This window comes from Schistocerca piceifrons, chromosome 4 (assembly GCF_021461385.2).
Source record: "Schistocerca piceifrons isolate TAMUIC-IGC-003096 chromosome 4, iqSchPice1.1, whole genome shotgun sequence".
NCBI lineage: Eukaryota > Metazoa > Arthropoda > Insecta > Orthoptera > Acrididae > Schistocerca > Schistocerca piceifrons.
This window is the reverse complement of record NC_060141.1, coordinates 675,485,464-675,557,552: the sequence shown is the minus strand read 5'-3', so window position 1 is coordinate 675,557,552 and position 72,089 is coordinate 675,485,464.

Genomic DNA, 72,089 nt, shown 5'->3' with positions numbered 1-72,089 from the left:
GTTACTAATGATATTATTGGTTCCATAGCTTCTCCTTCCATATCGTCCACTTAATGCGTGAAATTTGTGTTATTAACCTTTCTTCAGTCCAAAGAGTCCCAAAGCGTACTCGTGGAAGTTTCTCCTGTGTTTTGAAGAGATGGGGGCTTGAATTTCCTCCTCAAATTTGGATTTATAGTCATTGTGCGTTACTGCAATATTCAGGTATGAATTTTTGCTTCTGGCTACCGTAGCGTAGATTGATGGTAGGCCAACTCAAGATGTACAGCCATATGCCATTATTATCACTCCGTGACACTTAGTGTGGCCAATTGTTGTCATACTTTTCTCACTCAAAAATCACAGCATAGCATTTTATAAGACAGTCTCCAACCATTGTTCCTGTCACACTTAATGGAGACAATAAAAATCACAGCAAAGACGTATTATTTCCGCCCTGCCATGGGAGAATGGAATAAGTGAAATGCTTTCGGTTATTTTGTACATTTATTTTTCTTCCGTCTTTCGAACTATTTTGGATCTGACAGCAATAAGCTATCGTTGTTAGTCTGAATCTTTCGCATTCTCAATCGATTGTTTGTACCAGTTAACAGCCAATATTTCTGTATTCATTTATTCTAACACGGAGCAAATATGAAGGATCATCCATGTCTGTTTTCCACTGGATCAAACGTTTGGTTCTCTTTTCAGCCTCTTCTGTTTCCTACATTCTTTTGTCATTTGTTGTTGACTCATATTCTCCATTACTTGACGACTGCAAAATTAATAATCTGCTATTATTAACACTAAATTTACATTTTAGGTATGTTGAAACCTCACAGTTATGCAGCTAAGGTGAATTAATTAACAAAATTACTTTAGTCGTTCAACTATGTTATTACTTTGGTTCCCTTTATCTGGACTGCAAACATTTGCATTACTAGTATTATCACCAACATTAACAACATAGTCATCGTCAGAACTGGTAGTCTCAATGCAGTTGGGGGCTGGAAATTGTTCGATAAGATCCTATATTCCGATATTGGGGCAACACGTAGAATAATGAACAAAGACTCTAAAGCTGAGAATGTTTGAAATACGAAAGAAAACACTTATCCTGAGCATACTAGCATACTCCTTAGCTAGGAGATTTCTTTTTGTCTATAACGGTAGGTAAACATAAAATAAAAGTACCCAGATACTACTTTTGCTGATAATGCACTTTTGAATTTGACTTTTATTGTAGGCACGATAAAAGGCAGCACTTCATTTTTCGTATACGATAGTTGAGCCATCTTGACGCCTCGTCTGTTTCATGCTTTACAGAAATAGAGCTCACTGCGAAAGAGTGACAAACTATGCGTAGCTTTATTCTAGGCTTCTAAACTACATCGTTATTCAAGGATAAGATTATTTACAATGAACTGAGCGCATAAAGAAATAGCTTTAGCATTATCAGTCACTTTGTTACATGTGAATTGACGTAAATAAAGACATAATACGCAATTATAATAACACGTTACGAAATCTGTCAGGACATAGAATTAGTGGAGCACTTCCATACTCGCACCACGTTCGGATGACATGGCGTGGAAAGTTAAAGCCCTGACTTTTTCACTTTCGATGTTACACAGTAAGTCAATAACTTGCTAAAATCACAACTGCGCCACATGTTTTATTGGAGCACTACATGCACTATGTGATCATAAGTATCCGGACGTCACCAAAAACAAACATTTTTCATAATAGGTGCATTGTGCTGCCACCTACTGCCAGCTACTCCATATCAGCGACATTACTAGTCATTTGACCCCGTGAAAGAGCACAATTGGGCGCTACGCGGAACTCACGGACTTAGAACGAGGTAAGGTGATTGGGTGTCACTTGCGTCATACATCTGTACCCCAGAGTTCCACACTCCTAAACTTCCTTAGGTCCACTGTTTCCGATGTGATAGTGAAGTGGAAACGTGAAGGGACACGTACAGCACAAAAGTGTACACGCTGACCTCGTCGGTTGACTGACACAGGCCATCGACAGTTGAAGATGGTCGTAATGTGTAATAAGCAGGCATCTATCCAGACCATTATACAGGAATTTCAAACAACATCAGGATCCACTGCAAGTACTATGACAGTTAGGCAGGAGGTGAGAAAACTTGCATTTCATGGCCTAGCGGCTGCTCTTAAGCCACACATCACGCCGGTAAATGCCAAATGACGCCTCACTTGTTGTAAGGAGCGTAAACATTGGACGATTGAACAGTGGAGTGACGAATCACGGTACACAATGTGGCGATTCGATGGCAAGGTGTGGGTATGGCGAATGCCCTGTGAACGTCATCTGCCAACGTGTTTAGTGCCAACACTAAAATTCCGAGGCGGTGGTGTTATGGTGCGGTCATGATTTTCCTGGAGGGATCTTGCACCTCTTGTTGTTTCGCGTGGCACTATCACAGCACAGGCCTACATTGATGTTTTAAGCACCTTCTTGCTTCCCACTGTTGAAGAGCAATTCGGGGACGGTGACTGTGTCTTTCAACGCAATAGAGCACCTGTTCATAATGCACGGCCTGTAGCGGCGTGGTTACAGGACAATAACATCTTTGTAATGGACTGGCATGCACAGAGTCCTGACCTGAATCCTACAAAACACCTCTGGGATGTTTTGGGACGCGGACTTCGTGCCAGGCCTCACCTACAGACAACGATACATCTGCTCAGTGTAGCACTAGGTGAAGAAAAGTTAGAGCACTTGAGTCTAGGCTAAGGGTGGCTAAGGGCAGGCTAAGGGTGGGCCAACACCATATTGAATTCCAGCATTACCGATGGAGGGCACCACGATCTTGTAAGTCATTTTCAGCCAGATGTTCCGATACTTTTGATCACATAGTGTATATAACCTCACTTATACATTGTTAATAGTGCATCACCCATTTGCTCCCATACTATTATGGCAATGGACTCCCGGTTTTGAAATACCAAAGTTGCCGATACATATCCATCAAAATAACCACGTTTGATTATTCTTACTTTTGACATAAGAGGGAAGATCGAGGCAACGACGTGGACAAAGATAAGATTAACTAATTTCTTAGACAGCAGAAGCAACAACAGTGAACACGTAAGCAAACTGTCAATGAAGTTCAGGTACGTACTCAGTCAAGATGTAGAATAGTAAAACTGCAGCAGAGTACGTAATGTTTCGATACTTTCGTTTATTCCATAGACACAGGCTATTATACACTCCTGGAAATGGAAAAAAGAACACATTGACACCGGTGTGTCAGACCCACCATACTTGCTCCGGACACTGCGAGAGGGCTGTACAAGCAATGATCACACGCACGGCACAGCGGACACACCAGGAACCGCGGTGTTGGCCGTCGAATGGCGCTAGCTGCGCAGCATTTGTGCACCGCCGCCGTCAGTGTCAGCCAGTTTGCCGTGGCATACGGAGCTCCATCGCAGTCTTTAACACTGGTAGCATGCCGCGACGGCATGGACGTGAACCGTATGTGCGATTGACGGACTTTGAGCGAGGGCGTATAGTGGGCATGCGGGAGGCCGGGTGGACGTACCGCCGAATTGCTCAACACGTGGGGCGTGAGGTCTCCACAGTACATCGATGTTGTCGCCAGTGGTCGGCGGAAGGTACACGTGCCCGTCGACCTGGGACCGGACCGCAGCGACGCACGGATGCACGCCAAGACCGTAGGATCCTACGCAGTGCCGTAGGGGACCGCACCGCCACTTCCCAGCAAATTAGGGACACTGTTGCTCCTGGGGTATCGGCGAGGACCATTCGCAACCGTCTCCATGAAGCTGGGCTACGGTCCCGCACACCGTTAGGCCGTCTTCCGCTCACGCCCCAACATCGTGCAGCCCGCCTCCAGTGGTGTCGCGACAGGCGTGAATGGAGGGACGAATGGAGACGTGTCGTCTTCAGCGATGAGAGTCGCTTATGCCTTGGTGCCAATGATGGTCGTACGCGTGTTTGGCGCCGTGCAGGTGAGCGCCACAATCAGGACTGCATACGACCGTGGCACACGGGGCCAACACCCGGCATCATGGTGTGGGGAGCGATCTCCTACACTGGCCGTACACCACTGGTGATCGTGGAGGGGAAACTGAATAGTGCACGGTACATCCAAACCGTTATCGAACCCATCGTTCTACCATTCCTAGACCGGCAAGGGAACTTGCTGTTCCAACAGGACAATGCACGTCCGCATGTATCCCGTGCCACCCAACGTGCTCTAGAAGGTGTAAGTCAACTACCCTGGCCAGCAAGATCTCCAGATCTGTCCCCCATTGAGCATGTTTGGGACTGGATGAAGCGTCGTCTCACGCGGTCTGCACGTCCAGCACGAACGCTGGTCCAACTGAGGCGCCAGGTGGAAATGGCATGGCAAGCCGTTCCACAGGACTACATCCAGCATCTCTACGATCGTCTCCATGGGAGAATAGCAGCCTGCATTGCTGCGAAAGGCGGATATACGCTGTACTAGTGCCGACATTGTGCATGCTCTGTTGCCTGTGTCTATGTGCCTGTGGTTCCGTCAGTGTGATCATGTGATGTATCTGACCCCAGGAATGTGTCAATAAAGTTTCCCCTTCCTGGGACAATGAATTCACGGTGTTCTTATTTCAATTTCCAGGAGTGTAGAACAAGAAATTTCAGTGTGTTTGAAGCGTGTTAAGATGTTTTAGCTTCTTACCAAATCGAATCACGACTATCGACCATGTGGTAACCAGGGAATAGTCGCTAGAGAGAACAGTCTCCCTCTGAACATCAGCCCAGAGTATGTGCATACATGTCAGCTGCAAATTTGCAGTGAGTGATACACAGTGTCTTCCCATTTACCAGCTGGTATACGTTCTCCATGAAGGGATATTAGCACAATATATAAGAACACGTTCCTTGTGACTGGAGAAAAGTTCACATAGAATATAAGTGACCTGTAGATAACATCTTAAACTCCATTAGGTTTCTTGTGACTGATTCTGTTTTATGTGGCATTGTTGTGACGTTGGAAAACAGTGGCGAAAAGTAGAAATGTTTTCGTGTTGAAAATTTCTGCAGTGACTAGCAGTGAAGCCACGGTAAATGGATGCAGTGCATTCCTCATACATAATTGATGAGACCGATGCTCTTTGAAGAGATCAATGACCATAATTTATTAAAAACGGTAACAGATGTAGAGTATTTGATATTTAATGTCTGTTACAATAAGATTCACGCCCAGGTAGACAAACCACAACAGGTTTATTAATAATAATAGTAAATTAGAACGTATACATCCCAGTTTCAAAGCAATAATAAGGATTGAAAAAAAAAGAAAAAGATATCTCACAAAATACTTTCTTGAAACACTTCTAATTATTGTCCTGCGGCACGAGCACGAGGAGTTTTGGGGCTCATGCTACCTTTACAGGGGCTGTCCTAGGTTGGTGCGGCGGTTACAAATCTGTCCAAGGTTGGCGTATTTATTATAATTTCAAGTGTTTCAGTATCTTCATTAGCTCATTATCAAATATGTACAGTTACCGGAAATATATCATTACTAAACCTTAACATATTGAATTCGAAGGATGTGATTATCTGTGGATAACGTCAACGTTTATCACAACACCGTTGGTATGTAACTTCCGGGATTAAAAAACTTGGCACTAGATTTGTGCATACTGCACATGTCAGTAACCAACACCTAACAATTTGGCGACAGTCAATATTTATTTCTTTCGCTTTTCACACAATTTTTGTCGATTGATGACGTGTTGGGTCATTTATGACGCTAGCTATCTCCAACGTCTTGACTGCTTTGTTCGAAAGATATATACCACTCGTAAAACACTGTTTTTCTCATACCAAACCCACCAGAAGCATCGTTCAACATTACAAGAGTGGAAGTGTCAAATGTTAAGTGTCAGGTCCCACATTTCACAAGAGAATTTAAAAAAACAATACATCTCTTTTTGCGTGTAATTTATTTATATTCATAAAATTGAGAAAGTATTCTGATTTCCGAATAATATTGCCCCTATAAATGCAAAAAATTATCATACAAATTAGAAAATAAATAGCTTATTAAGAAAGTGCCACGGAAATGGCTGATAGTAAACATTAATAACAATTTTTTCACGTGTCATTAATAATAAGGCATCGCGCTATATGTGTAATAACACGAGTACGGAAATACGTCAGTAAAGTTTTATCTAATATACCTGTACAACCATTTCGTATACCTTTTAATTATTTTTACAAAAAAAAAAAAAAAAAAAAGATAAGTTCAACAAAAACATTTTCAGTATTGAATACTGTTTCTTAACAACTCGATTCTTGGTATCGGATCTTACCTAGTGAATGGCAATTCGTGGTTTGTTAAGATAAATGGTAGCACAAATTACTGGAGATGTCTAAAAATTATAATTGACAAAACTTGAGAGGGGTTTACAAATGACCGTTTCTGGCCTATATTGTGTGACCATATCATTTCCTTCCCTAGTCAGAATCTCAACCTTTTTGGTATAATTTTGAATCGTTCGTTAACCATAACTGCAATGAGAGTACCGGTTTCTATCCTCATAAAAATTAATCATTTAAGCCTTGAATTTAAGAGAGAGATCTTAATCTAACTATACGCTAATTTAACACGGGACAGCATTCGGATGACGGCTGCAAGACCTTTGCATGCAGTTGGTACTTTTCCGATTTGTACTATCGTCTACAGCTATGTGGGTTGGGGAAAATGGTAATTTTAAAGAAACAATGCCAGGTACAACGTTTATTAATATTTTCTTGACCAACTGACATGGAATTTGACAACAAAAGAGTGGTAACTTAATTCATCTAACTATTCAGTACGCATTAGCAACTGTATGAAGAGTAAGTGGGAGAAAGATCAACGTGAGGCGTACTCTATGCAGTGAGGAAACGAATACCACGTGGGAGGTGACGTCAATCATGCAAGCACGAGACACGCCCCATAAGAGGAAACTAAGAGAAACAAAAGCGAATACTGATGCTTTAGCAAAGACAGATACAGAGCATGTGCGAGATAAAAGGATGGAGGAAAGTTAGAGCTCTGCGAAATAAAGCTTCAGCAGTTAAAAACAAGACGAACCATTCCGGCACCACGCATTTCTCAAAGAATAAACCGTAATCTCAAGCAAATAGAAAGAACGAGTCTAAATTGCCTCATAATCTGACTGCTCTCCAAAAGAGGAAAGATGAAATGCTGATGCAGCTGCCAGCTACTCCACAACTCATCACGAAGCACGCTTACAATTATATTTTCTTGCCATTTCACGGTGCAGGCTGGACTAGCTCTGTACGGCAGTAACTTCTGCCTTCTTTCATCCCCCATCTGATTTGTGCAGCTCGCACAGTTTGTCTGATAACTTCAGTATTGAATTTACTCCCAGCTACCCCCAGAAACTAAATTATCCTTCATATAACCTATAACTTCACAACGCAGTCTCCTTGAACTTAACACAACTACAAAAATATATGACTGCACTTTCAGCTCCCCCAAAGCCGTCATAACTGCCGTCCTCGTGCTCCCAGAGCTTTCTGCCTACACTCCAGAGACCTTGCCATGATTTTTCGCAGTTCTCACTGACTAGTCGTCTGCCACGCTTTTCTGTACGACGGTACGGATCAACTCCATGACGACCACGTAGGAAAGCATCATATATGGCACTCTTCTGCAGAGAAGAAGCTACTAGAGGCTTCTGGATGCCCCTCCTGAGGAATCTGACGAGCGAATGAAATGCCTCTACCGAACATGCGGCAGAATATCTGTTTCTCCATCTGCGCAGGCCGCACAGGAGTATGCCTTCGGACCGCTCCTACAGGTCACACACACACACACACACACACACACACACACACACACACAATATATATGTCAGTACTACTCCATAGAATTGAAAACTGGCCAAAACATAGTATGATACCAAGGTAAATAAGACAATAAATCGATATTACAGAATGGAAGAGATACGAAGACAACATACGTCCTACAGAAGTTTACTGTAGGAAACTCCGTGCCGTTTTCTACACGCAAGATGCCTTATCTGTTCACTTCCGCTTCTTTTGGAACCAAACTAATCTTTTTCTTCTACAGAAAGGTTTTATTGATAGACATAGAAGCTTACATGCACTCTGAATACACAAAACCTGCGCACCATCATGATGGGGTAGACCTTGATATATGACAATTTGAGCTCCAGACGGAAGAACTAGTTGGCATAGAGCCTTGAGTCACCTAATAACGCATGATTCTAAAATTTTGTTCTTTGTCTGACACTTGAAACATGTTGGGACATGTAACTGAGTACCAAGAACACCGCAGAACAGAAAACACGATACAAAGGAAAAATGACACATAGAACCTTTCATATTACTAGTCTTCGTTTACAAAATTTTGCTAGATTTTCTTCTATTCTTACAGCAAAACTTGATAAAAATAGTTTGTTCCGTTATTATAGAGAATAAATAATAGCATATACTATCACAGTATATATAATCATTTAGACAGCTGATTCACTACTACGGGAAGACTTCGGTAGTAAACAATGGTAAGTGACATTCAATAAGGAAAAGACTTGCTACCTTAATGTTAACTTTTTTGATACTTTTACCGATTATTTGAAGCATTTAACATCAAGTTTCAGATAAGGCTTTCCTTTGAATTCGGCTTTCGCACCATGGATAGTGGTTGTGTCAGATGATGCCTAATATGGTGCTGCGTAATTTTGATTGATTCTATAACTGGAGTTTTGTTACCAAACACTACATAACTTATGTTAATAAAAACATGTAACTTTTTATGTCATTCACCTTACTTTTTTCTCTCCATGCTGTGTGTGTGTGACATGTAATAATAAACGGAGAGATTTTTGCGTCGACTTTCTATATGGAATGTAGCTGTTTTTGGTACTGTGTTATTCTCTCAAACCATAGATATAAATCTGGTACCTTGTATAAGGGAAGGCGCAATAGTAATCAGCTCCAGGGTTTGTATGTTTCATTTGGATGCTATGTTATTCTTTGAAACAAATTTGTTAATAGTTCTTGTAACATGAAACAGACTGTTTTGTGCGTTACACGTAATCTTATAAAGAAATGAGATTTGGTGCTGCAGCCATATACTCATGGAGATATGCATGAACGCGACACCTGCCAAGGTCTTGTGTTGACCACTAGAAATTATATTTTTCATTTGTTTTGTGTCATTAAAGTGTAACAGTAGAGACACAGATATCTTTTCGATGAGAGTATAGGTTGCTCACAGTTTGACTTTGTTGTACAAAGCTTCGTGCCTTTTGGCACCAAGTTGTATAACCAGCTAAGGTTAATAATGAGGTATGTCTATAATCATATATGAACATGCATACTGTATGTAGATATATGTATAAGACATATAATGTTTAATTATTCGGTGTGTGATTTGAGAATGGGGGAGTCATCCCGAAGCGAGTAACCATTGCAGCAGTAAATTGTATATTAATGCAATTAAGACAGACAAAACAAGTTTTTATCAAATTTTCCTTGATATTGTACAGCTTAGGTCCTAACATCCCTATAAAACGGCGCCTTTCATGACCACCAGAGGGGTACGTTGGCCCACATAATGCCCCCCCCCCCCCCCCCCCAAAACAGCAGGGAACCTCCACCTTGCTGCTCTCGCTAAACAGTGTGTCTAAGGACTTCAGCCTGACCGGATCGTCTCCAAACACTTCTCCGAAGATTGTGCGGTTGAGGGTCTATGCGAAACTCATCGGTGGAAAGAACTTGGTGCCAATCCTGAGCTGTCCATTCGGCATGTTGTTCGGCCCATCTGTGCCGAACTGCACGGTATCGTGGTTGCAAAGATGGACAACACCATGCACGTCCGGAATAAAGTTGCCCGTCATGCAGCCTATTGCGCACAGTTTGAGTCCTAACTCGACGTCCTGTGGTTCTACGAAAAGCATTATTCAACATGCTGGCGTTGCTTTCAGGGTTCCTCCGAGCCATAATTCGTAGGTAGCGGTCATTCACTGCAGTAGTAGCCCTTGGGGGTCCTGAACGAGTCATGTCATCGACAGTTCCTGTCTCTCCATATCTCCTCCACGTCCGTGAAACATCGCTTTGGTTCTCTCAGAGACGCCTGGACATGTTGAGAGTCCTTCCTGGCACAAAGTAACACTGCGGACGCGATCGAGCCCCGGTATTGACCGTCTAGGCAAGGTCGAACTACAGGCAACACGAGCTGTGCAGCTCCTTCCTTGTGGAATGACTGGAACTGATCGGCTGTGGATCCCCTCCGTCTACAGTCACCATGCATGGTTGTCTACATCTTTGGTCGGGTTTAGTGTCATCTCTGAACAGTCAAAGGCACTGTGTCTGAGATGCAATATCCACAGTCAACATTTATGTTCAGGAGTAATTGGGACCGGGCTGGTGCAAAACTATTTTTGATGTGTGTATATAAGACCGGGAAAGAAGGAACACGTACACATGTCAGGATAAACTTACAGAACAACATCTGGGGAGAGCCATTTAAGCTACAGATTGAACATACCAAGACCCCTACAGTATTAACACCGAAGAAAACAAATGGTATTACCACAAGAGGCTTGAGATGCACAGCTTAGGTTCTTCACAACAAACTACTTCCTGACGATGACCACACTCATAACCTGCAGACTGTGTTTCTGAAGAATGGGTATTCGTCCCAGCAAGTGGAGAGAGCGCTGCATCCTGAAACCGAAGGAGAAAAGAACAGGAAGAGTCCTTTAAAACGACTGCCTATTTACCACATGTTTGTAATATCTCAGCGCATATAGGCTGAATAGTAATTAATTATGAAGTGAAAGCAATCTTTCGATCTCCTGCAAAAATTTCGTCACTGTTAGGATCTGCCAAAGACAACCAACAGTACCGCAAGGCAGGTGTTTACAGGATTCCATGCGAATGCGGCAAATCCTATATAGGGCCAACGACGCATAGTGTGGAGGATCGCATTGTAGAACATCAGCGGCATACTCGCCTCCTTCAGCCTGGTAAGTCTGCCATCACCAAACACTGTATGTCCAACGGTCATGTAGTGAATTGCAGTGACACCAAAACTGTGACCCACACGTCTAACTTTTGGAGTTCTGTTATTAATGAATCGGTGGAAACACGACTGTCTGCCAGTGAGGCTCTTATTAATCGAGACGGCGGATTTCAGTTGAATTCGGCATGGAATCGAATCGTTGAAAAACTTCGTGACCTCCGTAGCCGGCGTAGTTCTGTGACGGAACCGCGACAAGACAATCGAATTGATATCGATGCGACGAGTTTTCACCACGGAGGGCGCTCGGCGCAACAGAATAGAACGCTTTCAAGTAGCGCACGCGCAACGTCAAGTGAATCGATGACGCATGTGCCGGTGAGTAGTGGGGCAAGGTTCGGGTCAGGTCACTCTGCATTGTTGCCAAATTTATTCAAGATTGCGGCGATGACGTCATCCAAGTTGGCGGCATGTAGACTTGGCAACAGCGCATGACGTCATCCAAGATGGCGGCTTTTGGCGGGAAAATAGGCCGATTGTGCTACGTCCACTAACCCAAGCGTCCAGAAGAAACAAATGGCGGGAAGTTTTAATTCCAACACGATAATGCATGCAAAAACCGTACTTGTCTTTATTATTACTGATTATCATTTATTAACATTCACTATCATTTATTATTATTTATTATTATTTATATCATGCATGTGTGTATGTAATCCAACTGTGTTAATTCATACCCTTGCCACCAGAGAGCGCCACTGTGACGTCATTAAAGATAGTTGATTTTGGTGGGAAGAAAGCCAATTTTGCTACCTCCACTGAACTACCATTACCGTGATCCTGCACATTCAGTCTTTGCTGAGCTGTCGTTTCCATGTGTTCGATCATAGAGATGGATGTGGGTGATAGAGCAGCCTTCAATAACTACATTTCATGTAGACATTCGATGGAGGACTGTAGCCACAGTTCACTACATGAGGTGTGGAAGTGTATGATAATGGAGGAGTGTCGGAGCAATAAGTACAAGAATTCTGTTCAGCAGATTTTGGCAATTCCAGAGGGATGGAGCCAGAATGCATCCCATAACCATCATATGCACATGTGCATGCGACAACTGCAGGCTTATTTACCATCAAACATTCACTCTTCCAAAACGTAAGAGACATTCAGTTGACACAAATTCGCTTCGGCGTGAACATATTCGTATACAACGTATATACCATTGAAGACCATCCTGCAGAATGTGTTCAATCGATGAGTAATTGGTGTTTGACTGCGATGATTTTAACAGCAGTGTAGTTTGCAAGCATACCGCTGAGGACTGCCCCCACAACCTCCTACATGCTGAATGGAAACGTGCATTAATCCTGGTACATATGAATAAGAACAAGAACAAAGTCCTCTAAATTAATTCCCTCCCACGAAATGCTTTAAAAATGCATTACCCATCTCACGGAAACATCTGCTACTGTTGGAACTGTCTACCTTTTCTAAAGCCCACATATGAGCTCCCAGCCCACAAAAGACGACTGCCTCCGATCCAGCAGAGCGATGAACTGATCTACTTCACGAGTTCTCCGCTAGAGGGCACTTCGATAGGTCACATGTTCACCTCATTCAACCAATAGCACCACAGCATCATGATGACATAGTTTGCTTCTATATAAGGAGCACTCAGCACCTCCTCCATCTCTGTTCCAGTCGGTCAAGATGAAGCGTCACTCACCACCACAGCAGAATAGGAGGAGGAGCAAGCAGCACAAGAAAAGTAAGTCTTGAAATTATTATTATTATTGCTATTATTATTATTTCTCTACCAACATAACATCATTTCTTATGGATATTCGTCTTGGTCCTCCAGCAGCTCCACCCATGATGCCAGCATCAGCAGGTCCCAGCATGTCCTGGTCCACGCACGTGAAGGCCTTGGACGCGTCCACGCAGGATTCTGTAGCTCACCTTCTCAGGACAGCCGCTTCACCTCATCCTTTACTATTCGCCTCAAGCTATGTGTTAACAGTTAGTGGTTCAAAACGTATCCATGTAGGACTTGCAGTTTCACAGTGCGGTATCCTCTCAACTGTGTTAGTGCTGGAAAATGTGCTCAAAAATATTAAAGTGAAGTTTTCTGACTACGAGTGGGATAAACTGTGTCGTTTAAAAACAGACATCAAGAATCATATGACTACAGAATATTATCCATCCCACTCCTACCAGGATATGTGCTGTGGCAGTCTAACTGTGAGTATTCTCTCAGTGTGTGATGAAGCTACTCTAAAAATTAAAAGTGCTGATGGTTATAATATTTTCATGCATCACCCCACTGTTGATAACTTGCTCAATTTAGACATGGCTCTAACTAGTACGATAGAGAGACTAAATAGATGGTGCCCGTATGTCCAGACAGTGTACACTGACATCATTAACTGGCTTCACATATGTAGCATCGACATAGATGATATAGATCGTTGTTTTAGTATGTGTATAACACCAGTGCCCAAGTCTTGTGCTATTCCTCGAATAAGTGTTTAAAATGTCGAACTCAAATTTACTGATGGAATACCGGACCGTTGTAATTCACCCATAACATTACGAGATACACGTGCAGAACTTCAGCCATACAAGAAGCAGTTATTTTCCTAATAGTGTACTTGTGCTGCACCGCTTAAAAAAGAATCTACTGATTTTTTCTCATGCTGATCATATTTCTAAATATTTTAATTAATAAATATATTATTTTATAATATTAAATTTCTCATTGTGTGTTTTTTATTTGTCAAGACAAAATGTCACCCACGTTCATCTATATGACAGCCTTCCCTTTAAATACCACCTTCAGTTCATTCCATTGTGTAGCCGTTGTAGCTCTGTTGGTAAGGTGACTGCGCTATAGTGACTACACACAAACCCATACTTTTATTCCTATAAAATCGTATTCCACACCTTGACCTACCACAGTAGGTATCACGGCGGGCTGGGTGAAACACCCTCGCCTCAAGGGCTTTGTTGTAGGTGACTGGTCCTATGATGAGGACCAAGACCAGAACCAACAAGAATGGACTACTCCTTCCTGACAGCATACGAGCTATAATTGTAGATCCATCCAACTGTGGTAAGACAAATGTCCTCATTGCTCCGTTAACGCACATAGACGCTTCGAGCACCTCTCCGTCTTCTCCAAAACACTCTTTCGGCCCAACTACCAGTTACTGAAGAAAATATTAGATGGAGTAGACGGTGTAACGTACAGTGCCTTCAATGAAAGCGACGACGTGCCCCCACCTGAAGAGGTAAAGCCTAACATTGCCTTCATATTTGACGATGTCGCTGTTAAAAAGCAAGATCAATTCCGTAAATATTTCTGCTTTGGCCGTCTTATGGGTGTTGATGTAATTTATCTGAGTCAAACGTACTCCAGGATCTAAAAACAGCTGGTGAGGGACAATGCAAATCTCATTATAGCATTCAAACAAGACAACCTCAATTTAAAGCACATTTGCCATGCTCACGTGGGGACCGACATGTCATACAATGAATTTGTAAAGATATGTGCTGATTGCTGGAACCACTCACAATACGGCTTTCTCGTTACTGATAAAACCCGTAAACTAAATGACGGTAGTTATAGCCGGAACTTCCAAGACTTTCTCCATATATAAACGTACGAAAATACCTTATTCCATTGGTTAACACTTCACCATGGACAAATTCGCACGCATGGCCGACGCTCAGTCTCAGAGATTAGGTGTGCAAAGACAGAGTGCCCGAATGTACACCTATATCAAATTTAAAAATCTTGAGTCCAGACTAGTTAATGTTGCAAGGAAATTAAAGGACACCCAGAAACTTCTTGCCATTAACCAAAACTGGATAGAGAACAGAATTAGCGCGCTTGAGGGCATGATAGAAGGGGAGGCCGTTGTTATTGAAGAAGGTGGCGTAGGAAGAAAGGAGAAGAAGAAGTACAACAAAGCATACATAAAACCACGTGATATTCAGAGCTCTGATTAGTAACCTTCGAGATGTCGACAAAGCATAAAGTCATTCAGGCGCCCAAAGCAGTTCGAGACAAATTACGTTTGCTGAATTTGGGCAATACAGATCGCGAGCAAACACTAAATGAAACTTTTAAACCTGTAACCGAATCTATCACCAAGATAGCTTTGCATAATAATGACCCAATCGCAGAATTCACCAACCAGTATCCGACCGTTAAAATAGGTAGAACATTTGGTGTCAGCAGGGCGAGACCGTACATGGTGGGCTCTCAAACTATAACTTTATCCGACAGCACAATACGCATCGCGGATACAGAGTTTAAAAGAACACCTGGCTTAATGAACCTAATCTTCCTAAGGCCATAAAGAAACTTAAAATACTCTACCGATGATCGCAAATTCTATCGGGAAGTACTTAACTTGACTGATCTGTACAAAAATCCCGGCGGAACACTGAAAAAGCCTGAAAAATCTAAACACATTACCATTATACAACTTTTACTCAATGAGCAAACTAAAAGTGTTGGTGAGGGTGTAGACTTTCAGCATAAAGGAGTGAGTAATCAAGCCCGCAGTATATATATTATGATGACCCAGATCAACTAATAGACAGACTTCGACTGTTGATGGCTTGTGCTGCTGCGGGCAATACAGCTCATTTGAATGGGGTTGTATCCATAATCTCAGAGCTTCGAGAGAAAGGTATCATCGAATAAGTATGGAGACCGTGGTTCGAGAACTGCACAAGCCAGCACGTAAAACATGTATGGAGATCGTGGTTCGAGAACTGCACAAGCCAGCACGTAAAACATACCTTCGTAGACATGTCATGATTAAAGGGCTGGATGACCTCTGGCAAGTTTATCTGTTAGATATGAATCGATATTCACCTCATAATAATGGATTCAAATACATTTTAATGGTTATTGATACATACTCCAAATTGGCATGGGCATTACCTGTGAAAACGAAAACCGGTAGAGATATTACTGTGGTGTTTTAGCGTCTGCTGCAGACAGGAACGAATCGATGCCCAGCCAATCTTCAAACCGATCACGGTGGGGAGTTTTACAATGACCATATCAAGACTCTGATGGCGCGGTATGGCATACAGCACTACTCCATGTTTAGCCACCTTAAAGCTAGTATCGTCCAGCGGTTGAACAGAACAATCAAAGCTCAAATGTGGATGCAGTTTAATCTTTGCGGTTCGTACAAGTGGGTAGATATCCTCCCACAGATAATTGCAAAGTATAATCGAACCATACATAGTACAATAAAAATGAGACCGATCGATGTTCGCGATAATTCACTCACGGACACAGTATATTTCCGGATTAAAATGCTCGACCCTCGCAAACAGAAGTTCAATATAGGTGACTTAGTACGTATTTCAAAACACAAGACAGCGTTCGAGATATCGTACTTACCAAATTGGTCGGCTGAGATATTCACAGTATCCAAAGTGCACCGAACTAACCCTAGGACACAGATCTTAAAGGACGGCAAGGGCGAAGAAATTGCAGGATGCTTTTACACGGAGGAATTGCAGAAGAGTTCTGAACCAGATGTATTTCTCATAGAGCGCGTGATAAGACTTCTTGGGAATGGAGCACTGGTTAAATGGCTAGGATTTCCATCATCAGAAAGCAGATGGATCGAAGCTGACATGTTAGTATGTAACAGGGAGAGTAGACCTCTATCACTTCAGTAGCGTACCATGCACAATAGGAGGCACATCATAATAAGAGGTGGAGGTGGTGTTCTCGACAAGTTGCCTGTTGAATTGCACATTCCCGGATATAACTTCTGTGGGCCTGGAACAAAGCTTCAGAAGCGTCTGACACGAGGCGATAAAGGTATTAACCTACTAGACGAAGCCTGCCTTGAGCACGACCTCGCATACGCAGCATATAAGGATCTCCCAGCACGCCACGTCGCCGACCGGATATTAGTAGATAAAGCCAAGCAAATAAGGCGAAGAAAAGATCTCGGAATAGGTCAACGCGTTGCTGCATTCGTGGTTGATAAAACCATGCGTGGAAAAATTAAGTTGGGCTTGGGTGTGATGAATTTCAAACGAATTATGAAAGCAGCACGAACAGCTTTGCGAGCAAAGAAGAACAGGAAGAAAAACAACAAACCCAGTTGTTTGAAAAACTGTATTCTCACCTCGATGTCTGCAGCTAAACGTGTGTTGAATGGTGGGAACAAGAAGGAAAACACGACTTCAATTAAACCACCAAGGGTCCTACCACTACCAAAGACTTCGGGCGGAATTATCACGTTCCTCATTCCAGCCCTTGCAGCCCTGTCTGCTGTAGGTTCACTCACAGGCGGTTGCCGCAGCTGTCGCCAAAACGTTCAAAAACGCATAGAATGCACAAGCCCAACTAGAGGAAGCCAGAAGACATAATCGCGCTATGGAGGCAGCAGCTATCGGAAAAGGTCTCTACTTGAAACCATACAGGAAAGGACTAGGTCTCTTCATAAATAAATAAAAAGTCCATTAGTTATCCTACCCAACCGAGCGCTCACGAATAAAGGTCTAGTTAAAATTCTTAAACAAAAACTTCACATTCGTAGATTCCATGGCGTCTTTATGCGGAATATATTACCAAAGACCATGTGGCGGACTAATGAGTGCGGAATTGTAAATTTAGATGTTTCTGGGGGTCCAGGAACCCATTGGGTTGCGTATGTTAAGAAAAGTCCAAATACAGTTCAGTATTTCGATTCATTCGGCGATTTACAGCCGCCTGAATTACAACGCTACTTCACCAGAAAAAGACGCGTCTTCTACAATGTCCGACGATATCAGGACTTTAACACATATCTCTGTGGTCATCTCTGCGCTATGTTCCTCATCACAGCGACGGCGAACCCCCTCTAGAATGCGTCATCGTCAGATCATGTGCGCGATATATAAAAGGGCTGTCATTGAACACATGACCATCATTTGATGTTTAGATGCAATGTCGTACACTCTGACTTTAAAAGAGCGAGGATCAGTATTACGCGCAAATTACTTTCCGCCGATTGATTTAAGTGCAGGGGACTGGAGTATTGCACTGATTGGTCTAGAGACGTATAACAGCATTCCAAGTACTACACAGAGCAATAATAAACTACATCTAGAAATTGACAGCCGGAAGAAGATTCTACAAATACAACCTGGTGCCTACGATATTGATGATTTAAACGAACTCTTAAAACAGTCATAAAAAGGTATTGATCTACGGGCAAACATTAATACCCATAAATCTGAAATACGGACAGAGAGAGTGCTACGATCGACTTTACACAGAGACATTCAATTGGTCCACTGCTAGGTTTTGCGAAGGATCGTGTTTTGGTGAAGGACGGAAGTAAATTTTACGCATCATATCATGCTGTAGATACACTCCCAGTGAGTACAATCCACGTTGACTGTAATATTGCCACAAACTCATACCTGAACGACAAATTGATTCGCTCAATTTACGGATTATTTCCTACAATCGGCACAGGGTGTAAAATAGTTCAAGCCTCCACAAACGCTATATGTCTCCCGGTGACTGTTCAGACACTGGACTACCTTGAACTGCGTATTGTGGACCAGAATAATCAACTTGTTAACTTTAGAGGAGAAGAGATCATTGTACGCCTGCATCTAAGGCGAGATGGGAATAAGGTATAAAGCTAGCACACCAGGCTCACAACCCGTCAGTGCAACGCGGAAGGGCAAGGTGATAACACGCCTTAATTACGAATTCCTCATTTCAGCAGGTTTAAAACCGCAGAATGACGTCGCTCAACGTAACTCAGTCAGTAATTTTAACAAGAACACGTCACCTCACTTGCGGTCTTCGCCGCCCGTGTCACACTTCATTCTCTCCAGGTCGCCGCAGCCCTTCACTACCTTCTCCTCCGACCTGCCCTCTACCGACGACAGTAACACTCCATGCGCTCTTGAAGACCGAGGGATTCCAAATCCGCGGGAATTACGCGAAATTAAACGCGGGCGCACGGCACCGTTAACAGCTCTTGTAATGTAAAACTGATAGGTTTCTATGTAATGTAAATGTTAACAATAAATTACAGTGGTTGTGGCAGCACCACAGCAAACTAATGGGCTGCGAGATGCATATGCGCATACGTATGTTGGCGACACCTTCCAAGGAGTTGTGTCAACCACTAGCAATTATATTTATTGGTGTGCTTGTATCGTTCAGTTGTAATACCAGACACATAGGCTGTCTTATCAGTGCGAATATTGGTTGCTCACAGGATGACTTTCTTATACAAAACTATTTGTGCCTTTCGGCACCATGTTTTATAACTAGCTACATTTAATAACAGGGTATTTCTATAATCACGTTAGTACTTGTAATACGGAAATGCAAACTGTACATGAAGATTTCTGTGTGACTCGTACATTGTAATTTTTATTAGTGTGGTATGAGAATGAACGACACATATCGGGACTAATAACCACTACAGCAGTGAACTGCATATTTATGCAACGGAGATGGTCAAAAAATATTTATTAAAATTTTCCTCAACCTATGAAAATACATGTACGATTTGTAATGAGAAACTTGGGTCATATGCAATACATAATTGACGATGATGTTGGTTTGTGGTGCGCCCAGCATCGTGGTCATCAGTGGCCGTACAAGTTCCAATCTTTCATTTCCCGTCTTGCCACTACCCGAATGATGATGACATGACGATGAAATGATGAGGACAACACCAAGACCCAGTCCCCCGGTGGAGAAAATTCCCGACGTGGCCAGCAATCTATGCATACATACATAGGTCATCCCGTTACTATTACACTATTTACTGTTCGGTACATTAATATCTCACCTCGTTATTATCTTTTCGTGTGTACTCCACGCTTTTGATAGCGACTAAAAATTCACAATTACAATGTATAGCGATTATCTGTAAATCTTGATGAACCTGTATGGAGCTACAACAAATTATTCTATACTTTTTAATCCAGTTTAAAAATTTGATACACAAAGTTCATTTCTAAATCCATAATCATTTTCTGACAAACGCAGAAATATGCTTACTATCCTATCATATGTGATGCACAGGTAACTTCTATGCAAGCATCCCTTTTAAGAGGTTGATAACGTTTCCAAATGCAAAAACGATATGGATAATATGTGAGGAGGCTCAGTTTGCATCTTTTGTGTGTCATTAAGCAAGTATTATTGTATCAGACAGAATTTCATTCTTGTATTCCATGTACCTTTGAGGACACACATTTAGGGCAAGTTTTGCTGACTAAATCATTGAGGTACATCAGGGTCATCTGGAGGAACCAGTTCTATGTCATCTTAAGGCGAAGTTCCTTATTCTTTGCCTGAAGATGATTAGGAACGTCGCTGAATCGACGCCATTCGGGTGATAACCGTATAAGACTTCATTCACATACAGTCCTCGTGAGAAGTGGGATGATGGCAATACAGGTACACTTATGATATCAAACTGATATGGTGATAAATTAAATGATGAATTAATTACCCACACCTCCGGATGACAACATGGGCTTTTCCCAGATGGCATTGGCATGAGGGTCCCGTCTCACTCCCCCTCCTCCATTCCCCCCATCCCCTACCCCTGCCCCTCCCCAACCTGCCCTATTGGTGGGAATTTCGAATTTTGTCGAAATTTGAAAAAGAGTGGTAATTTCATTATCCCAAAGCTCTGGTGACGTCCCGCCCCCCCCCCCCCCCCCCTCCCCTCCCACCACCACCACCCGGAAACTCCAAATGGGGGTACTCTTCCCGGGACTCTAACCCCAGCGCTTCTGGGTGCCAGACCCAGGTATATACTACTGCGTAGGGAAACTATGCAGGAGAGGAAAGTTAGGTTAGTGTACCGGATTTATTTTGTGTGGGAAATTGAAATAAAGTCATCTGCAAAACGTTTTTACATGAAAACTCGAAAATATAGAGGAAACTGGTGGTTCCACTCGTATTTTCTTCCTTGCAAATTCATGTGACGTGGTGCTGCACTCCTATTGAAATATGAGGACTGAACGTATTCAGACCAAGGACGGAGTTATGAGCTCGATAGGTAGCCAACGCCTTCAAAGTGAATGGCGGACAAGTCTTTCGAAATGGGATCCGACAGTTGCTATAATTTCTGCTACCTAGAGTCGGATACTTTTCAGAGGGTAAATGTGTGGTTTAATTCTCTCTCTGATTACAATGCAGTTCAGCTGGTGAAGTGAACGTGCTGTCACCGAAAAACTCAATTACAATCCAAATAGAGACTATTAAGAGAGGAAGGTACTGGTGTTGTCATGGCGTGTAACCAGTAGACGCAGCGAGTAGCAGAGTCGTTTCCCAGTGTTTGTTGGAGACCACCGCGGCGTCCGCTTCGCACCTCCCCCCACCCATCGCGGGCGGCAAATAAACGACTATTTGCTCTGGTCAGCTGTGGAGAAACGCGGGCGGACCTCTCTGCCATGACCTGGCACCAGACGAACAATGTCTTCCTCGAGCGAAGCAGTGGACTCATTATTCGGTGGACTAGCGCGGCTGTCAGCCCCTTGTTTCTTATTTGTCAGTCCCAGCTACACAGGGATGCAGCGACCTCTCTAACAGCAGGAGACTACAAATGAAATGCTTTCTGTCAGCCAACTGTTTTTGTTAGTGGATCGCGATATTTGCTTTGCAGAAGCGACACTCCTCCGGTGGTCTGCAGTTGACGCGAGTGAGGCGGCTGTCTCATTGTCGGCTTAGCAGCGCAGCCGGAAGCTGAATGTTTCGTATTTCCGAGCCCCAACGATACAAGGAGGCAGTGGTTGTGTGTGTGTGTGTGTGTGTGTGTGTGTGTGTGTGTGTGTGTGTGTGAGCGCGCCTTTAAGAATGGATTGCAACCCCGACACATACACACAAACAAACACAGACACACACACACACACACACACACACACACACGCACACGCACGCACGCACGCACACACACACACACACACACACACACACACAAGTCTGCGTTTTGTACGCGACTTATATCCCTCCACTTACATACATATTTTCATCAGTAAAGGAAATTTATCACAGAAATATTACATTGAGATTCCCACATTACATGAAGAAGTAAGCATACATCCCTGTTGAATCATACAATTTCCGCTGTTGGTCAACATTATTCTCACTGCTTCTGAAAATTTCCTGCATTCTGATCGATCGATTTAAATGGTTATGGAGCGCTCGTCAATTACGAATAGCTCTCACGCAAAGTGAGAGGGATTGCAGCAGTCCCAAACCGAAAATTTCGTTCATCATGTTTGAAGCTATGTCGCCCTCTTCTCATTTCGCCGAATTCAACGTCTGCCTCGTGAAAATAAGGATCCATTCTGCAAACCCTGCTTTTAAACCTCCTAGCCGTAATCATTCCATTGAACTGGCGGGGGGAGGGGCGACAGAATATCATCTACTGTACATTCAACGCTCGTAACTGTTTAGTATTACCACTTCAGGTTTAGTGAATAAGGTCTGTTGTGTAGCTACAGGAAATAGGACATAAGTTAACCATTCAAGGCGTATTCTGGCAGACCAGACACATCCACCTGCAGCTAGATGGATAATTATAGGCGGATCGTCAATAGGAATGCATTTGACTAGACCCTACCCCACCAAACGTATATCCAAGGCTCTGTCCCTCGTCAACGACCACCATGGTTCAATCAGTGGACCACACTATCGTTGCGTTGATCATGGCTCCAAGGATTTGGTTTAAGTCTCTCTTTCTCGTTAATTAGTGTCAGTTCTGTGGTTTATTCATCCATATACGTATGTTGTCTGAAAGACTGTGACTATGATCCTTTCATCTTGTTCCAGCACAAATCGATGATGAGGTGAAGCCCGACCATATTTTCATGTGGATAGGTGTAATCGAGGGAAAGGAAGGGGAAATTCAGTGGACGTAAGTAACCTAGTTGCGGCACTTCCAGTCAACGGATATATAATTACAAATAAATAACGTGCAGTGGTGTAACTTTTGCGCCGGCCGCAGTGGCCGTGCGGTTCTAGGCGCTCCAGTCCGGAGCCGCGCTGCTGCTAAGGTCGCAGGTTCGAATCCTGCCTCGGGCATGGATGTGTGTGATGTCCTTAGGTTAGTTAGGTTTAAGTAGTTCTAAGTTCTAGGGGACTGATGACCACAGCAGTTGAGTCCCATAGTGCTCAGAGCCATTTTTTTGTAACTTTTGCCTCGTCGCTATCAGCAGGGAAAATCCTACATCAAGCAGCGGGGGAAGATGATGAGATGGGGTCATGTGTACTCGATGGTCAGCGCAATACAATGTATAATACCATTGAATTTGGTCACGGATGCTTTCCATGTAGTTGAAACTACTTCTAGGCATTTAGAATAATGCTCGTGTTTCAATAAATTTGGCTATATACACATTGCTTTCATTTATCCACAGATGAGAAACTCTGGATGGAGGTGGAAAGTATCCTTGACGACATCGAGAAGATTGAGGCGGAGATGGTACGGTAAATGTGGTGCTCGATCCAGTCGATGTTAGTAAGCAGCGCTTGAGCACATCTCAGTGCATTTTAGATCCCTGTCAACACATACACAGACACACTGATCATAGCCCGCAGTGTTGGTATGAAATTAATGTGTAAAATATTGCCTTTCCTCCACCAACGCGATTGACAACTGATGATGCACTGCATACTTGCTCCTATCGGCATCAGTACACAGCTCTCATCTGAGAAATGATCCCACTCACTATACTCTTGACCACTCCACTAGCGTCTTACCGAATATTGTACGCTAGAGGAATGACCATAGTTTATTACAAGTGCTAGTTCTCGTGTAACCTGGCGCTGATGAATGTACATTAATGCGTTATACGATTTTCACTAACACCTGACGATTCATTAATGTTACAAAAGAGAAAACTCTTTTCTTACCATGCTCTGTCCAATGGCATTATCAGTATGCACAGCACAAAATGTTTTCCAGTTTCCTTCCTCGCTGTCAGCTGTCTATTGATTCGATTTACAGCAGACAGTGGCGAACGGTCTAAAGAAATTTCGAAGATGTAACCGAGTTTCACTTATTGATGGAGACTGTTACCTCCCGTTGTCGAAATTGATTCAACGGACCTGATCTCGACATAAGTTTCCCTTATGATGGCGCAATTTTAATGTCGTTTTATAGCGTGAAGTAACCTCAGGTGCGAAATTACTTGCATTACAACATCTGCAGTGTAAGTTAACGAAGCCTCAGTTATAGCCCTCAAATTAATTGGAATTAATTTCGATGCTCATTTAAATTTGCCTTTTATTAAGACAATCGAATTATTATTATCAACATCCAGGTTATTTATAGCACTTCGTCTACACAATAATTGTGTATCTCATTGTCTTCGTCTATCCAGCGAACCCGTTAGCGTTCTACTTCGTGGTGCAGACAAAAACAAGTATCGTTTCCGCAGGACAAGGGAAGTCGTAGCTATTGAAAGTAGAGAAATTGAAAATTGGGAAGATAGTTAAAATTTTGTGGTGACTGTGACGAACGAACACAGAGTTATTTCTTAGACGAAAGCAAGTGAAAAATGGACTCTAATAAACAGCGAGTTTTCTGCCCAGGATGACTTCATTACTGTGGTTCTTTTTCTACTGCTGACAGCATCACCGACGTATGACTCTTGATATTGTAGCTACCCCGTATACATGAGTCACTGCAAATGAAATATTTGCAATATTGAAACATGAATGTACCTGGTATGTGATTTCACGGATAGAATGTGATTTCATGCACAGTTGGTACTTTCATGTGTTACTTTTACCATAGCACCTCATCGGTGTTGGTACCAATATTAGCAATGTGAGAGACAGAGGCAATTTCGATTTTCACGTATTAATGCTATGAGCGTCGAATAAAACAGTTGCATTAGGACTATGAATGTTCACATTCCTATTACTTTCTCTACTCAATAATTGTGTCACTCACTCTGACTGATTAGCATTCCCCTTCGAGGAATAGTCTAAAACAAACATGGTATCCATATAACCAACGTAAGTTCAAGTAATAGATATTCAAAATTAAGTAATCAAAAGTTGGAAACTTACTTCGAATTTCCTGGTATAGTCTCAAACAAACATGGTTTTCTTCCCATATAATAAGGGAAGTTGGAAGTTGTAACGGGCGAGTTGTGGCACCCTAAAAATATCCTAAGTCTGGCGCTGGCGTGGCTGCACGGGCAAGTCGGGGCTCGTCAGCATCCGCGTGGTGCCGAACAGTTGCCGGAGCACGTGGGGTAGTCCCAGCGCATGGTCCAGGCCGACCGCATGGCTAGGAATTCCATGTTGACACTGTATTGAGGAAGGTGCCTTGTGTCGATGAAGGAGATTTGTATGCCGCGAGTGCCAAAGATGGTGGACTTTATGAAACCATAAAGGTAGACATTTCACAGTTCATGTAGAGATTAATAGTAGCCAGAGGAATCATAATAACTCCTAAAAAACATGTTCAGTACCATTATTTGCACTAATATTTTGACGGTGTATTCGGATTGTCAATATCTTTATTAGTTTATAGTTTAGTATCTGACTGTAAATTATACAAATAAAACCCATCAACGCATTCCCAAAATCTAAACGGTTCATCCGATTTTGCCGCGCGGGATTAGCCCAGCGGTCTCAGGGGCTGCAGTCATGGACTGTGCGGCTGGTCCTGGCGGAGGTTCGAGTCCTCCGTCCGGCATGGGTGTGTGTGTTTGTCCGTAGGATAATTTAGGTTAAGTAGTGTGTAAGCTTAGGGACTGATGATCTTAGCAGTTAAGTCCCATAAGATTTCACACACATCTGAACATTTTTTTCATCCGATTTTGTCGATCGGCATGTCTTTAGAAATTTTTTAGCATAAACCTAAATTGGTATGAAGTACAGGCATATATCTTGAATAGTACGTGAATTATTGGAGGTCAAAGTGGCTGATTACTATTGATCGCGTCAGGCCGTAAGTACTCCACAGCTGCACGAAAAAACGGTAGCAGCATGCTTATAAATATATAGTTATTCGTCTGTGTCTTTGTTCATATCCGATATATACTATTCATGAAGAAATTGGTCAAATATTTACTATGTTTTAGAAAGCACAGGGACATTAGGCTACAGGCGTAATTTGCTTCTATTCCTTTCATACATGTTTATTTAATTTTTTAAGTATTTAATAATGCGTGTTAAAGCGTGTTTATGATCCAGCCGTAGGAATGTTTATTTAATTTCTAGTTATTTTAATGTAAATCCAGTATTTCGTATGTGTTTCAATATGGCTGAGAATGTGCATTGGCATGGAGACATGGCGGGAGCGCTCTAGGCAATCACAGCGCTCGTTACTACGGTAGGCGACTACCGAAGTCAGTAGGGAGACTGCATGGAAGTGGGGAAGGAGCATCGTGTCGCAGAGGACATGAGGGGAATTTCTTGACGGGAAGGCGCGACGGACGGTCGCAGAAAATACTTGGAGAGTGTTGAGCAGTTTGCGCGTGGTCGCGGGAGATACAAATATTTCGCTTTGCCGAGTTGTGCACTTTTGAGATTTCCGTGACTTCTGCAGTGAAGAGGTAGTTTGCGTTTAGAAGTGAATATCTCGAGAGATATGTTGTTGCGCTTAATTAATTACATGAAGTAGGAATCTATTGTTTCCCTGATATTCAACTTATATTTTATTTAATTGCTGGACCATCGACAGCACTAAGTGCTTTGCAGTAATAAACGGCATTCTTAAAGGTATTTCTGCAATCGTGTTAATCATTTAAAGTCGTTAAAAATAGTACCTGCTGGTTTTATTTAATTGCAATTTTCATTCATTGATTTCTATGTTACATTCAAAACTTCCAATTGCAGAGTGATAGGAACCTTCGACCATCGGATTCATATGTATATTCATATTGTATACTGTAGACTCGGCAGTATTTTCTTGTGATGCGGCAAGTACGAACCCCAGCCCCTAGACTACGAAACCAGCCAAAACTTTTAATATTTCTACTTTGAGTCTGAGGGTACGTAGTTGAGGGCCGCCATTATTATTATTATTTTGAAAGCCCGCAAAGTCATAGATATCGAAAATGAGAAAAATCAAAAGTCAGGAACTTACTTCAAAGTTTGTGGCACTTGCAGAAATGTAAGAGAATTGACGACTGCAGTTTACGACGTTACTTACAGGCTTCGTTTGTACGATATTTTGATTTGCTATGCTGACAGCTGTTGCACTGTAACTGGACGGTATGCATGTGTTAGAGGAAATGCTTCGAGTAAACATGAACGTTCCTAGATGGCGATTCCATGAAACGTTGTCAATTTCACAAGCCACTTCTACCATAGCACCTGACTGGCAGGCAACTCAGATGTTGGTAGTACTTAAATTTTGATGTTCACTTACTGGAGTCTTCATGCGTGATAGAGATGGTATTATCAGAGCTATGAATATGAAAGCATCTACTTCCTTTTACGACCCATAAAGGATATATATATATATACACATTTTTTTCCTTTTTAGACGTATATGCAACTTATGTTTCGAGTTCTGCAAGTTTATTGGCCGTGTTGTATAATTAAAATTAAAAATCGGTACTTCAATTTTCGTGTTTATGTATTAATAATATGGTAGCCATCTAAAGCCTTATGAAGCCTTGATTCGATCTGTTAAATGCGCTCGGATAGTTAAATGGATACGATCATTCCTTTTTCCTAACTGAAAAGGAGCTGTATCAGTTCCCTACATAGCTTACTGTCAGCAAATTCTAATCAAATTTTATATCAATGTCGTTGCCATTAATGTCGGCAGCACTTGATTCAAATGGTTCAAATGGCTCTGAGCACTATGGGACTTAGCATCTGAGGGCATCAGTCCCCTAGAACATATAACTACTCAATCTATCTAGCCTAAGGACGTAACACACATCCATGCCCGAGGCAGGATTCGAACCTGCAGCCGTAGCGGTCGCGCGGTTCCAGACTGAAGCGCCTAGAACCGCTCGGCCACATCGGCTAGCCAGAAAACAGGCTTCAACATAAAACTTACAAGTTAACAAACGGCCAGTTATGGCTATTCACAAATTTAAACCAGACCATCGTCAAATGATAAAATATAAAGCAATTTGACAAGGTGGGCAACGTCCGTCCGCGGCCATGTAAAACATTTATCTAACAGAGTGAAACATTTAAACCACATTAATTAAAACAAGAGATAGGGTGTAGTATCTTTTCTATAAAATGAAGAAAATATTACAATTATTGCGGCAGAAGCCCGTAACAAAGTTACATGATTTAATTCCTCATGGAGTGTGGTGATTCAGGAGGCAGCAGTCCCGGCGAAGGCGATGTCGGCCACTGACACACACAGGCAGGAGGTCCACAAGAGAACTATGAGGCCAACAGGCTTGATGTCCTCTGCAAGTATCAAAACTGCCGTTAAGACTGGAACAAACTAAGGGAGCGTCTAAGTTGCGGACCCACAAGCTCGTTTCACAATCTCCCGTACTCAGGTGTTCAGGCAGGCAAGGGTTCCCTTAGCAGGAGGAAACTCCACCAACGTCAACATCTTTCCACACACGAAATCACCAATCATTTATACAGCTTCAAATACTTTTACCCTGTCACATTTATTGCTGAGCATCCGCTTACTAGAAGCACATATCAGACATTGCAACCTCTTGATTTTGCTCAGCATCGGGAGGCAAGATACCAGGACAGGAAGTAAACCCAGCCACCACCATCTCTTTAGCCCGTCTAAAATGCTGACGGACAGCACGGTGATCTCATAATCCAAAGGCCAAAGCTCCTAATGAATCAAACTCTTCAAAACACCAGACTGTCCATACATGAGATAGAACAAACTGAGTCCTGAAATGAGAGGAAAACGACTTAAACGTACAAATGAAATGAATTTTGACACTGAAGGAACACGCAATGCCAAGATCGCTACAATAATGCCCACCCGAAAACAGCGTCGGAGCAAGGCCATTTTAACAGGCCTCGTGCCAAATACTAACGACCAACGTGACCAAACCCAGGACCCAAACAGCGCATCGCTACGAGTGGAACCTAGTCCGATTTCACGCCGCAAACCATATAGCCTTTGCCGGCCGCGGTGGTCTAGCGGTTCAGGCGCTCAGTCCGGAACCGCGCGGCTACTACGGTCGCAGGTTCTAATCCTGCCTCGGGCATGGATGTGTGTTACGTCCTTAGGTTGGTTAGGTTTAAGTAGTTCTAAGTTCTATGGGACTTATGACCACAGATGTTAAGTCCCATAGTGCTCAGAGCCATATAGCCTTTGACAGCAACCGCCAGGCCGCTCGCGGCGGCAGTGTCGCCTACGCTAATGGGAAGGCGCTTTCTGTGACGCGGGGCCGCTAGTTCTCCATGCGTATGGCGGGTGATTTGAAAGAGGCAAACCGCCACGGTTCACTACCAGACGTGGAAACATACGACTTAGCCATAATTATAACTTTGCAAATGACTTAAATACTGACGTAATGGCGTTCAGTACACCCTCCTCAGTCACCAATAAAAGTATCTGACCTTATACATGTCAAACATTATCACTTTGGATTCCCTTAGCAGGGGGGACCTCCACACTCGTCAATAGATTTCCGGACACAGAATCGCCAATAGTTAGACAGTTTTAAATATTTTACTTTTATATAAACTGAAGTGCCGAAGAAATTGGTATAGGCATACGTATTCAAATACAGAGACATTTAAACTTACAGAATACGGAACTGTGGTCGGCAACACCTATTCAAGACAACAAAAGTATGGCGCACCTGTTAGATCGGTTACTGCTGCCACAATGGCAGGCTATCTAAATGTAAGTAAGTTTGAACGTGGTGTTACAGTCGGCGCACGAGCGATGGGACACAGCATCTCCGAGGTAGCGTTGAAGTGGGGTTATTCCCGCACGACCATTTCACGAGTGTACCGTGAATGTCAGAAATGCACTGAAACATCAAATCTCCGACATCGCTGCGGCCGGAAAAATATCCTGCAAGAACGGGACGAACGACGACTGAAGAGAATCGTTCAACGTGAGAGAATTGCTGTAGATTTCAGTGGTGGACCATCAACAACTTTTCAGCCTGCAAACCGTTCAACGAAACATCATCGACATGGGCTTTCGGAGCGGAAGGCTGTCTCGCACCGTTGATAACTGCACCACACTCCTCATCAGATACCATACGACACGGATAAATTTAATTAAAATCGAATACGTCTTCCTGCTCAGTGGTGTGATGCTGTGTTTGTGTAAGAGTTGTACACTGAAAAGAAAGCTTGACGGGGAAAGAACAACGGCTGGCCACGCTGGCTCGTAGGCTGCAGCAGCGGTCCTCAGCGGTACCAGCCACTCTCCAGCCCAGGGCGCGTGGTGTGAGCGGGCTGGCGCCATTTGTCGCGCCCGCATGCGCCACCACAAACTGCGGGGCGGGACCGCCCCTCTGCTCTCGGCGCTGTCAGCTGGCCCTCATAAATCATGGCGGCGTTGCACGGCGTCGGCGCGCCGGAGGGCCGGAGTGGTGTCTGCAGCGTTCTGCACATGCACTCAGTGGACCTCTGAAGTGAGGTGGCGCACTGGCTGGAGAAGTGCACTCGCATTAGGATGCTGCAATCATCGTACACCCAACCCCAGGGCTAGGTGCGCTGTTATTTCACTGAAATCACTCAAGACGTTTGCTGCTGTTGTAACAGTCAACAGTCCGAAAGAAAAGGTTCGGTGTGGCTCTCCATGCTACCAACCTTATGGAAGACTTTTGATATCTGAATAGCTTCTGTAGCCTACAACTGTATCTGCCTTCTTATTGTATTCAGCCGGTCGCTGGTGGCCGAGCGGTTCTAGGCCCTTCAGGCAGGAACCGCACGACAGCTATGGTCGCAGGTTCGAATCCTGCCTCAGGCATGGATGTGTGTGATGTCCTTAGCTTTGTTAGGTTTAAGTAGTTCTAAGTTCTAGGGGACTGATGACCTGAGACGTTAAGTCCCATAGTGCTCAGAGCCATTTGAACCATTTTTTACTGTATTCGTGTCTCGATTCCAGACTCCTAAAACATTAATGGTACCTGAGGCACGGGTTCTGGGTTCGGCTCAGACGAGGTAGGACGGAATGCAGTTTGTGACTTTCTCTCCATGGCCTACTCCGCCACTAAATAAAACTTGCCCTCAACCACATATGTCTACGATTTTAAAAATAATGGCAAAAAAGAGGTGCGAGTATGACCCGCTATCTGACAGTTCTGTGTATGTATACACGACGGTTCCGTATGTATACATGATGTGTACATAGTTCTGCGTAGTCAGCGCATACACATTTTTCCCACTAGAACGTGCCCCACTAAGCACAACAGCGGTGGCGCAGTGCTCATCCCTCCGCACTAGGAGATGGCGCTGCCTTAGAGACGGACCAAATTCTGCTTCCGTGATTCACGTATTAATATGTAACGCAGCCAATGAGATTGCTGATAATGTAGAACCTTTTCTCCTCATGGAACACACTCACGCAGTGATACCTGAACGCGCGAGGTATTATAACGAGTGTACAGACCTCCGATCAGTCAATCTGCATTAGTCTGTACCAGTCTACATTAGTCTGTACCAGTCTCTAGTCAAGTTTCAGTCTGCGCCTAATAAGATTACCATATTCCTGTACATAGCCATGAAGATAAATGAATAGACACTTTGTCAAGTATCAGAGATGTGTGAGAGTAAGATTAACGTACCAAGTCCAAAGGAACTTCTGATTGTCAATCGCAATCAGCATCCAGAATCAAGTTACATAATGTCTATGCTTTTTATTATTTTAATAAATGTGTGTGAAAATTAATCAAGTTCTGTTTAAGGTTGGTCACCGTCAATCTGCTATTCTAAGCCTGCAAGTGCCATTTATATCGTCTGACCTAATGGCAGAAGGTAAACACTCCACGATACGACCACGAGACATATTGCTGACACTCGCCTACTTCGTTAGAGCGCCAAGTCAAATAATCTGATGTTGTGTGCACTGAAGGTGTTACAGTACGCACACCACAATACGTGAAGATAATAACAATAATAACAAAATAATTTGGTGAGGCGTAGTGGCCTTGTGCGAGTCCTGCTACTGAAAGCCACTTCAGCGAATTGCGTGTCCCTAACCTAGGACAGTTACCCAACCGTGGAAAGGAGAGCTTCAATTTAATGCGGAATCCGAACCACGTGTTGTTTCTGGCAACATCTCACATTGTGGAGATGTGAAGGCTAGGTTAAAGCGAAGACTGAAAAATACGTGGTCTGAGTTGCATTCGATACCGCGATTTCTCCATTTCCAAGCACGTGCTTTTCGCCACACCCCTGGGGCACACATATACTCAGGTAAACTGTCTGTTGACTTCTGTCTCGGGTTCTTCAAGCGATATTTGTTAGGATGATTTTTCTGACGATTCGTCAGCACGAGTGGCTTGTATTGTCAAAGTTTCAGCTAGTATAGCTGCTGGTGGACTGGAGCTGAGCTTGCGGCTGCAGACTATATGTACCCGGTGCGCCAATGTCCCAGAGCTTTTCTTAATGTGGCCATTTCCGGTGCAGCTCTCCTCTTCCACTTGAAACGGTCGTTCACTGCAGCACCGGAATCCAGGATGAGTCCCCTTTGAGGTTTTAGTCTTTCTTGCTGAAGCTATTCTCTTGTTTGTATACACTGACAGGCACCCACATGCCTTGCTCATACTGTGGCATCAAGCAGTCAGGCCTGCAAGATGAGTGGTCTGACAAGCGAGTGGATTCATTCTTATCTATCGAATAACATGAACTCTCGTACTCACAATTAAGTCACAAATTATCCTCCTGTATGAATAATAAGCAACGGAAACGTTCATCTGACTATCAGTAATTTACATAACTCTGACCGTTCACTACACACTGGCAGTACCACATTTTCTTTTTTTTTTTATTTAATGGCTTTTATCAACACGTGGCCATCGCACTAAATATGAATGGCACACACATTATAAATTCGGGACATCATGACAACATACAATTCGAAGGAAAAGTCCACCAATCTTTTTCTTTTCACTATCTTATTTATTCCAATAAATTCTATAACCTAAACACACAAATTCTATAACCTACAACAATAACACATGAGAAATTCAGCCCAGTGGGCATGGCTTTACATTGGTGATTCTCTACCTTATGGTCTCGTAATTATATAACGCTACAGTGCACTTTCTGGATAGGATGGTGGATCTTTTGCTACATCTCACACTTCGACTCTCACAATCATCATCACGAAACTTTCCTCCAGACCAAGCGGTACAAAAGGAACACGCATAACCCACTACCTCTGAAACTACCTTGCTACTCTCCCATGCAAACCACACATACTTAAATTACATGACATACACCAATCTACAACATGAAATACAACACAGGGAATAGTCACAACAATATCACTTTCAGCTTTCCCACTTCAATTAATATTTATCCCAGTTTCACACGACACTGCCCCACTTCGTAATTCTACTTCCCTACTATGAACTCTGGAGATATATGCACGTCTTCCTGTGCAATGCAAGCCAAGTGGCGTTGCTGGGTAGACGGCTGACTCACCTAGCTTCTCTCTCAGAGTATTATAGTTTGAATCAAGCGTCACACGGAAACATATCACGCAAAATAATATTAAGAACATATTCATCACACACACGAGTCCTCAACTGATACCATGGACGAGTACTTCTCTTTATCCTTTGTCTCATACACAGATTGAGACTCACACAGTACTCACCACGTGGAAGTACTCGCCTCTAATTTCAAGTCCTGCACACGGTATTTCTTAAATATTTCAACTTATAGTACACACACTAGTAATTCAGCTTAACTTAAGCACACGGAAGTATTTCAACTTATTGCTACACGTGGTTTCATTGTGATCGTTGGTCACTTTCGAAGATTACTACGATCCCATTAATATTACCTGCCTGACATTTAATTCTCCCCACAAAAGTTCCTGAAATAGAGAAATTATTATTTTAAACTACTCTTAAGTATTCCACATGCATACCAGGTCTCCACTCTTTTGTCTTTACAGACCACATCTAAGACAGATCTTAACAACACAAGATCCAGGGGCAGAATGCCGAAACATGACCGTTCTTCAGGTCCTCTCACACCTCTGTCGAAGTGGGGGAGCACCTTGCTACCGTATTGGTCAGCCACATTTCAGGCGCTCAAAGCTCAGGTAAATTTCATCTCTTTGGTCCCACCAAAGGTGGCCAAAGGATCGTCTCAAAGATGATCATATATTCACATTCACTATCTGCGGTTAGCAGACGACCATACATTCATTCATTTCACAGATCTCACCAAACTGGATGTAGGGATTTATTTTGTGGGAGTGCACATGTGATCAATTAAATAAATAAATTGTCGTTCTTTCCCACACTGGTATCCGGCTTCGCTGTATTAATTGAAATTGAGTTATTATTAGAAAAAATATGTTGTTCTGACAAAAATAATGAAGTATGTTGTACCTATTTTCAATGCGGGCGGTACAGTACCCTTTCACCACTACTGGCCATTAAAATTGTTACACCACGAAGATGACGTGCTACAGACGCGAAATTTAACCGACAAGAAGAAGATTCTGTGATATACAAATGATTAGCTTTTCAGAGCATTCTCACAAGATTGGCGCTGGTGGCGACACCTACAACATACCGACATGAGGAAAGTTTCCAACCGATTTCTCATACACAAACAGCAGTTGACCGGCGTTACCTGGTGAAACGTTGTGATGCCTCGTGTAAGGAGGAGAAATGCGTACCATCACGTTTCCGACTTTGATAGAGGTCGGATTGTAGCCTATCGCGATTGCGGTTTATCGTATCGCGACATAGCTGCTCGCGTTGGTCGAGATCCAATGACTGATAGCAGAATATGGAATCGGTGGGTTCAGGAGGGTATTACGGAACATCGTGCTGGATCCCAACGGCCTTGTATCACCAGCAGTCGAGATGACAGGCATCTTATCCGCATGGGTGCAACGGATCGTGCAGCCACGTCTCGACCCTGAGGCAACAGACGGGGACGTTTGCAAGACAACAACCATCTGCACGAACAGTTCGACGACGTTTGCAGCAGCATGGACTATCAGCTCGGAGACTATGGCTGCGGTTATCCTTGACGCTGCATCACAGACAGGAGCGCCTGCGATGGTGTATTCAACGATGAACCTGGGTGCACGAATGGTAAAACGTCAATTTTACTGATAAATCCAGGTTATGTTTACAGCATCGTGATGGTCGCATCCGTGTTTGGCGACATCGCGGTGATACTGGCGTATTACCCGGCGTGATGGTATGGGGTGCCATTGGTTTCACATCTAGGTCACCTCTTGTTCGCATTGATGGCACTTTGAACAGTAGACGTTACATTTCAGATGTGTTACGACCGGTGGCTCTACCCTTCAGTCGATCCCAGCGAAACCCTACATTTCAACAGGATAATGCACGACTGCATGTTGCAGGTCCTGTACGGGCTTTTCTGGATACGGAAAATGTTCGACTGCTGCCCTGGGGAGCACATTCTCCAGATCTCTCACCAAATGAAAACGTCTGGCCAATGGTGGCCGAGGAACTGGCTCGTCACAAAATGCCAGTCACTACCCTTGATGAAGTGTGGTATTGTGTTGAAGCTGTATGGACAACTGTACCTGTACACGCCATCCAAGCTCTGTTCGTCCCGGCGTATCAAGGCCGTTATTACAGCCAGAGGTAGTTGTTCTGGGTACTGATTTCTCAGGATCTATGCACCCAAATCGCGTGAAAATGCAATCACGTGTCAGTTCTAGTATAATATATTTGTCCAATGAATACCCGTTTATCATCTGCATTTCTTCTTGGTGCAGCAATTTTAATTGCCAGTAGCGTATTTCTATAGCTTCCCTGAACAAGCGGATGTGATAGCTCTTCTCTACACCCAGAACTTCTGCGTTGGCGAATTATACTATGTTGTCGGCCTAACACAGCGCGTGCTCTGCCAGTACCGATTCCTCCACTTGCCCACACGTGAAGCTGGTGTTGACTGATCGTCCGGTGATTCCAACATAAACTTTGCCGGTTGTGGTATATTCCCAACATTGCAGTTTGGTCCCTTTTCTCCTTTATCGATCAGAGACACTCTTTAGTCTTCTTTGTTAGTTTATGAATAGTCCTTACGCCGTGTTTCCGCAATATACGACTGATTATCTCCGTCACTTTGGGAACATAGGGCAGAATGGCCGCGCCCGGCATTTCTATATCCGTAGTGTCTCTTCATCGAGTGTTTGAGTCTGTTAGACTTCTTATATAACTGGTGGGTTACCCATTGCTCCGCAGAACGCTTTCCAGGTGTTGCATCTCGCGTCTGAGGTGATGAGGTTCACGTATTCGTCTTGCTCGTGTTACGAGTATATTAATGAAGCCTTTTTTTGTGGTTCCGTTGGTGATTTGACTGTTTGTGCAGGTATCGGTCCATGCGTGTCGGTTTTCGATACACTCTGTCTCCCAGGTTTTCACCATCCCTTGTGACCAGCAAATCTAGAAACTGTATCTGCTTGCCCTTCTCCATATTAAATTTTATGTTGGTTTATGTTGGTTTCCATTCCACGTGAAATAGCTTGTGGTGAGAGATGCAAGAAAGAGCTTGGTGAAGTCTTGCGAGAAAATGGATTCGATGTTCCCCAGAGTGCCACTATGTGGCATTTCGGTCGAAAGAGAAGACACCTTGATCAACCGATTCGTGTTCCCTGCGATCCACTGCATCAGATCTACGCTTAGTAATCGGTACGTCGTCGGATCAAACGCAAGTGCCATTGCAGGTTGGTACCAGTGGAGAAATGGACAGTGCGAGAGCACGCTCTGTGCGAGGGCGACCGCATAATAAAATTCACCGACCCGGTAGTTCCTGCTGTAGGAAGAACTATCATACACTCTTGTCCAGAGACGCTATAGAAATACATAAACTTGAGTATAGCTTCAACAAGAAAGAAGAAAGCCTGATGGTGAACTGATTCTCGATGCCAGTGCTGCAGCGAACGACCGTTGCAGGCAGCAAGAGGAGAACCGGAAATGACCACGGACGTTGGAAATGACCATGGACGTTGGCGCGCCAGGCACACATACATAATCTGAGGCCACGAGCTTGACTCCAGTCCACCACTAGCTAAGGAGGGTGAACCTTTGACGATTCAAGCCACTCGTGCTGAAGAAGCGTCAGAAAAATCATGAAACAACCGTCGACCTATGAACCCGAGACAGTAGCCAACAGGCAGTTTGTCAACAAGTGACCACGAAAGCCTTAACAATTCAGGTGCGGAACTCGAAAAATACGACGAAATTCAAAACGTTGAATATCATAATAGCGAATGGTTTAATGCAAATTAAATACATAAAGTGTTTTAATCTAATGATAATAATTATTATTCTCATTTGTTACATTGCTTTAGCATGACGTTCTAGGAATCGTAACCCGGAGGTACGCTATCTGGAGAAAAGATATGTAGACACCATTGGTGGATATGTAACTGATAAGAACAGTAGTTCTGTGCAACAGGTGGATTGACCACCAGACTGCGTCATTAGAGTTCATGTCTAGTGTAGTTCCAGGGCCTTGTGCTGTAAACAGTGTCAGATGTTGAGTTATCACTATGAAGGACTCGGAGATGACGCGTAATTGCGTCAAGCAGCCTTAGCTGTACATGACAGAGTTCGAAATGTGCGACACTTTTGATGATTAATTAGGCCGAGAGGGCAAATCGCGCAATATCCAGATTTATGGGGCTTTCAGATGTGACAGTCGCCCGATGTTAGACGGCATGGGAATGTGGCTCCCAGCATATTCGTCGGGAAGGGTCTGGCCCACCACGCCTGTCCACCGCAAGCGAGAATCACTGCACTGTGCACCAAACGCATCACAACCCCTTAACATTTTCGCCTGCCATCCTTGAACAAACAACACACCGTGCCATCCAACATTGGTGATCCCAGGCTAGCAGGAGCCATTCTACGGAATTACCGTCCCATGAGTAGCCTATCCTCAAAAACCAAAGTACAAACAGCGACGTTTGGGGTGGTGCCGCAACGAGATGGCATGCAGTGTAGATGAATGGCGTCTCACTGTGTTCAGCGATGAGTCACGGTTCTGCACGGTCGCGGGTGACCATCGCCGACGAATCTGACGGCGACCTGTGTAGAGGTTCCATTCCTGCAAAGTTGGAGAGGGACAACGATGTTACCTTCTGCATCAGGAGTCATAGGGTATGACTTTATTTTTGGTGGTGACTGTGGGAATTCTGATGGCACAATGGTATGTTACAAACGTACTGTACGTTCATGTGTCACCCATATGTGGAGAGATAACGTTTAAAATCCCCATCCTGCCATCCACACTTAGGTACAAATCTGTTTACATATCATATGTAAACGGATATCCTATTGTATGCCGTATTTGTTTCATGTAACAATCATCTGTGAGGAATATATACAGGGTGTCCCAGCTATCTTGTCCACCCAAAATATCTCTGGAACAATAACAGCTATTGGAAAACGACTTTCACCGGTATCAATGTAGGGCTGGGGTCCATGAATGTACATATTTGGAAACATTCTAAAACGAAAGCATGTGTGTTTTTTAACACAAACATACGTTTTTTTTTAATGGACCTCCTGCATTTTTTCTTCAGCAATCCATAGCATGACAAGGCACATACACAATGGCGTTGATTGCATCGCAATATTCCCATTACATCCCGAGATATTAAGACGCGAAGTTGACGCTTGAAACACCCGACAACCGCTGCTAGCGCACGTCCTGAGGCTCAGGCGTGAACCCCATGCTGCCCGTAATCGCGATGTGATTGACATGCGTAATCACACTTCCATACTTATCAAGAGATCCGAAACGAATACTACGGTCTGCTGCCATCCGGGATTAACGTCGTACATTCCAGCAGGTATTTATCCCATTGGCTAGGGGTGATGCGGTTCTGTAACATATCTGTGCACCGCAACGTTAGTCACAAAGTTAACTTCGCATATCGTTAATCCGTTACTAAAAAGGTAATGCCGTTCAACGTTAAAACTTTACTGTAGATCTAGCGCAAGTGACAGTTAATCATTCACTCATAATAGTAAAATTCATGTTGATGGTTTTAGTGAAACGAGCAAGTGGACTAAAAGTTGTACCGTTGTTTAGGTAAAAATGTTTTGATTTGGAAGTGCAGGTAGGACATAGAAGATGAATGTAAACATGTTTAACCAATTAGTTTTATTATCATATAATTATCAATGTTATGTTTATCTATTGCGTTAAATGACACATTGTTGCAAACAAATGTTTATTAACATCACTGGGTAAAATGGCCCTTTGTAGAAACTTCCACTGTGATACCAGCACTACATACTAAACATAGCGTTCACATCTCATGCTCAAAGTGATGCCCATTGGCTTGCATACATAGGGTCACTCTGCGGATGAAGGATGCCCTACTTCGTGCTACTGTTTCCTCTATGATGGCTGTACAAGCATCAATAATGCGTTGCTTCAAATCCTCTGGTGTTGTTGGTTCTTGTTGGTAAACAGCATTCTTCACTGCTCCCCAAAGAAAATAATCCAGCGGTGTAAGGTCCGGAGATCGGGCAGGCCAACTAACTGGGCCACCTCGTCCAATCCACCTACCAGGGAACTTACGGTTCAGAAGTCGTCGTGCTCGTAACGCGTTATGTGCAGTGCATCCGTCATGCTGATACCACATGACCATTCTCCGGTTCAGAGGTACGGTGTCCAAGAGAACAGGAAGATTGTGTCGTATAAATCTGGAGTATTGTCTGCCATGTTGAATGCCATTTATAAAGAAAGATCCGATAATGGTATCTCCAATAATCCCACACCAAACATTAACTTTCCACGGACGTTGATGCTCTACCTCACGGAGCCATTTCGGATTGTCTGTGGACCAATAATGCATGTTCCTCATATTGACAATTCCTTTGTTGGAGAATGATGCCTCGTTGGCAAAGAGAACATCTGCCAAAAAAATTGGATTAGGCAGAAGTTTTTGCTAAGCCCACCGACAAAATGTTACCCTATTGCGGAAGTCATTTCCATGAATATCCTGGTGTAAATGAACATGGTAAGGATGAAATTTATGACGTTTAAGAATACGCTGTGCACCTGATTTCGACACACCAACTTCACGTTCAATTTGACGTGTGCTGATTTGAGGATTCACAGCTATGGTAGCGAGCACAGCAACTTCAGCACGTTCATCTGTGCGTGTTCTAGGACGTCTTGGATTTAAGCTTCCCGTTTCACGTAGACGAGATGTGAGACGACCAAACATCCGGCGCGAAGGCGATGGCTTGTTAGGGAAGCTTTTCTGTACAGTCGTTCTGCCTGAACAGCATTTCATCCACCTACAACAGGGTACAGTACAGGTATGTAGAGTGGGGTAGAAACAGACATATTAACTTAATAATCATAATGTTCGCTAACAGTACTATCAAGAAACAAGCAATCTCATAACGTATTTCCCGTCAACGTACATTCTCCATGGATCAGCAGCATTTCTACCATATCTTCATGTGTGTACATTATACTGTACAGTATAAGTTCCACAATACAACGTTTATTCACAATGTGTACTACCTCCGTGCCGTCACTAGATTACTCTGATGCACGACTACACTGGCAAGCGGTGTACTGCACGCCAAAGCAACAACAAATGGGATGCTCGGAGGGTGGTGGAGTACAGGAGTTTGCATGGGTCGCAAATCATAAACAAGGCGAAGTGGTAACTGTGGCAGTAGTGGGAACTACGTTGGACACTTGACTAGGTAGAGCCAGGTCCTGCGCGACAGGCACAATGGGTCATATAACGCATTAGATAAACCTAATTTTGGGTTTGCAGGATAAATAAGACAACCTGACGGGTGTACACCGATCGGTACTGGTTCATATTGTGTACGTAGATACGTAAACCGTGCAAGAGGGAAGCCATTATGTTCTTATGAGAGTTGATGGCAGCAGACCGTATTATTCGTTTCGGCCCTCTTGATAAGTATGGAGGTGTGATTACACATGTCAATCACATCGCGATTACGGGCAGCATGGGGTTCATGCCTGAGCCTCAGGACGTGCGCTAGCAGCGGTTGTCGGGTGTTTCTAGCGTCAACTTCGCGTCTCAATATCTTGGGATGTGATGGGAATATTGCGATGCCATCAACGCCATTGTGTATGTGCTTTGTCATGCTATGGATTGCTGAAGAAAAAAATATAGGAGGTCCATTTAAAAAATCATAAGTTTGTGTTAAAAAACACATACGCTTTCGTTTTAGAGTGTTTCCAAATATGTACATTCATGGGCCCCAGCCCTACATTGATAGCTGTTATTGTTCCAGAGAAATTTTGGGTGGACACGATAGCTGGGACACCCTGTTTATATATATATGACATGGCCTTTTGGACAAGGTACTGTGTGTTTTTAAATATTTTATCGATGACAACCTTTTATAATGTGCTGAATATCTCCAGCTGACATCCTGTGTATGAGGTCCATCCTAAAATGATCATATTATACTAAAAAAAGTTTGAGGCTTAAAGATGACAGCTAACACTGTTGAAACCTGTTGCCTTGAATAAAAATTATTTTGTGTGATCTTTGCTTTTAAATGGTCTTAATTCTTATTGAGACGTACACTTTAAGTTCAGTTTCAAAAGCATGCCAAACTGCCGTTGACAGCAACCTCACGAACGTAGTAAACTCAAGAAGCCGCAAGATGGCTTTGATATCAAAGACCGTAAACGACATATCGACAATACGGTTACAGTTTGTGAAATATGATTGTAAAATTCCTTTTAAATGTTAATCAATTTTTGCAACAAGCATGACGTATGTCAATAATAAAAATTTATTATAGCATACAGACCCCATAGGGATTAAGCAACGACATAGACGTTTACACTATGTGAAATGTAACAGTACATAACTATTCTATATTACACTGTAAGCTGGAGATCGTAGTACTCAAATGAAAGATGCCGTCAGGGTCTCAGCATTCGTATGTCGGATACAGTTTGACGATCCTGGGTTCCTGAGCTGTGAGATGCATGACTACTCAGGTGCAACAGTAGTTAGCGGGTAGCCTCTGGGGAACCTTCTGTCCCTCTGTTGTACAAGGATTTCTCGGATTTCTCAGGGAATTAGGTCTCTGTCTGGGCGGACTGTTCTTTTCTCTAACTGTTCGTCGGATCAGCATGGCATCCCGACGATTTGGGTGGTCCGATGGGTAGTACTAACACCCATTCTTCAAAGTGTGCACAGGAGGATATCGCTCTTGCCCAATCTTTATGCAAATGTCATGCGTTGTATCGTAACAGGGCGCACAAACAGGGCGCACAAACAGGGCGCTCCAAGCCTATGCTATGGTGAGAAGTATCGCCCTTTTATATCCATAAAGGCCTTGATGTTTGTCTGGAAGCCTCAGATCTGTTAAATAGTTGGGTAATGTCACATTGCTGGTCGAAACAGCGACATCACGGCAAGTTAACCATTTCAAGTCCAAATACTTGGGTGAGTATCGTATTGCAGTTGAACAGCACTGTATCCTTAAGTACAGTCAATGGATGGTCAAATGGCAGTGACATCATGCATACGTACACTTCAGAGCTCAAACAGGAGCGGTCTGACGAAGAGGCCACTGAGGTGAGACGTTTAATGTGTTATATGAATGGAAAACTGGAAAAATAGGACTTATTTACATTGGCGTTTGATTCGCAGGCTTTGCTAGTTTATATTAAAGCTGAATTTGTGAAACATAGTCATACCATATCTCACCAGTGAGGCGTTTCAAGTGCCAGAAAGTCGCATACGCCACTTTCAGGTGTAATGGATGAGCTATGTGTGGTAAGTGTGGTGTGGTCACTCACCCTCACGGAACTACGTCTACCTCTCCCGATCTTTGCGTCAATTACTCCTCATGCAGCTTGGAGCAGAGAGACTCAAGGAAACAAAGAAAACCCAGGAGTTATAGATGACTAAGCGCTTATCCTAAGCTCAGGCGAAAATTATGTACAGATCCCTTCAACCTCCAAACTTGTCCATTTCCTTGGGTGCAGTATTACCCAAGAAAACTGCGACTGTAAGTGCTTCCACCCAGACGTCACCTACGGACCTTGATACGACAAAATGCTCCTCCAAATGCACCTGTGGCAGTGGCAGTTTAGATTGTTGCTGTCTCCACGCAAACGCCTACGGTGACCACTGATTCCTCTCCCACTGTTGATGCTACTTTGATACACAAGGTGTTGCACACAGGGTTGACACAGCCTACCTCGGTGTCGTCGACTCTCAAGACTAACAAGTAAACAATTCAGTATGAGGTCGCCAGTTCAGTATTTAGTAAGGGTCACTTGAAAGTGCTGTACTAACAATCGTGACAGAAATAATATTAACTACTAATGACAAACGATATGCATCAGGAGGGCGACAGAATATGATAATCCGGGAGATGCAAAAGTGAGACTTCTGTGGAATGTATATATTAGTCTTCATAAAATGGACATCGTCGACATTCAAGAAATTTTCAAACCAAACGATTACCTTGCACCTTGAACACCAAATGAAAAGCGGCGCGTCACACCTATCGCAAAGGTTCGCAGGTTCAATATCGAAGGCGAAAGCAGGTCGCTGTGGCCGAGTGGTTCTAGGCGATTCAGTCCGGAACCGCGCTGCTGCTACGGTCGCAGGTTCGAATCCTGCCTCGGGCATGGATGTGTGCAGTGTCCTTAGGTTAGTTAGATTTAAGTACTTCTAAGTCAAGGGGCTGATGACCTCAGATGTAAGTCCGATAGTGCTTAGAGTCATTTGAACCATTTTTTTCGAAGGCGAGCTCTTGGGAGATCTAAATCATGCAGGATGTTCAGCTAAGCATCCACTCTTAAAGAATGCATGTAGAATCATGTTGGTGTAACGTGGCGACGAGAAGTGATGGAATATGATGCTGTACAATCATATACGAAAGTGTCTGTCGTGGAGCTTATCGTGGAAGTGGCTATCCTTCAAGGCGTAGCTACAGATAGTGGGATAATACACACATCAAAAAAAGTTCCGAGAGTTCCTGAACCTGTCAGAAAATAGGAACAGAGATCAACATGAACATCATTTCCGTCCTTTTTATTGCTCATGAAAACGACACTGTGCATGTTCTACCACCATACAGCGAGACCTTCAAAGCTGGTGGTCCAGATTTCTGTACACACTAGTACCTGTAATACCCAGTAGCACGCAGTCTTCCATTGATGCATGCCTGTATTCGTCGTGCATGCTATCCACAAGTTCATCACGCACTGTTGGTCCAATCGTTCCTCTCCTCAACCGCGATACGGCGTAGATCGCTCACAGTGGTTGGTGGTTCACGTCGTCCATAACTAGCCCTTTTCCATTTATCCCAGGCACGTACGATAGGGTTCATGTCTCGAGCACATACTGGCCACTCTAATCGAGCGATGTCGTTATCCTGAAGGAAGTCATTCACAAGATGTGCTCGAAGGGGGCGCAAATTGTCGTCCATGAAGACGACTGCCCCCCCAATATGCTGCCGATATGGTTGCACTATCGGTCGGAGGATGTCACTCACGTACCATACAGCCGTTATGGCGCCTTCCGTGACCACCAGCGGCGTACGTGGGCCTCACATAACGCCAATCCAGAACAGCATGGAAACTGTACCTTGCTGCACTCGCTGAACATTGTGTCTCTGGCTTTCAGCGTGCCCGGGTTGCCTCCAAACACGTCTCCCACGATTGTCTGATTGAAGGCATATGCAACACTCATCGGTGAAGAGAATGTGATACCAATCCTGAGTGGTCCATTCGGCATGCTGTTGGGACCATCTGTACCACACTGCATGATGTCGTGGTTGCAGAGATAGACCTCCCCATGGACGTCGGGAATGAAGTTGAGCATCATGGAGCCAATTGTTCTTAGTTTGAGTAGTAACACGACGTCCTTTCGATGCCCGAAAAGCATTATTGAACATGATGGCGTTGCTGTCAGGGTTCCTCCGAGCCGTAATCCGTAGGTAGCGGTCATCCACTGGAGTAGTAGCCCTTGGGCGGCAAGAGCGAATGTATCTCCACCATGTCAGAATAACATCGCTTTGGTTCACTGTGACGCCTTGACACTTCCCCTGTTGAGATCCCTTCCTTGCACAAGGTAACAATGCGGATACGATCGCGCCGCGGTATTGACCGTCTAGGTATGGTTGAACAACAGGCAACACGAGCCGTGTACCTCCTTCCTGATGGAATGACTGGAAATGATCGGCTGTCGGACCCCCTCCGTCTAATAGGCGCTGCTCGTTCATGGTTGCTTGCATGTTTGGACGGGTTTAGTGACACCTCTGAACAGTAAAAGGGACTATGATACAGTATCGACAGTAAACGTCTATCGTCAGGTGGTCTGGGAACGGGAATGATCAAAAACATTTTTTGGTGTGTGTAAGTTCTGTAGGAACGGAAAGGACGAACATCCACTACCTCCAAATGGTATGACGTACCACGTCACACATTTTTGTGCGGGACAGTTACCTGTAAAGGAGTGTGATTTTTGTATGCATACCAATACCAAGCAAAAGAAAGGTGTTTTGACAGATTGGCCAAAAGCATTTTTTCACTCTTGCTTGCTGTGATGTAAATATTCCCTACTGAACTTACAAGATCACACACACAAGAAAGAAACGCATGGGGCGGAGGACTTCCAGCGTCTCGCAGCACAATAAATAACTTTCCAGCCAATTTACTATATAGATTAACAGTCACCATAACAGTAGCGTTAAGGTACTGATATTAGTTGATCTTGATACAGCTCTCTTGGTGCCTCTAATTTCCGGGATTCGTTTCACATGCATTTCCTCTTCAAATCACGATAGGTCGGAGCTGAAAGCAAATTCGGTACTGAACGAGGGGATAAATTTGTTTATCTGATCTAAAAACTTTCGGTCAATTTCCACAGTTTGCTGACACTTTGTTTGAAATCTCGTTCTCTTCCGTTTCCCAATTAGTAGCACTTTTTGGAGCTATGCATCCATTCACTGCTTCCCTTAAAATAACTTTAATTGATGTCGTGAGCAGTTTGATGTGCATAACGTAGTACGTTACTATCATGTACATCCTGTAAATTGTATCGAGCATCCTTGAAATGCGCAGCCACCAGTTTTTGTAACAAAAGTGTCTTGTTTCCCCTTGAATCTATTGATGCGGGGTTATTCGAAATCTGTTCTTTTTTCCTTTTTACTACGCTACGGATAATCTTCCATTTCTCATAATTACGTTTTGTACACGCTCCTTGGGCAACTGTTGTCCTGCACTTGTCGATAGTGCTCACTGGAAAGTGTCTATGACTTTCATTCCAGTGATTGCATTCCAGTGATCACTTCCAAATCTGAATCCGCCTATCACATAGAGCTGTCCTTGGCTGGAAACCATTGCAGTGGATACTTATCAGAGGAAATTGGTCACTTTACGATCAGTTACCTGTTTGTGAACTTCGCGATAATGTCCGGGACTTGGTGAATGACATCACTAACGTGCTTCTGATACGTCTATCCTCAAGTATTCAGATTGACTTCGGAGGCGACATGTGGCTCCTCCATCAGGGACAGGAGCACGGCCTTGCGGAGGTTTAAATGTCAGTCTTTTGCTACGAAACTCTCTTCCTTCGAACCGCGAGGTCAAAGGCACGATGGACAATCAGAGACCACAAGAAGATATCTTGTAAAGTGTTTCTGTATTTAGTCAATCGTTCTTCGAAGCTACGGGAAGCAACATAGTGAACATCTGGCAAATGTGCCAGACGACATGTGACTTCTTTACTGCGGCGGGGGTGTCTGCGATCTACACCCAGGGACATATCAAATGCCATGGGAGATTACTTTAGTTCTCTTAGTGTCACTTCAAACCAAGATCCAGCGTTCCGCCTCCATCGGGCATTGTTGGAGAGGTGAGGTTGGAATTTTGTTTCAACCAAAAAATGAGGACAACAACTGCAATTTGTCCATTTGGGAACTTGAGTGTATCGTGTCTCGGGTCAAGGTGACTGCCCTGGGTATTGATCGAATCCCATACTTTCTTTTCAAGTACTCATGTGCATTTTTAATTCAATTTGGTTGACAGGAATCTTACCAGATTCGTGGAGGGAGACGATTTTACTTTCCATTCTGAAACCAGAGAAGGATTGCATACTGCCCAGTAGTTACCGTAGCCTGACCATCACTAGCTGTTTTGGGTCGCAGAATCACGAGACCTACTTAGTCACTCCCAGTATGGGTTTCGGAGGTATCGTTCAACCCTTGACAACTTAAACTTGCTACAGGCGGAAATCCAACAATCCTTCGTCGATCTTGATGTCTTCATCGATGTTGATAAGGCATATGACACTTGTAGGAGGTAGCTTCATTAATGGGGCTTACGAGGACGGTTACGAATTTTCTTATGGTACTTCCTTCCCAGACGATTTCTTCGATATCGGATCAGTTGTCCAGGATTTGTTGCAAGTGTAGCTCTGCCGTCAATGGTATTACGTCCACAATTAAGAGTCTGTATACAGTCTTCCGCTGCTCCTCCAATCTTGCAACGACTATACGTCAGTTGCCGCTTAAGATACGGCAATCGGAAGAGTGGCTGGATGGTAGATATTTTAAATTTTCCTCGGGGAAATGTGTTTGTGTTAATATTAATCGTTCTTTTTGACCTTTCAACCTGCCTCTTCTTACAATGAGGAACACTATTCTTAAAGTTGAGTGAAGCTTTCTCACGCCTTACGTGGTTACAACATCTGAGGGCTAGTAAGGCTAAAGGATTAAAGGCACATAATATTTTAAAATGCCTCAGCCACAAGCCATGGGGAGAAGACTGACCAGGTCTGTTTCAGTTTTACAAGGCGTTTGTGTGGTCCCACCTTAACTATGTTTGCACAACTTACGGCTCACCACGCCCATCTCATGTTAAGATAATTGATGCTGTTAATCTAGAGGGTATTTGGTTGCTGAGTGGAGCATATAGGACGAGTCCAGTTCCTAGCCTCCTTGTTGAGGCTGGTGAACCAGCACTTGTTATCTGGCGATGGGTCTTCATAATGCATAGTGCGTACAGCCTACTCTCCAAGCCATAGTCACTGGCATAGCATATAGTTGCTCGCCCTCCACTAGACCAGCTATTTAGAAATAGGCCACGAGTGATGTAGCCATTTGAGATTCGCATACAGTGCCTCTTGTAACACCAAACACTTCTATTTTGAACTGCATGACATTCGTTGTTAGCTATAGAAATTATTTTTTTTTCACAACAGAAATGTCTGCCATAAGGTTATTATCAAGTGGTACTGAAAAAAATGAAAGACAGCTTGTATATAGAGGATTGAATGGATGTGCCATATTTACAGTAGTACATAATAAATCGCATAAATAAAACATATCTTATTTAAGGTGGCAGAATAAATGAAGGTCAATTTCGCACTTCACATAAGGGCATCGTAACAGGAAAATGAATATGATACCCAACTTACTTCTGCGGTAATGAGCAGATTTGACTATCAGTATGTAATGCAAAAGGGATGACGCTCAATAGACGGTATTAACACACCAGTCCTATGTAATGCATGCTAATGAGCTGAAGGTGAAACAAGCAGCGAGAGGAAACGTTTATGTGGAATCCGGCATGGGCAGATGCAGAGGCTGAACCCCGGGAGACACTACAGAAGCTCTTAAAGGGCGCATCCCACGGTGGGTCAGCGACCAGACAGGTGACGCATACTACAGGGGGAGTCACAGTGCGTCCAGACGCTGGACGGAAAGAGGCTTTAGAAAACAGCATTTAGGAATGCCAAAGGGATACGATCAAAATCAGTGATACATTCGATCATGTGAACTGCAAGTGATACAGACGCGACAGATACATGTAACTTTTAAGGCTTCTGCAGCAGGCACAAAAAGTCCGATTGGCGCAAACGCACCGGGAAGGAATAAAGTTGCCGAGATTTCGACGCAGTTCAATGGTAGGACCCATTCGACTGGTAGAGATAGTTTCCAGAAAACAAGTGGAACGCTCCTATTGGTCGAAAAAAGCCGTGACGTGGAGAAAGAAAGAACCGAGTTTGGGAGAGAGTTCGTCTACGAGAAAGATGAGAGCGAAATTCTGGCGTCAAGTGCAGAGTGGAGCGCATAACACTCTGTACGGTGCAGAGGAGAAATCTGTGTGAACACTGCGTTCACAGTGGCTGACCTCCAGCTAGAAATTAGCTGTAACATCGATGAGTTCAAACTGTGGAGAAACGAACCAGCCAGTTAGTTAATTGTTCTGAAGATCGTTATAATATGCACGCTGCTCCAGCCATGCGCGTGTATATCGCCATAGATTGAGACGAGGGATGAGTTCGTGTTTTCTCGCATATCGAGAAACATAGGGAGAGTTTCTGCTGGAAAATTCAGTGAAGGTTTAATTAGATTTTATAGCAATTTCAGTGGGCGAGAGCAGCGATGCAGTGACAACTCATTGCAGCGAAGGTAAATACCGCGTGCAGAGGCGTAATCTTCTTGGTTCACCAGCTTGCGTCCACTGTAAACTCGAGCGACCTTGGGTAATCTTTAGCTCAACTTGCCACAAAAGTAACCATCCTCCATTGACTTGATTGTCATCCTAAAAATAGTACCGAACTTGGAACCGGAATTGGGTGATTTACTGTAGTACTGGCCAACATCATAACGTAATCGTAAGAATAATTTTATAAAGAAACTTATAGTTCAAATTTAACATTGTTGTGATTAGGATTATTTAACTTTCTGGGCGTTACAATTTAATACTGTTGTGTTTAGGATTAGTTCACAGTCAGAGGCAGAGACGCGTCATTTTGAAAACTTTCTTATCATTGTCACTTTCTAAACTGTGTAAAAGTGTGTAATTCCATTACAAAATTGCAATATTAAACAATGTCATTACAAATTACACAGTTTTCTTTAGTCATAGAATAAGAAGCCACTAAACTATAACCCTACACTCATATTTTTCTTGAGAATATGTTAAACTTTAAAATTTTTCAACAGGTAAACATGGGATCAATTTTTTTTACTTTGGTTTCATTTCATGTCACCTTGCGTTGGTGGACTGGTAGCAGTGATGTAGCCGCTTTTCAGCTTACAGATTTAACAACGTAAATCATAGTATCAATAAACATAGAAGATAAAACGGAAGTGGGAGTATCGAAAATTTCGGGGTGATGTTCATGCAGTGAGCTGACGTTCTATTACGAGCTATTTGGGGCTATCGAGCTACAGAGAATGCTGATCCCGTTCTTCCTTGGTTCGAATAATTTTAAAACGAGGGCCGTCTTATCTGAAGTAATTATACACAGTTGATTGATCAATTCGTATAGTGAACAGGTGTCTACATACAGATGTTAAAACTATTAAAATATAAAACTGAATGGAAAGTCCAGTAGTCCGCTGTATTTGTTTAACTCGATTAGAAACTCAGACAACCAGTTCCGCTACTTTTAAGTTGCATCTTCTTGTATATATATATATATATATATATATATATATATATATATATATATATATATATATATATATAGTATATGTCATACGGGTATAGGGAGTTGTTGCAGAATGCTGCGGAGTAGCCGTGGCCGGGAAAAGTTATCAGGCCTCTTCAACTGATTAGACTATCATCAAGGATGAATGAGCTGTCCGTGTCAAAATCACGAACTGTCGTCACTTTACGAATTAAAATAATGCTCCTGTGGGCCTATGTGAAGCAACAGATGACGGAAGGGAAGACTGGGAGCTAATAAGTGGATATGTAGTGATCAGCGGCAAAGGCGATGTCTGGCTGAAAAGGCAATGATTAACACTGTGGAATGGCAGTAAAGATACTGGCTGTGATGACGATGAATGGCAGTGACGCAGATGACGGGCAGTGATGACTGGGAGGAAAGGCGATGACTGGCTGTGACGGCGATTATGGGCAGCGGTGAAGATATATAATGAGGACTGACAGTGAAGGCGATAACGGAAATCAGGGACTGGCAGCAGAGACTATCACTGGCAGCGACAGCGATGATGGGCTGGGGCAGTGAGGATTAGCGACAAAAGCGATGACGTACAGCATTGACTGGCGGTGAGGGAGTGGATGGACAGCATGGTCTGGCAGCAAAGACGATGGGCGCAAACAGTCCCTACCGAGATTCCAACACAGAGAGCAGCTCTAACAGTTTGTTACTACCGAGAGGAAGAGGGTTGCCAACCATCTTATGCATGTCAGCGTCCAACTAAGCGTTTTCAGTATAAGCATATAACAAGACCAAACGACAAGGAAGCTCCATACATCGTTGAATAATGTAAATTACATGAACTAAAACCGCATCCCTTAACACAAATGGCAATAAATTAAGTACTGTTACACGCTGCCTACATGTGGATTCAGGCATTTGGGGCAAAAATACATTCAGAAATCGTATTTTCTTCACTGTTTCCAGTGATAGCACATTCCAGCGATAGTAATTATAAGCTTGGTATCATTAGATCATTTACTGTTTGTTAACAAACTACAGTTACTTTATGTACTGATAAGGTATTGCTTGATGGGGCGGGAAAAATTTTATAACGCAGTAGTGTAAAAACTATAAATTAGCGCAATTAAAGGCGTTCCAGTGATTTAGGCGTTCATAGTTACAATGTATGCCTGTGGAAAGTGTTATGTAAGCTTAACGTTAACAAACGTGTACGAGGGCCCAAGCCACAGTAGATCCTAAACGTGATATATTTTTTTACGCTTCTCTGTTAGAATTAATATTTTTCATGTCATCTGTTTGTACCGTGTGACTATATCATCAACGAAAATATGTGAATTTTGTTAACAGGTGTAAAATGATGTTATGGTATTTATTGAGATCGCCCCGCATTGGGCGCCAAATAAGTAGTGATTCGAGAGTCTTTTATATCATACAGCATGCAAATTGCCAATGAGATCGCTCCATAATGGGTGCCAATAATTAAGTGAAATGAGTGATTAAGAGAAATCAAAGCGCAAAACGTTATGAGATTAAGAGAGTGATCAGCGAAATGAACTGTTTGTTTAGATGAATAAAACATGAAATTGTATTTATTTCAGTAACTTTTACACACACAGGCAACAGCCTTGCCGCTGTGGATACACCGGTTCCCGTGAGATCAACGAAGTTAAGCGCTCTCGGCGTGGCCAGCACTTGGATAGGTGACCATCCAGGCCTTCATGCGCTGTTGCTATTTTTCGGGGTGCACTCAGCCTCGTGATGCCAATTGAGCAGCTACTCGGCCGAATAGAAGCTGCTTCGGTAGAGAAAACCATCATAGCGACCGGGAGAGCGGTGTGCTGACCCCTTGCCCCTCCTATCCGCATCCTCCTCTGAGGATTACACGGCGGTCGGCTGGTCCCGGTAGTCCTCTCGTGGCCTGACGACGGAGTGCTTTTTTTTTACACACACACACGCTCAGAAAAATTACGGATCTCAGTGCCGATGTGAGTGGACCTGGGCACCATTCTGTTATTAAAAGGAAAGAAGGGGGAATGAATCATCTCATAACTTTTCATAAACGTTTGCCGTGTGGTGACGACGGTGGCAGGCGCTGGCTCTGGCGGCGCACCACTTTGAAGCTGTGCGGTGCGTGTCAGCCAGTGTATACAGTGACGGGCGGCTGTGGTCAGGGCCCCGTATGATGTCAGTGTTCGCAGGTCGCCGTGTGTGCCGTAAGCAAGGCACCGACATCACGACGTCGAAAGGCGAATATTGGCGGTAAATGGAAAAACACCCATGTCCTTTTGCTTCCGCGCTGTCTCGGCGATCCTGCTCTTCCATCCCCATCCGTCTCTAAGCTGAACGGCTCCTCAAAATTTCCTTCCTCTCGGCGTTGTCATTGGCGGACCAAATCTGCAGTACCACCCAATGACTAATAGCCGTTTCATGAGCACGTCTCTCCACGAAGGGTTTAGATTTCCAGCTTGCTTGGGCCGGTGTGTGACTTGAGAATTGGCTTCTTTCTCCCGACTTCACTGTCAAGGCAATTCCCAGCGTTGGTCGCAAAGTTCTCCTGTGCTTCCCTGCATTCGTAAATTGTTGTGAAAGTAGCCACGCAACACTTCTCTGTAACAGCTCTCGCTGCCTGTGTCCTGGGCAGTCTCATGTTCGTGCTTCGTCTCAGAATCTGCTGGCGTTCGTCATTTATCAGGAACGTCCTTCGAGTCCACAGAACGTCTTTTTAAGCAAGTTGATTTCTTTCTTAGTTCTTTAATTTCACATTTTTCCCTGTGCGCACTCTTCGCGCTTTGTGTACGCTCATCCCTTTCCCCGTGGGGTACTAGAACTGTCGACAGGTTCTTGCTTTCTATGATATGTTAAAACGGCTGCTGCGAGCAAGAAGATTTCACTCACCTTCATGTGTGCATTCTTGACGCTCTGTCCTAGGGGTCACAGGGTTCCATCAGTTTTCGGAACGCTTCACTTGTCCGTCAGGCCCTTCGCAAGGTGTCCACTTTCAAGCAAGGTGACAGCATCCTCCCACGTTCCCTCCGTATGGTTGTAGAATGACGACAGCATTCTTCGACGTCCCTTCCGTATGGTTGTAGAATAACCCCAGTGGCCGAGTCACGGTCGCTCGCCGCATGTGCTCTGGCTTTCTCCTGGGCTGCTAGTGCTTCGTGTCATCGAAAGTGGTCCCCGTAACAGGTAGTACCTTTATTCACAATTCTGTTTAAAATTTAATCAAATCATTAATTGATTAAATATTAATTAAAGCATTTGAAAAACCTAATGAGTTTAGTTAAAATTCATTCTATTTTGTGTGTAAATCGAATACTGTGATCTTCATCTTTCATCTTTCGGGCACTATTGTTTGAAGTTAGAGACGCTATTACGTCACCGTTTTTTCTTCCTTTGAATTACGAGGGCTGTCCTGAAAGTAAGTTACGATCGGTCGCGAAATGGAAACGACTATGAAAATCCGATAAAGCTTTGCAAAGATGTGTTGGGCAGTGTCTCTAGTATGACTCTAGGTAGAATTATGTCGCTCTTTTCATTCCTGAGCTCTTAGTGAGCACGTAAAGATGTTATAGAAATTAGTGTCTCCCACCAAGTACGAGGGCCTGGTGAGAATTTTCCCCTGAAGCTATGCAACCAACGTTACATAACTGCCGTGCGGTTTCTTCTTCAAGACAATTCTCAGCCTCATTCTGCAGGGGCAGTGAAGATGTTCCTGCATCGCTTCAATTGGAAATGTTTGGTTACCCACAATACAGCCCGTAATTGTCTCCCACTGAGTTTCATCTCTGCTCAGACGAACCTCTAGCTATAAAGACAACATTTTGGTACAGACAACTAGCTTTAGGCCAGCGTAGAGAATTGGCGGAAAGCACTGGCGGCTGCCTTCTATGATGAAGGTATTAGAAAGTTGGTACAACGCTACGACGAATGACTGAGTCAGAACGGCGACTACGTAGATTGGTTGGTTGGTTCGGGGAAAGAGACCAGACAACGAGGTCATCGGTCTCATCGGATTAGGGAAGGACGGGGAAGGAAGTCAGCCGTGCCCTTTGAAAGGAACCATCCCGGCATTTGCCTGGAGCGATTTAGGGAAATCACGGAAAACCTAAATCAGGATGGCCGGACGCGGGATTGAACCGTCGTCCTCCCGAATGCGAGTCCAGTGTCTAACCACTGCGCCACCTGACTACGTAGAGAAGTAGCTGGAAGGTGTAGCTAACTGTTACAAATGAAACATTTCTGATTTTCACTGTGATTTTCATTTCGCGATCAATCGTAACTTACTTTCTGGTCAGCCCTCGTATAATACTCGTACATCACAACTGTTTCTGTTTCTAGTATCAGTTACCATATCGTTTCTACTAAACCCGTGTTTCTCTTTTAAAAAAAAGTAAATCCAGCGATGAAGCCCTGAAGACAACGTTACACTCGATCGACTGCCGCGTCATTTTCAGTCATCCATCGTATTATCGGAAACCGTGTGGAGGGTCATGGGGTCATTACACCGGTCTCCTGGCAGCGGGCGACGTTTCGACCTTGGAGCCGCTGGCGACCAATGAAGTAGCTCCTCAATTGCCATCACGAGGCTGGGTGCACCGTGTTTGACTTTAATACACTCTAAAACAACGAAAGAAACGATGCATTACGAACGACTTATGGAAATTGATGAAAACCTGATATTTATACAGGCATCCATGAACAATGTGAAATTGTAAACTATGATGGCCGATGGATGAAGTTTGAGGTGCAGCACAGTTTCACCAATCGGATGTCAAAGATAGTAAACAGTAAATATGTCGACACCGGGTCATAAATTCTTTGTGATTTTCGTTCCGTGAACTCAGCTAGAGAGTTAACTATGTTTTACAGCCAGGCATGTGAGTAATATACACAGCTGTCAGCATTCGAGAGAGCAGTCGTGGTTGACCACAGAGAAGCCAGTTGGAGTAATTGGCGAATCGCCGATGCTAGTATGCGATGATGTTGGCAGGAATGGGTGGACGGTGGTGTCAAGAAGGAAGTATTCGATCTATAGAGACTACGGAAAATGACGACCGAGCAATCGTCATGGATCCACAGATACATAATTATGACCAATCCGACGTGCAACTTATGCTACAGTGACTACGAGGACCATTAATAGGTGGATCACAGAAAGGGGACTGAGCTCAAGGCGCCCCTTGCACCGACCAACATTGACCTCTGGAAACCAACAACGCCATGTGCATTGGTGTCGGGCACATTCACCCTGGGATCTCTTTAAATGGGCTTTAATTATCTTCAGTGATGAGTCTCGCTTCTAACTGAGCCTCGATGACCAACGCAGACATATCTGGATACTCCTGGGACAGCGGTGGGATACCATTCTAACTGTCGCTCGCCTTAGCGCCCAGTGAACAGAAGAGATGATTTTGGGGTACCATTTAATCTCTCGCCAGGACTCCTTTGGTTTTCATTTGCAGCCCACTTACAGTACAGAAGTATGTCTCCAATATTCTACAGCCCGGTTTGGTGCCCTTCTTGGCAGGCCATCCTAGGTTTACATTTCAGCAAGTTCTACATCTATCTACATCTACATCGATACTCGGAAAATCACGTTTAAGTGCCTGGCAGAGGGTTCATCGAACCACCTTCTCAATTCTCTATTATTCCAATCTCGTATAGAGCACGGAATGAACGAACACCTATATCTTTCCGTACGAGCTCTGATTTCCCTTATTTTATCGCAGTGATCGTTTCTCCCTATGAAGGTCGGTGACAACAAAATATTTTCGCATTCGGAGGAGAAACTTGGTGATTGGAGTTTCGTGAGAAGATTCCGTCGCAACGAAAAACGTCTTTCTTTTAATGGTGTCCAGCCCAAATCATGTATCATTTCTGTGACACTCTCTTAAATATTTCCCTAGAATACAAAACGTGTTGCCCTTCTTTTAACTTTTTCGATGTAGTCCGTCATTCCTATATGGTAAGCATCCCAGACCGCACAGCATTATTCTAAAGGCGGACGGACAAGCGTAGTGTAGGCAGTCTCCTTAGTAGGTCTGTTACATTTTCTAGATGTCCTGCCAATAAAACGCAGTCTTTGGTTAGCCTTCCCCACAACGTTTTCTATGTGTTCCTTCCAATTTAAGTTGTAATACCTAGGTATTTGGTTGAATTTACGGCTTTTAGATTAGACTGATTTATCGTGTAACCGACGATAACGAATTCCCTTTAGCACTCTTGTGGATGACCTCACACTTTTCGTTATTTTGGGTCAACTGCCACTTTTGGTATCATTCAGATATCTTTTCTAAATTGGTTTGCTATTTTTTTGGTCTTATGATGACTTTACTAGTCGATAAACGACAGCGTCATCTGCAAACAACCTAAGCAGCCTGCTCAGATTATCTCCCAAATCGTTTAAATTGATAAGGAACAGCAAAGGACTTATAACACGACGTTGGGAAACGCCAGAAATCACTTCTGTTTTACTCGGTGACTTTCCGTCAATTACTACGAACTGTGACCTCTATGACAGGAAATCACAGATCCAATCACTTAACTGGGACGATATTCTATAAGCATGCAATTTCACTACAAGCCGCTTTTGTGGCACAGTGTCAAACGCCTTTCGGAAATCCAAGAATACCGAATCGATCTGAAATCCGTTGTCAGTAGCACTCAACACTGAATAAAGAGCTAGTTGTGTTTCACAGGAACGATGTTTTCTAAACCCATGTTGACTGTGTGTCAATAGACCGTTCCCTTCGAGGTAATTCATAATGTTAGAACACAATATATGTTCTAAAATCGTGGTGCATATCGGCATTAACGATATGGGCCTGTAATTTAGAATATTACTCCTACGCCCTATCTTGAATAGTGGTGTGACGGTGCAACTTTCCAATCTCTGGGTACGGTTCTTTCGTCGAGCGATCGGTTGTATATGATTGTTAAGTATGGAGTTATTACATCAGCGTACTCTGAAAGGGATCTAATAGGTATACATTATGGACAAGAAGACATGCTGTTATTAAGTAATTTAAGTTGCTTCACTACTCCGAGGATATTTCCTTTTTACGTTACTGATGTTGGCAGTTGTTCTCGGTCCGAATTCTGGAATATTAACTTCGTCTTCTTTTGTAAAGGCATTTGGGAAGGCTGTCTTTAGTGAATCTCCTTTGTCAGCACTGTCTTCGATAGTATCTCCATTGTTATCGCACAGAGAAGGCATTGATTGTTTCTTGCCGCTAACATACTTCACATACGACCAGAATCTCTTTTGATTTTCTGCCAGGTTTCGAGACTAAGATTTGTTGTGGAAGCTGCTTTATGCATCTCGCATTGAAGTCCACGCTAAATTTCGAGCTTCTGCAAAAGAGCGCCAATCTTGGGGATTTTGCGTCTGTTTAAATTAGGCATGCTTGTTTCGTTCTTCTAAACAGTGTTCTAACCCTTTTTGCGTACCAAGGAGGATCACCTCCGTCGTTTGTTAATTTATTTGGTATAAATCTCTCAATTGCTGCCGATATTATTTCTTTGAATTCAAGCCACGTCTGGTCTACACCTATATTATTAATTTGGAATTAGTGGACATTTTCTCTCAGAAAGCCGTCAATTGAATTTATATCTGCTTTTTTGAAGAGGTATACCTTTCGCTTATTTTTGGAGGATTTGGGGATTACAATATTCAGTCTCGCTACGACAACCCTGTGTTCACTAATCCCTGTATCAGTTTTAATGCTCGTTAATGTCCGCCCGCAAATGACAAGAATTTCTGCAGCTTATCTTTGTGTCTGTCAAACCTTACCTTGGCTAGCAAGGTCGCCGGATCTCCCCAATTGGGATCGTCAGTATGGGCACAGCCCTCCAACCAGCTCAGGACTTGGACGATCTAACGCGCCAGTTGAACAGAATTTGTCACGATTCAGGAGGGCATCCTCTGGAGGGCATCCAACAACGCCCTCAATCAGTACGAAGACGGATAAATACTTGATAAGGGCCAGAGGTGGACCTATATGTCATTCACTTGTTCAGTTCGTGAAGCTGTTTCTCCTGAATAAACCATCCAATCTCTCTGAAGTTTCAATCATTTATTTATCTGTACCTGTACACCACATCTATTGATTTCCGTCCCATTCGGATATTCGCCCGTGGTGCGTGGTTTTCGCGCATGTGCGCTTGTGTGTGTGTGTGTGTGTGTGTGTGTGTGTGTGTGTGTGTGTTTGTGTGTGCCAGTGTTAGAGTACATGTCGCCCAAGGACAAAAAAACTCATTCGTTTAACACCACATTACAAAATTGTTCTTGAAATAGCCTTTACACAATTTGGGAAAGATACCGACAGAATACCAGGCGGTGAAAGTGAACATATCTGTACAGGTTTCCTGGTGTTGAAAGTTTTGTGGTAATTCAACTTTTCTCATTCAGGTGCGACTTACTTTCTTCGTTGTAGAACCTACAAATTAATTTTCTTCTCATTTAAAGAACGGTATTACTACTTAGCAATGAGTATTATTCAAGATTTATTTCGAGTGTCGCACTGATATGTGGCTTATTTGCTGAAATATACACAAATATTAATGCAACATTGCGGATTTCGTTGTGCGAAATGTACTGTACTCTGGATATTAGCTCAATGCCAGGAGATACATTAATGAATTATGTCTCGGTCACATCTTTGTAGGGCACTGAGTTGAAGCAGATAGAGTGTCTTTCAGCGTGATGTGTGTAGCTCTTAAATAAAGCAATTTGGAAAAATTGGTAGAACGCTCACCTACTTTTATGGCAATGAATTTCTCGTCCGGGGCTGTTATTGAATCAAAGATTCTGTCAAATTAATAGGCACGTCTGCTGCCACTCCAATAGCGCATAGAAAAAGAGCTTCATAAAGTTGGCCACTATCTTGTTCTCTCGTTTGGTACAATGCTCTGCGAAGCGACGGAAAGTTTGTTTTATTATCGCTGTCGTAAAAGGTTTCACGAGAAAAACAAGCTATTACATTGCGTTACGTCAGGAAGAGATATCCCATCGTTACATCATGGCGGTGCAGCAATTCACAGCGCAAATGAAATCCGTAATATCTGTCATAAATTCATGCTACCAGTTATCCTTCCCATGTAGTTTCTACTTTTGAAGCAGTGGTTATTTTCGTTTAGTTATGTGTATAGTCCACTGATCTTTAGACGTCTTAATCTAACACTTTGGCATAGATTAGTTTATGCTTAACTATATTTAAAGTCTTGTGTATCAAGTTAATTGTACAATATAATATATTCTTTATGTCACTGGGAAGATGCAGTAAGAGGTTTATAGATAAATACACCAGTCCTTCCTTCGCCGCACTGCGCTTAAAGGATGGATAGTGTAAAACATACCTTCGTGCAGTGTCATATTTATTGATGATACTGTAGTTTGCGATACAAGACAAGAAACTTCATTGTGAAATTACGTAAGCAAAACTGACTAGAAGAAGATCTAGAGTGATCATCAAATTTTATCCTTAGAACACGCTTCTTTGCAACAAATAGATACTTAGTCAGTGAAGAGTTACCCCTGAATATATTTTCATAAGATATTAGTGAATGACAATATGAAAAGTAAAAAAACTTCTTGTTATTTTCATTTCCAAAACGGGTATTATCGGTAACGCGGAAATTGTACAGCTTACTCGTTTAAGAAATTATGTTACGTGTAAATTCAGCGTTCAGATTCTTATTCTCGTAAATACCTAATAATTTATAATATTCTCTTTCATTTACTGATATATCCGCATGTCCTGCTTATAATGGTGTGGTCATGCAGCTGAGAGTCGAATGTAATGTGCTTTATCTAACTTCAGTAATAGTCCATTTGCAAGGACCACTCGACAATTCTGAAGGAAATGTCATTTACATTTTGAAGTGTTGAAATTTCTCCATTATTCGTCAATATAATACTTACACCGCCTGTAAAACAACTACAGAATGTATCAAGCAGAATCATCCGATTTAAAAAATCATAACTAATATGTTATTTGACATACGTGCATGAACAAACGTACTATTGGAAAGGGCAAACTAACGTGCTTTACATGATTCCCCATAGGTAGGAACAGTGTGTGCCTATTTCATTTCTAGTAAAAGTGTTGTCGAGACAACAGAAAGCGTTTTGTTGGTTCAAATAGCTCTGAGCACTATGCGACTTAACTTTTGAGGTCATCAGTCGCCTAGAACTTAGAACTAAATAAACCTAACTAACCTAAGGACATCACACTCATCCATGCCCGAGGCAGGATTCGAACCTGCCACCGTAGCGGTCGCTCGGCTCCAGACTTTAGCGCCTAGAACCGCACGGCCACTCCGGCCGGCAAAGCGTTTTGTGTTCTACGTTTTGCACGCTGTTTGTCATTAGTAACTTCTCAGCGTGATTTTCGTATTGGCTATGGTGTGGATCCTCGTACAAAAAAATGGTTCAAATGGCTCTGAGCACTATGGGACTTAACATCTGTGGTCATCAGTCCCCTAGAACTTAGAACTACTTAAACCTAACTAACCTAAGGACATCACACACATCCCTGCCCAAGGCAGGATTCGAACCTGCGACCGTAGCGGTCACGCGGTTCCAGACTGAAGCGCCTAGAACCGCACGGCCACACCGGCCGGCGATGGATCCTCGTACAGCATAGAGCATTAGACGAGGGCATAAACAATTCCGAGAAAGCAGGTTGTTTGTGTAAAGGCAAATATCCCGGCCGTCCCCGAGTGTGATACACAGACATCGAACGCATCCGCCATAATTTCACAAGTAGTCTGCAGAAACCCGTTCGCCATGCAGCTCGACAGCTCAACATCCCCCCTTTGTCCTTCTGGCGTGTATATCAATTTTTTGGGTATATGGCGGCAGATCTTTTATTTACGTTTGTCTGCAGATCTTCTAATTGAAGACAGCCCCTGTACACAAAAGAAGAAGAAGGTAAGACTGGAAACTTGACGAAAATGACCATTATAATAGTGGAAATGAACAGCATATTAACTAAATTGAGAAATGACGGAACACTTTAACCTGGAAAGATTCGACTGGAGTCATAGAAAGTTGGAGGAAATTATTTTGAGACAGTAATAATGTATCTTACACTCCTAATATTATGTCGGACCTCCTTTTTGGCCAGCGTAATGCAGCATCTCGACGTGATATGGACTCGACGAGCCGTTGGAACTCCCAGCTGAAACACTAAGGAATGCTGCATCTATTGCCGTCCACAACTGCGAAAGTGCTGCTGGCACAAGATTTTATGCTGAAAGTGATCTCTCTATTATCTCCCATAAATGCTCAATTGGTGTCAAATCATCTGCTTGAACTGTCCAGAATGTTCTTCAAACCAATAGAGGACAGTCGTGACCCGGCGACATGGCACATTGTCATCTATAAAATTTCCGTCGTGTTTTGGGAACATGAAGTTCATGAATGACTGCAAAAGGTCTCCAAGAAGTTGAACATAACCATTTCCAGTCAATGATCGGTTGATTTGAACCAGAGCACCCAGTCCATTCCATGTAAACACAGGACACACTATTATGGAGCCGCCACCAGCTTGCACAGTGACTTCTTGGCAACTTCGATCAATGGCTTTGTGGGCTCTGCGTCCATTTGAGCGCTACCGTCATCTCTTACCATCTGAAATCAGGACTCACCAGGCCACGGTTTTCCAGTCGTCTAAGGCCCAACTGTTATGGTCACGAGCCCTCGCAAAACATTATGGGTCGCCGAGAAAAATCGAAAGCATTTCAGAGCGCCAGTATGGTGAAATCTATGGTGTTTCTCGGGTACGACTGTGATGGTGTTATCCTAACGCATTACGTTCCTTCACGGCAGACCGTCCATGCACAGTATTACTCTTCGTTTCTGTAGCATTACCTGCGACCAGCGCTGCGTAAGAAGCGGCGACACGTTCTGCGCATCCCACCGTACATTTTGCACATCAATGCGCGGGCGCATACACCGCAAGCTGTGGCTCCTCTGTTCGGTCGATGGGACTGGGAAGTACTGTACCAACGACCATACTCCCCGGACGTAAGTCCTTGTGATTTTGATTTGATTCCGAAGATGAAGGAACCTCTACGTGGCATTCGGTTCAGAACTGTTCCAGAGATTCGACAGGCAGTAGGCTCCATTCGCACCATCAACATAACAAGCTCTGCTAACGGTATACTACGCCTTCCACATCACTGGCAACGGGTTGTACAAAACGCTGGTGACTTCTATGAAGGACAGTAACAGGTGCAAACATGTAACTCATTTGCATCGGTTGTGAATAAATAGTTGCCACTATTTATGCTCCAACCATCGTAGTCGTGGGGGAGTAGAATCCAGTTGTAGGGGAAGGAGTAGAACTAAATGTTACATGAGAATATGGGCTCGGAAGAAGAAATGAGAGAGGATGTAGATAATTGAGTTCTGCAATAAATTTCAGCTAATAATAGCAAATATTCTGTTCAAGAGTCACAAGAGGAAAAGGCCGGGTGATACGGGGAGACTTCAGTTTTATTACATCATGTTAACACAGAGATTCAGAAATCAAATACTGGATTGTAAGGCGTACCCAGGAGCAGATGCAGACTCAGATCACAATGTAGTAGCGATGAAGAGTAGGCTGAAGATTAACAGATTAAGTAGGAAGCATCAACACACAATGAAGTGGGATGGAGAAGTACTAAGGAATGACTACACACGCTTGATGATCTCTAAGGATATAGATACAGCAATAAGGAATAGCTTAGTAGGCAGTACAGCTGAAGAGGAACTGACATCTCTAAAAAGGGCGATCACAGAAGTTGGAAAGGAAAACACAGGTACATAGAAGGTAATTGCGAAGAAATCATGGGTAACAGAAGAAGTACATCAGCTGATCGATGAAAGAAGGAAATACGAAAACGTTCAGGGAATTCAGGCATACGGAAATACAAGTCGCTGAGGAATGAAATCAATAGAAAGTGTAGGGAAGCTAAGAAGATATAGCTGAATGAAGAATATGAAGAAATCGAAAAATAAATGTCACAAGGACCGACTCAGCATATAGGTAAGTCAAATGAACCCTCACTGAAATTAAAAGCAACAGTGGCAACGTTAAGAGTGCAGACGGAATTCCACTGTTAAATGCCAAGGAGAGAGCGGATAGATAGATGGCAAGAGTACATTGAACGCCACTAGGAGGGGGAAGATTTGTCTGATGCGATAGAAAGAGAAATAAGAGTCGATTTAGAAGCTATAGGGGATCCAATATGAGAATCATAAGAGAGCTTTGGAGGACTGAAGATTAAATAAGACAGAAAGGGTAGATGATATTCCATTAGAATTTCTAAAATCATTTGGGGGAAAGGACACCAAAACGGCTATTCACTTTGGTGTGTAGAATGTATGACATACCATCTGCTTTCGGAAAAGTATCACTCACGTAACTCCCAAGACTGCAAGAGCTGACAAGTGTGAGAACTGTGGGAAGCTTTGACAGAATTAGATTGGGATGACCATCATTTACGGGATATTATTGAAACGTACAGGAATAATGAGGTACTGATTAAGAGAGGGACAAAATTATCAGAACCTACTAATGTCAGAAAAGGGCTAAGATTAGGTTCCCATTCGTCACCCATCTACTTCTATTTGTACGTGGAAGTGGGTCTCCGTGGATGTAATAATAGCTGTGGAGTAATGGGAATTATTCTTAACAATATACAGAGGTTTTAGTTAGGTTTTGCTGACCGTCAAGCCACTCTTCCACAAAATGAATACGACGTTAAGTTCATGATACGACATTTATATATGAAATACTTCAAATGGGGACTAGAGATGAGTCAAAGAGAATCGAATATCAGGTTGCGAATACTGCCACCAAATTTGAAGTTCATATTAAGGACGGAGCAGTTACGAGACATATACTATTTTAGTACTTAGGTGCTATATAGACCAAAGTGCAAGTGCAATACAAAATTAAATACAGAATACCACAACAGTGATATAGTACATCTTTTTGGTGGGACAAGAACATCTATACCAACAATAAGGATAGAATGGGTAGGCTAACTGTTGAAACTGTCCTATGGTGTGGATAAGCATTACGGATTTTGATTACTTATCTCAAAAAAAGACAAACAGGTGTGGGAATGGATTATTTACGGAGGGCCAGAATATAAAGAATCGAGAAAAATAATGATGAAGAAAGAGCTAGAGGAAGGGCAAGTAGAACAGTGTAAGACAGGACTGAAAGAAAATCATTAAAGTGGTACGACCATTTATCATGAAAGGCAAATTGTCGATGGCCAAAGAACACTTTTGAATGGAACCCATCTGGCAGACGTAATCGCTGCATATGGTGACGTTCTCCCCGGAATGACCACATGAAAGAAATAAAGGAGCATTGCAGTGTACATAAAGAGGATGCCCTGAACAAAGAGGCTGGAGAGAAGATAAAAGTAATAGAGAGAAATGTTATCATCAATTACCTTTCTATTAATTAATCCTGTAATAATGAAACTACTACTAATAATAATGTGAACAAATGCAATTACACCTTTCAGTAGCATTATTTGTATCTGAGTTTTCGGACAATGTTAAACCAATGAGGGTTCGAGGAACGACGAAACATAAGAAAAGTGCAGAAGGGGTTAAAAATTGGTGAATGACATACCTCCAGTAAGTTTCCTGTTCTTTGATAATGTCAGTTTAAGGATTATGTGCAAATTCTGCCCATTCACAACTGAGACCAGTAGAGGTTTCTCCCTGGTCTATCAGGGATTTTACCTGAGCTGCATCAATAACTATTAAATGTATGAATTTAATTCTTGCTGTAGTAGTCATTCATGTAATCATGTGTTGTCCTTAGGTTGATTTGCAACTATTGGGTTGAGCCAATAATGGACTTGCATCTACTTCAGGAATTAATTTTTGTTGATTCACTTGCAACCAAAACACTAGGAGTAATAGGTATAGTGAAAGTTCCATTGGTTAGACTGGCTCAAGCAGTTTACGATTTTGTAAATACCCTTCTGAGTACTCAATAGAAATAAAACTCAAGTTATATCTATCGTCATCGTAAGTACTATATGATACTGTGACTTGTGAAATACACTGGTGAGCCAAACCATCATGACCCGTGCTGTTCGGAGATTGGACCCTACCTAATGATGATGTGGGTACATGATGCACTAAGGATAGTATGTAAAAGGAGCATTAAAAAACGTAGAATCATTCTAGCGATGATACGGACCGCAAGTTGAAAAACCCATTGACATAAGCTACTTTAACAGAGAGCTGATGGTTATGGTTGATTTTTTTCACTTGCAACTATTGTGAACCTTCATAGAAATTGACTGAAAAATGGTGAAACCACGAGTTTACGATAAGATGTTTAACTTACACGCCTCCTCTCGTAACATCTGTAAAGTGGGATAGGCGCGATCTGTGGCATGTCAGATAACAGAGTGGAACTGAGAAACTTCAGAGCATTAGGTCTCGTCTCTTTTCATTCCGTCACATGTCTTCACGAGTAAATAACGCTATTTTTGCAGCCAAATGAGAGTCTATCTGATACGCAAATTAATTACATTCCAAATTAGGTCATTCAAAATCTGGGAGACTGAGGAGACGCATGTTTATTTTCAGTCCCAACAGAACAACGGTGACTGCATAGGTGATTTCTTCCTTTTCTACCATCTATAAGATATTCCACTGCGTGTACTGGGTACTGGCGAAGATTACTTCCATGTGTTGTGCCAGCTGCAAGACAGCAGGAGCAGTTCAACAGAAGGACCGTCCCATCCCCAACCGCCGACCATTGTGGCCGAGCGGTTCTAGGCGCTACAGTCTGTAACCGCGCGACCGCTACGGTCGCAGGTTCGAATCCTGCCTCGGGCATGGGTGTGTGTGATGTCCTTAGGTTAGTTAGGTTTAAGTAGTTCTAAGTTCTAGGGGACTGATGACCTCAGAAGTTAAGTCCCATAGTACTCAGAGCCATTTTTTGAACCATCCCCAACCTCCTTTTGGTTTGGCACGCAGGGAAAGCATCGGCCTCAGGTGCTAGACTCTAGCAGGCGATTTGAGTGATGGAGATAGCCGGCCATGGTGCTCTATCGCTTCCTGCAGAAACATTAACGGCCTGGTGCTGTCTACAATATTTTACTGCTAAGGCCAACCTGCGGAAAGTTTACCTGGTTGAGAGAGGGCCAGTTTTTGAGCCGTCCATAAGAGATAATTTTATAGGGAAGCTACCAATAACGAAAGCTTTCCAAAAGACAAAGGCAATCCCTTGAAATGGCTGTCACACGCACAGACAGCCAGTTGAACATCGAGCCCAACACTTTCCCTCCGTTTCATCTCTTTTCTGTTCACATGCTAGAAAACAACTTGCAATTGTCCCCAAATATAGGACATTTAGATTGGCTGGAGTTTCGCGACGTAAAATTTTTCGACAAATCTTTCTGTAAAAGGGGTTCAGATACACTTGATTGGAAGGGCCATATCTCTTTGCGGTGGTGGCAGGATAGCGTTGTTTGCTTAAATTTTTCATGCGCTCTGCGCTTTTCCGGCAGTTCGGATTGTACTCTGAGCAGAATTACATCCGGCTCTGCTGGCAGAGAGACCACTTCAGCCTCTTTTCGCAGCAGAGTGACTTCGTGGTTTACACTCGGCAGATACACTTGTGGTTTCGTACGGAGTTTGGTCATGCATCGATCAGGACGATCCAGGTGGAGATGTCGCCCTGCACAGTTCTGGACGACGTAGCGAGCCATCGGCAGCACCCGTAGTCAGCGCATTCATAGTCCAACGACGGTGAGATTTACGGGCAGCACAAATAGGTCGCGATGACTTTAATAACACTCAATTATATCACAATTAGATTCTACCTGGCTGGTGGGTTGGCACAGTTGCACAACAACTTCTCTTATATTTCAAGCTTGAATGCAATTAATGTTGTCCTATCACGGATTAGAGTCAGTTAAAATTAAAAATGTTAGTGAGGTGAATTACCATGCCCGTCTCTGTGGCCGAGAGGTTACTGGCGCTTCAGTCTGGAACCGCGCTGCTGCTACGGTCGCAGGTTCGAATCCTGCCTCGGGCATGGATGTGTGTGATGTCGTTAGGTTTAAGCAATTCTAAGTGTAGGGGACTGATGACCTTTGATATTAAGTACCATAGTGCTTAGAGCCATTTGAACTTACCATCACGTGCTTCCATACCCGAGATTTCCCATTATGTCACGACATTTTTATCTTCTTTCGTCTTTATTTTTACTGTAGGTACATTGAAGTAAATTTTGATAAATTGTTAGACAAGGTCTTTTAACATATTAAACTTGTGCTAATAAACTCAGGAATTTATGGTATCCATGCATTTCATTTCATAGCTAGTCATCACGGTGCTTAATTAAGGGAACTGTGTGGTTACCGACACCTATTGATCGATTGCAGGATTGAAAATTAGCGCTTTTTAAATCCGTTGCGCAACGTTTATTTAGCGTAGTTCGTTAGGCGAGAGATCTGGATATGAGAGGCTTTCAGTTGAAATCCGAACATCCACAACAACAGGACTGAGAATTTACTCGAAAGTAATGACCACACTTGTTTAACAGAAGGAACGATGAATTCCTGTTACGTAGAATGCGGTCGGTGACTGACGGATCCACAACCTTACTTACGCTTGGACGTCCACTCGTGTCTTTCTTAAGGTCACCAAAGACGTGAAAATCGCACGATGGAAGATTCGGACTGTGCAGAGGATGTTGCAGTTTTTCCCTACCAACTCGCCAAATCGCAACCTTGTTCGATTGGTAGAATGAGGATGGGAGTTACGTTGCATGAGCATGCTTCTGTCCTACAACATTCCTGGCCGATTTTACATCATGCCACCTCTCAGTTTCTAGAAAGTGTTTTCACACCGCTACGCATTGACTGTAGCTCCACGCGCGAGGAACTCGACGAGCAGAGAAAACATGCTGTTGCACAATAATCTCCGACCCCCCACTGTGCTGCCGGCCGAAGTGGCCGTGCGGTTAAAGGCGCTGCAGTCTGGAACCGCAAGACCGCTACGGTCGCAGGTTCGAATCCTGCCTCGGGCATGGATGTTTGTGATGTCCTTAGGTTAGTTAGGTTTAACTAGTTCTAAGTTCTAGGGGACTAATGACCTCAGCAGTTGAGTCCCATAGTGCTCAGAGCCATTTGAACCAACCAATGTGCTAATCGAGCGAACTCTACGCTTCGGCAAGCTGGAAGCGAAACAACGCAACATCGTCCGTAGAACCAGAGTCTTTCACTGTGAAATTTTCACATGTTTTGTAGCCTGAAGAAATACGAATGGACGTCGGCTTCAGTCAGACGAAGAAGCTCAAGAGTGAGAGCGGATCCGTCAGCTCTCTGGTTCAAAAGGCCAGAATCACTCTACAGTGTTGCACTCATGCTGATATCGTGACCACCAAATTCGGCTGCTCTGTAACAGTCGGGAATCAATCGAGCGGCTTCAGGCACCATCCATGGTGTTTCAAACCACCAGTCCATACTTGAAACGGTAGGGCCGATTTCCTCCTCGATATTTCCTTAATCCGAGCTTGTGCTCTGTCTGTAACAACATCGTTGTCAACGAAACATTAAGATCTATTCCTCGTTTTTCCCGCAATTTAAGGGAATTTCGTTACTTCTGCATAGGCGTCTAGCACTACATACATCCGGTGAGCCGCCTCTAGTGTTGTCGGATCCATTTCATGTAGAAGTACTGTTGTACTGTATTTAAAAGATGGATCCACACACCCACACGCCATTATGGAAGTGGTCGTAAGGTTTGCGTTATCGGTATAAACATACAATTTTGTCGAATTTTCGAGCAGGGCTGGTGTCGAATTGGGAGCTAATGCTATGTGGCACATAATACATTTAGCGTTGGTATGTTTGTTGCATGGTGGGAGGTCGCATATCATGTTATAGACATGTGTTATGAAACGCTGTGACCAGTTATCACTTAGCATACAAAACGCTGGGAGAATTAGATAAGGAAATAAGGTTTTAGGTGTTTAGCTACACGGTAAGAAAAATATTTCATGATGGCAGCATTTACGGGAATAGAAAGAGAGACTGGCCACAGCTGGAGAATTGCTTCTGAAAAACAGAAATTTACCAACACCTAATATAATTCAAAATATTAGCAATTCTTTGCTTACATAATTTTCTGGACTGTTGCCTTGAATGAAAGTGAAATGCGGGCGATAAACAGTTAAATGAGGAAGGCAAGCTTTTTAAATGTGGTGCTATAGAAAAATGTTGCAGGTCAGGTGAGTAGCTTGCGTAACTAATGAGGAGTTACTGTATGAAAATAAATATATAGCACAACTTGATTAAACCAAGGGATTGGTTAACAGGACACATCACAAGGCTTTAAGGAATATTCAGTTTGGTAGTGCAGGGCAGAATAAGAGGAGGGGACGGGTACAAAGCTGTAGGAGGAGTCGTTGCCTTGACAACAGTAATTCAATTGAAATGTATACCTGTTTTCAATAGTTACGCAGAAATGGAGAATCTTGTCAGAGATAAACTAGGGTGGAGAATGACGGGGTAAGCAATCTTCGGACTAAAAGCCACAACAACAATGAAGCACTTTGTAATGAACTGCTGTGATAGCAGCAGTGTAAGAAAATTTTTAATATGGTTACTGGACATTTTTAAAGTTTTCCTTTATCATTTCAGTGATATTTATTGTAATGGATCATTACATTGATATTTTTTATTTCTACACTATGTGATCTAAAGTATCCGGATACGCCCAAAAACATACTTTTTTTATTTTAGGTGAATTGTGCTGCCACCTACTGCCAGGCACTCCGTATCAGCGACCTCAGTAGTCATTAGACATCGTGAGGCAGCAGAATGGGCTGCTCCACAGAACACACACTCTTCGAACGTGGTCGTGTGATTGGGTGTCACTTGTGTCATACGTCTGTACGCGAAATTTCCACACTCATACACATCCCTAGGTCCTGTGTTTCTAATGTCACAGTGAAGCGGAAACGTGAAGGGGCACGTACAGCACAAAAGCGTACTGGCCGATCTCGCCTGGTGCCTGAGAGAGACCGCCGACAATTTAAGAGGGTCGTAATGTGTAACAGGCAGACATCTTTCCAGACCATCACACAGAAATTCCAAATTGCATCAGGATCCACTACAAGTACTATGGCAGTTAGGGGGGAGGTGGGAAAACTTGGATTTCATGGTCGAGCTGCTGCTCATAAGCCACACATCACGCCGGCAAATGCCAAACGACGCCTCGCTTGGTGTAAGACGCGTAAACATTGGACGATTGAGCAGTGGAAAAACGTTGGGTGAAGTGACGAATCGCGGTACACAATGAGGTGATCCGATGGCAGGGTGTGGGTATGGCGAAAGCCCAGTGAATTTCATCTACCATCATGTGTACTGCCAACGGTAATATTCGGAGTCGGTGGTGTTATGGTACGGTTGTGTTTTACATGGAGGGTGCTTTAACCCCTTGTTGCTTTGCTTGACATTATCACAGCACAGAGCTACATTCATATTTTAAGCACCTTGTTGCTTACCACTGTTGAAGAGCAATTCGTGGATGGCGATTGCATCTTTCAACACGATCCAGCACCTGTTCATAATGAACGGCCTGTGGCGGAGTGGCTACACGACAGTAACATCCCTGTAATGGAGTGGCCTACACAGAGTCCTGACCTGAATTCTATACAACACCTCTGGGATGTTTTGGAATACCAAGTTCGTGGCAGGCCTCACCAACCGACATCGATACCTCACCTCACTGCAGCACGCCGTGAAGAATGGGCTGCCATTCCCCAAGAAACCTTTCAGCACCTGACTGAACGTATGCCTGCGAGAGTGGAAGCTCTCATCATACTGAATTCCAATATTACCGGTGGAGGGCGCCACAAACTTGTAAGTCATTTTCAGCCAGGTGTCCGGATACCTTTGATCACATAGTGTAATGTGACAAATATGTCTGAAATGAGATCGAAGAGCTGTTCTAATATTTCTTCAGAAAATATCAGAAGAGTTTACAACATGTCCAGTATGTCATATACTGAGGACAAGTCACTGTCACACTATTTTCCATAGTCAAGGGTACAGTTTAATGTTGATTTTTCAACGAAGACATTGTGTTTGTGAGACAACTGGAAGTTATCAGCATGAGCGGGTATTGGTGAAAGCGTACACATTGTTAATGCATGTGGGGTCTTTATGGTGGCTCTCCTTTGAATATGATTTTCCTGAAATGGTGAACAAGAGGGCGTTTTGTCATTTAACAGTAAAACTTTCAGTGGATGTTTGGGGCTTGAAAGTCACATGCACCTATTAAGGTTGGTTGGGGGATGTTTTGGAGAAGGAGACCAGACAGCGAGGTCATCGGTCTCATCGGATTAGGGAAGGAAGGGGAAGGAATTTGGCCGTGCCCTTTCAAAGGAACCATCCAGGCATTTCCTGGAGCGATT